General features: G+C 44.3%; 1 protein-coding gene across 2 annotated transcripts; it reads left to right on the top strand.

Annotated features, from left to right (window-relative positions):
* The first annotated feature begins 26,590 nt into the window (after positions 1–26,590).
* Positions 26,591–60,005, top strand: LOC130272522 (uncharacterized). Of its 2 annotated transcripts, none has more exons than XM_056518376.1 (2): positions 26,591–26,623; positions 55,998–60,005. In XM_056518376.1, the coding sequence occupies exon 2, from the start codon at positions 56,329–56,331 to the stop codon at positions 59,878–59,880; it is 3,552 nt and encodes a 1,183-aa protein (XP_056374351.1). In that variant the 5' UTR covers positions 26,591–26,623; positions 55,998–56,328; the 3' UTR covers positions 59,881–60,005. The 2 variants fall into 2 exon arrangements, with proteins under 2 accessions (XP_056374351.1, XP_056374350.1); XM_056518375.1 differs by lacking the exon at positions 26,591–26,623 and adding an exon at positions 27,326–27,490.
* The last annotated feature ends 12,084 nt before the right edge of the window (positions 60,006–72,089 follow it).

Genomic DNA, 72,089 nt, shown 5'->3' with positions numbered 1-72,089 from the left:
TGAGAGGCCATCGCATGTTAAAATTATCGTATGTGGGGGTCATCATAGGTCGGGGGGTCACTGTATGTTAGTAACCCATGACCTGTATATACTTAATACACATCTGCCACTGTGTTGAGAATCCGTTCTTCCATGAATCCGAGACCCTCGAGTCTGATTAATACAGTGGTCTGAAACTGTGGTCCTCCAGATTTAGCAAAACTTCAACTCCCAGCATGCCCGGACAGCCGTTGGCTGTCCGGGCATGCTGGGAATTGAAGTTTTGCTAAATCTGGAGGACCACAGTTTGAGACCACTGTATTTATTGATTGTTCTGCTAGACAAGTAGTTAGTACGGTCAACAAGATGGAGAACGCAGGATGAGGCACTTGAGAAATGCGCATTTAGAAGCTACATCTCCCAGATACCACAGGTAAAGATACAGAACAGATATAACCCCTAAGCCCTCCGGTAGATTGTGCCTTTCCAGTAGAAGAGAAGTGGCTATTCTGATGGGTGCGAGTGACAGGCAATGAATTTTATCTAAGCAAGTCCCTTAATCTACTGATGTGTGTTATCAAACATCATTGCGGGACAAGGAGAGGAAAGGGCTATGTATATGTGTGACATTTATTTACAAACATTTTCTTTTTGCTGTATTTTGGCTGAAGGTTTAGTTCATTATGGAGATTTGCTTTTGAAATTATTTGTTCTTTTTCTTTTTATTATCAAGGTAATATTTCTTGGCCAGACAGTAGAATCATAAAAGCCACCAGAAACCGCTCCCCAATATCCCAGCTTTCTAAGGTTAGGTTAACATTGCTGTTTGCATCCGACCCGTTCAGGGTCCATTCGTCTCTTTTTTTTTTCTTTTCTTGAGCCAAACAGACCCTGAAATGGGTTGGATGCAAGCGGCTGATTTGGTAATTTTACAGGAGTTTAGCGGAGATAAAAATAGTGCTTTTTTCTCTGCTATACTTGACGGAACTGCCGGCAGAGCTCCTTAACGGAGCCCAACGGCAGTGTGACTGAGGCCTAAGAAATAATCACAAAATAATCACTATTATGTGTGATACATATATATATATATTTTTTTATCCTAGAGATAACTCAATCCCTTCTATGAGGGAGGGGAGGTTTATAGGGATGCTCTGTGACATGTGGAGAGGTCATCATGCAGGGTGGTGTAGGAGGGGAGTTGTGACCATTATACAGGGCGGGCCATTTATATGGATACACCTTAATAAAATGGGAATGGTTGGTGATATTAATCTCCTGTTTGTGGCACATTAGTATATGTGAGGGGGGAAACTTTTCAAGATGGGTGGTGACCATGGCGGCCATTTTGAAGTTGGCCATTTTGAATCATACTTTTGTTTTTTCAATAGGAAGAGTCATGTGACACATCAAACTTATTGGGAATTTCACAAGAAAAACAATGATGATCTTCTGCGTAAACTGAGGGTCCTGTTCCAATTTTAGTTTTGCCCATTCTGCAGCACCTGAAACTACGGATACTAGAAGCCTGTGCTAGCATTTCTCCTGCGGTGTATATAGTAGTATATAGCAGTGTATACGGATACTGGAAGCCTGTGCTAGCATTTCTCCTGCGGTGTATATAGTAGTATATAGCAGTGTATATGGATACTGGTAGCCTGTGTTAGCATTTCTCCTGCGGTGTATATAGTAGTATATAGCAGTGTATACGGATACTGGAAGCCTGTGCTGGCATTTCTCCTGTGGTGTATATAGTAGTATATAGCAGTGTATACGGATACTGGTAGCCTGTGTTAGCATTTCTCCTGCAGTGTATATAGTAGTATATAGCAGTGTATACGGATACTGGTAGCCTGTGTTAGCATTTCTCCTGCGGTGTATATAGTAGTATATAGCAGTGTATATGGATACTGGTAGCCTGTGTTAGCATTTCTCCTGCGGTGTATATAGTAGTATATAGCAGTGTATACGGATACTGGAAGCCTGTGCTAGCATTTCTCCTGCGGTGTATATAGTAGTATATAGCAGTGTATACGGATACTGGAAGCCTGTGCTAGCATTTCTCCTGCAGTGTATATAGTAGTATATAGCAGTGTATACGGATACTAGAAGCCTGTGCTAGCATTTCTCCTGCAGTGTATATAGTAGTATATAGCAGTGTATACGGATACTGGAAGCCTGTGCTATCATTTCTCCTGCGGTGTATATAGTAGTATATAGCAGTGTATACGGATACTGGAAGCCTGTGCTAGCATTTCTCCTGCGGTGTATATAGTAGTATATAGCAGTGTATACGGATACTGGAAGCCTGTGCTAGCATTTCTCCTGCGGTGTATATAGTAGTATATAGCAGTGTATACGGATACTGGTAGCCTGTGTTAGCATGTCTCCTGCGGTGTTGCTATCAGTGTGTGAAGAGTGGGAGAAGAGGGTTGCATTGACAATCCAACACAATGGGCAGCACATTTAACACATTTTATAAGTGGTCAGAAACTTGTAAATAACTCATGAAAGAATAAAGTTACGTTAAAACCAAGCACATCATTGTTTTTCTTGTGAAATTCCCAATACATGTGTCACATGACCCTCTTCCTTTAAAAAAAACAAAAGTTGGATTCAAAATGGCCGACTTCAAAATGGCCGCCATGGTCACCACCCATCTTGAAAAGTTTCCCCCCTCACATATACTAATGTGTCACAAACAGGAAGTTAATATCACCAACCATTCCCATTTTATTAAGGTGCATCCATATAAATGGCCCGCCCTGTATATTATAAGTCAATGGAGATTTGAAAAAAGAAAAAAAAATAATACAAATAAATCAGGGATCACAGATCATAATGGATCATACTGATTCATCAAAAGATCATAATGGATCTATCCAGGAACATATTGGAACTGAGATCCTGCACTTTTTCCACAGCAGGAAAACCTATCCTTTGGGCAGAGCAGCGATGTGAGTGTGAACAGAGACAAATCTACGTAGATTTTGTATTTTCGAATTAACTGATAAAAATATAATTTTGTGCAAATTATTAACTTAGCTTTATTTACAAGTTATTTATTTATTTACAATTTGATTTATTTAATTATTTTAACTTTCCATTTTAGGTTGAAGAACAGTTTCTCTCTGCCAAGATAAAAAAAAGACCACTAGGGGTCCTCGTACCATTCAGAACATAATCCTGCATCATCTTTGTCCTAGCTGAAGCACAGGCTGGGACAAAGTCCAGTAAGTGAGGGAGGGGCTAGCACTCCTCTGTGCTCACTCCTGTCCTGTCTATCAGACTGCAGCATGAAAACAGAGAGGAGGGGGTTACAGAGCATCCTGCACTGCACAGTAGACTCAGGGAGAGAGTGAATGCATGGTGAGTGAGGGCGGGCTCAGTGCTTTCCTTAACCCCTTAAGGACATAGGGCGTATCCATACGCCCCCGTTTCCAAGTCCTTAAGGACCGAGGGCGTATGGATACGCCCTGAGCATTTCCGGCCCCCGCCGCTAGCCGGAGGGGAGCCGGAGCCGGATGCCTGCTGAAATCGTTCAGCAGGCATCCCTGCATATCGCCCAGGGGGGTCATTATGCCCCCCATGTCGGCGATTGCCGCAGATCGCTGGACAATTCAGTCCAGCGATCTGCGGCGGATTCCGGGTCAATCGGGTCTCCAGTGACCCGATGACCCGGAATTACTGGCTGATCAGCCAGAGCCAGCAGGGGTGAGGTGGCACTGGTGTCACCTCACGATCGCCCTGATTCGTCGGCCGGATTCCCGGCCGACCAATCAGGGCGCCTGCTGCGGGTGTCACTCCCGCAACCCGCTACGCCCCTCTTCCGGAGGACGTGAGCGGGTGCGGGAAGACGACCCCCGGTGCTGAGGACCGCGATCCCCGGCGTCCCTGTTGGGATCGGGGCCCCAGGAGCGACGGTGGCGGCGAGGGACTGACCTGTGCGGCGGCATCGTGGAGCAGCAGCAGGAGGTGAGTGACAGCCTCCTGCTGTTGCTTAGCAACAGCTCCCAGCATGCAAAAAGGGCATGCTGGGAGCTGTAGTTATGCAACAGCAGGAGGCAGACCACCACAACTCCCAGCATGCCCTTATGGGCATGCTGGGACTTGTAGTTTTGCAACAGCTGGAGGCACATTCTTTCTATGGAAAAGTGTACCTTCAGCTGTTGTATAACTACAACTCCCAGCTTGCACAATCAGCTAAAGTGCATGCTGGGAGTTGTAGTGGTGCATCTGGTGGTTGCATAACTACAACTCCCAGCATGCCCGTTGGCTGTCGGTGACTGCTGAGAGTTGTAGTTTTGCAACAGCTGAAGGCACACTGAGTTAAGTAGCAAACCAGTGTGTCTCCAGCTGTTGCATAACTACAATCCCCAGCATCCCCAGCCAATGTAGTATGCCTCCGGCTGTTGCATAACTACAAGACCCAGCATGCCCTTCCGCTGTCTGTACATGCTGGGGGTTGTAGCTTTTACAACAGCTGAAGGCACACTGGTTGCAAAACACTGAGTTTGATACCAAACTCGGTGTTCCACAACCTGTGTGTCTCCAGCTGTTGCAAAACTACAACTCCCAGCATGCACTGATAGACCGTACATGCTGGGAATTGTAGTTTTGCAACAGCTGGAGGTATTTACCCCCCCCCCCCCCCCCATGTGAACGTACAGGGTACACTCACATGGGCGGAGGATTACAGTAAGTATCCGGCTGCAAGTTTGAGTTGCGGCAAATTTTCTGCCACTGCTCAAACTGCCAGCGAGAAACTACTGTGAACCCCCCGCCCGTGTGACTGTACCCTAAAAACACTACACTACACTAACACAAAATAAAATAAAAAGTAAAAAACACTACATATACACATACCCCTACACAGCCCCCCCTCCCCAATAAAAATGAAAAACGTCTGGTACGCCACTGTTTCCAAAACGGAGCCTCCAGCGGTTGCAAAACTACAACTCCCAGCATCCACTGATAGACCGTACATGCTGGGAGTTGTAGTTTTGCAACAGCTGGATGTTTCCCCCCCCCCCCCCCAATGTGAACGTACGGGTACACTCACATGGGCGGAGGATTACAGTAAGTATCCGGCTGCAAGTTTGAGTTGCGGCAAATTTTCTGCCGCTGCTCAAACTGCCAGCGAGAAACTACTGTGAACCCCCCGCCCGTGTGACTGTACCCTAAAAACACTACACTACACTAACACAAAATAAAATAAAAAGTAAAAAACACTACATATACACATACCCCTACACAGCCCCCCTCCCCAATAAAAATGAAAAACGTCTGGTACGCCACTGTTTCCAAAACGGAGCCTCCAGCGGTTGCAAAACTACAACTCCCAGCATCCACTGATAGACCGTACATGCTGGGAGTTGTAGTTTTGCAACAGCTGGATGTTTCCCCCCCCCCCAATGTGAACGTACGGGTACACTCACATGGGCGGAGGATTACAGTAAGTATCCGGCTGCAAGTTTGAGCTGCGGCAAATTTTCTGCTGCAGCTCAAGCTGCCAGCGAGAAACTACTGTGAACCCCCGCCCGTGCGACTGTACCCTAAAAACACTACACTAACACAAAATAAAAAGTAAAAAACACTACATATACACTTACCCCTACACAGCCCCCCTCCCCAATAAAAATGAAAAACGTCTGGTACGCCACTGTTTCCAGAACGGAGCCTCCAGCTGTTGCAAAACAACTACTCCCAGCATTGCCAGATAGCCACTGACTGTCTAGGCATGCTGGGAGTTTTACAACAGCTGGAGGCACCCTGTTTGGGAATCACTGGCGTAGAATACCCCTATGTCCACCCCTATGCAAGTCCCTAATTTAGGCCTCAAATGCACATGGCGCTCTCACTTTGGAGCCCTGTCGTATTTCAAGGCAACAGTTTAGGGTCACATATGGGGTATCGCCGTACTCGGGAGAAATTGGGCTTCAAATTTGGGGGGTGATTTTCTGCTATTACCCTTTTTAAAAATGTAAAATTTTTGGGAAAACAAGCATTTTGGGTAAAAAAAAATTTTTTTTTTTACATATACAAAAGTCATGAAACACCTGTGGGGTATAAAGGTTCACTTAACCCCTTGTTACGTTCCCCGAGGGGTCTAGTTTCCAAAATGGTATGCCATGTGTTTTTTTTTTTGCTGTCCTGGCACCATAGGGGCTTCCGAAATGCGGCATGCCCCCAGAGCAAAATTTGCTTTCAAAAAGCCAAATGTGACTCCTTCTCTTCTGAGACCTGTAGTGCGCCAGCAGAGCACTTTTCACCCCCATATGGGGTGTTTTCTGAATCGGGAGAAATTGGGCTTCAAATTTTGGGGTGTGTCTTCTGCTATTACCCTTTTTAAAAATGTAAAAATTTTGGGAAACCAAGCATTTTAGGTAAAAAAACAAAAAAAAAATTTTCACATATGCAAAAGTCGTGAAACACCTGTAGGGTATTAAGGTTCACATTACCCCTTGTTACGTTCCCCGAGGGGTCTAGTTTCCAAAATGGTATGCCATGTGTTTTTTTTTTGCTGTTCTGGCACCATAGGGGCTTCCTAAATGCGGCATGCCCCCAGAGCAAAATTTGCTTTCAAAAAGCCAAATGTGACTCCTTCTCTTCTGAGACCTGTAGTGCGCCAGCAGAGCACTTTTCACCCCCATATGGGGTGTTTTCTGAATTGGGAGAAATTGGGCTTCAAATTTTGGGGGGTGTTTTCTGCTATTACCCTTTTTAAAAATGTAAAAATTTTGGGAAACCAAGCATTTTAGGTAAAAAAAAAAAAATTTTCACATATGCAAAAGTCGTGAAACACCTGTAGGGTATTAAGGTTCACATTACCCCTTGTTACGTTCCCCGAGGGGTCTAGTTTCCAAAATGGTATGCCATGTGTTTTTTTTTTGCTGTTCTGGCACCATAGGGGCTTCCTAAATGCGGCATGCCCCCAGAGCAAAATTTGCTTTCAAAAAGCCAAATGTGACTCCTTCTCTTCTGAGACCTGTAGTGCGCCAGCAGAGCAATTTTCACCCCCATATGGGGTGTTTTCTGAATCGGGAGAAATTAGGTTTCAAATTTTGGGGGGTATTTTCTGCTATTACCCTTTTTAAAAATGTAAAATTTTTGGGAAACCAAGCATTTTAGGTAAAAAAAATAATTATTTTTTTTACATATACAAAAGTCGTGAAACACCTGTAGGGTATTAAGGTTCACTTTACCCCTTGTTACGTTCCCTGAGGGGTCTAGTTTCCAAAATGGTATGCCATGTTTTTTTTTTGCTGTCCTGGCACCATAGGGGCTTCCTAAAGGTGACATGCCCCCCAAAAACCATTTGTCGCTCCTTCGCTTCTGAGCCCTCTACTGCGCCCACTGAACAATTAACATAGACATATGAGGTATGTGCTTACTCGAGAGAAATTGGGTTTCAAATATAAGTAAAAATTTTCTCCTTTTTATCCCTTGCAAAAATTAAAAAATTGGGTCTACAAGAACATGCGAATGTAAAAAATGAAGATTTTGATTTTTCTCCTTCACTTTGCTGCTATTCCTGTGAAACACCTAAAGGGTTAATACACTTACTGAATATCATTTTTAATACTTTGGGGGTGTAGTTTTTATAATGGGGTCTTTTATGGGGTATTTCTAATATGAAGACCCTTCAAATCCACTTCAAATCTGAACTGGTCCATGAAAAATAGTTGAAAATTTTGTGAAAAATTGTAAAATTGCTGCTGAACTTTGAAGTCTGGTGTCTTCCAAAAGTAAAAACTCATACATTTTAAAAGTAGACATATTGTATATGTGAACCCCAAAAAAAAATTATTTTGAATATCCATTTTCCTTACAAGCAGAGAGCTTCAAAGTTAGAAAAATGCTAAATTTTCATTTTTTTCTTCAAATTTGGGGATTTTTCACCAAGAAAGGATGCAAGATACCACAAAATTTTACCACTATGTTAAAGTAGAATATGTCACGAAAAAACAATCTCGGAATCAGAATGATAACTAAAAGCATTCCAGAGTTATTAATGTTTAAAGTGACAGTGGTCAGAATTGCAAAAAATGCTCTGGTCCTTAAGGTGAAAAAGGGCTCGGTCCTTAAGGGGTTAAACACGTTCCTTCCTGAGCAGTGGACGTCAGAATGAATGAGCAGCAGAACAGAGCGATTTGTTAGACAAATCCAGAAGCTAGACATAAAAAAGACATGCAATTTGCATGAACTAGTGAGAAACGTATATAAGCTTTAATATTTTTCTGTGATATGACAGGTATGCTTTAAGACTGATTTACCCATAGTATGTTGTCAGTATTTACAGCTAAAACCATGAGTATCCCCAATACACAGGAAAACATTCAAATCTTTCAAAATCTTTCAAAATTGATGGTTTTTTCACCATATAAATATCTAGCAAAGTTGTCATGTAAGATGAACAGTTACTGGCACATTCCCAAACAGGAATTTTCACTAACATCTATAGGGGGTGCAGGGGTCCACCAGGGCCCTGGTGCTCCTCTGTCACATAAAATAACACCACAATTATAAATGCCAACAGTGCATATATCAAATATTCCACATTGGGGCACAGGAATATGCATTTCTATCCATGTTATGGCTTTGCATATATTATTATGTTTAAACATAAAAACATGTTAATAGCATTTATAATTTCATACCATGTAAATGTGTTTTATGGTATTCATTCTGCGACCAGGATGCTTTTTTTTTTTACCAAGTGTAAATAATGTTTCATTAGTTAGTCCACAGACGTTACCCAACATTAACAGAATATGGGAATAACAAGCTGATCGGTGGGGGTTCAAACACCAGGACCCCGCTGATGCTCAGAACAGGGGCAAAATTCTCCTAGGAATTAAACGGGGTACTCCAACCCTAGACATCTTATCCCCTATTCAAAGGATAGGGGATAAGATGTCGGATCGCGGGGGTCCCGCCACTGGGGACCCCTGCGATCTCTCCTGCAACACCCCCGTTCATGAACTGCACGGAGTGAAGATCCTCTGTGGCTGATGATGGGCGATACAGGGACCAGGGTATCATGACATCACGCCCCGCCTCCTCAATGCAAGCCTATGGGAGGGGCCGTGACAGGGGATAAGATGTCTAGGGGCAGAGTACCCCTTTAATGGTTCCACCACCCGTGTGTGGCCAGTGCTCCATTCATTCTCTAAGAGGCAATTTTGGGCAACTTTATAGAGGATGAACTTGGTGTTGGTACCATTCATTCCGGGAATAAGTTGTTTCACCGGCAGAAGTCTCATTCCTGCGCTTTGTTTGCGGAAACAGCTTCACTGAGGTTATGGGTCACAGAGGAACATTGGGTTAGTATCATTCTGACATATACAACAGGGACTACTACATTAAGTATAACCCCTCGATAGAATAACCAAAAATCTCATTAGTAAAAATAAGGGAAAATGCAGGATGTCCAGGAAGACAATACATCAAAGTTGCACGTAGAAAAAACCCGAAATATCACCTTATCCATTTATACGAGAGGAATGAGAGGCCGTAAAGGTCTGTGTCACCACGACTCATCACTTCCCATATCACAGGGCAGATGGCCATGTCTGATCTGTTTATTGTTTCTTCCTACGTATTTATGGAGATAATATACAGACTTCAGGACAAGGAACATAAAAGTGTCATTTACAATCTCTCTGACCTTTTAAACATAAAATTCACAGCAAAACAATTGCGGGGCAAAGCCAGGACAAGGTTAATGTTCCGGAAAACACCCGGTTAACTTGGTATTGTTTTTTTTTGCTTGACCTGCTTTTACTTTTATTGATCAAAATAATGTTTATACCCATCATTCCCTTTGTTATGTCAAGGATATTCAGACCACGCGCACATAAGTAGACAAGGAAGCAGACGTGTAGACATGCATAAATAACAAAGCCATTCTGTAAGCCTAAACAATGTCAATAGAGCACAGACATGAACACTGCTCCATACTATGCACCTAAACATTGTTCATGTTCCTGTCATTTAAAAAAAAACTTTCGAGGTGTTATAGAGACATCACAAAAGTTTTGATCAGTTATAACATGGTTGTTCATTATTTGTGAAGCTTCTCCCTGCTCATTGGTGGTGGGGAAGCACTGAGACCCAGACCGATTAAAATTGTTGACATGTCTATTTTTTACATTAAACAATGTCACTACATACACCTACATATCATCTTAGGACACTGGGCAAAACTTAGGGCAATTGTTACGAGTGGGCAGGAAAACCGTGCACTCTTGTTCTTAGCCAGAACCCCTTAACGGTGATTCCAACACTAGAAGACGGTCCCTACTCTTGAATAAGTGCAGGGATGTCACAGGTCAAAACAACATACTACACACAATACAGTAAAGATCAGGGAGAACACCGAACAACCAACATACTAAACTCAGAGAGAGACAAACAAACAGAAAGAATAGTCAGCAAGCTGGATCAAAAAGCCAAGAGGACAACAGAAGTACTGAATCGTATAGAAAAGGGTTACCCAAATATCAGAGCTAAAGTCACAGAACCAGAACACAGAATCAGATGCAGGATGTAGCTAGCTACAAAGTAAAAGCTCGTTCACAAGCAGAGTCTTAGGGGACACTATAAACGTTAATAACAAGAGAGGCAGGGGGTGGATGTAAAAGCGACACCTTATTGGCGTGAGCAACCACAAGCTATGCTAACATACAGAGGAAATCACACAGATACACCTCTTATAGCAATTTATAGTAATCCATTTCTTGCTCCAACCCCAAAAAGCTGCACTAGGCACAACACAGTGTTATCAATTTTACATTGATTGTTCCCTTTAAGATCAAGCTAAATCCTAGTTGAACAATAAACATTTTTTGTTACGAATTTCTCAGTGCAGGATGTCAAGATGAAAAGACAGTCACCGGCAGGTTAAAGGGAAATTCTCATACCACCAAATCCATTAATCATTGTCTCTTTGTGGCAGACATCGCCCTCTTATCCTTAGACTTGTATGTCATTTATCACAGGATTTAGCAAGAATATTAAAGCTACTCCTTTACACCTCCACATTATTTGTTCTCTGCATAATTGTATATGTCACCAATGGGAAAACCATTTAGCTCATAATGCACTTTCCGCATTGAGTTTGGGTTCATATTCTTAAAAGTGAATATGTTACCTAGGCCGATACTGAAACATGTTCTTTTTTACAATTTGTTTCAATTTTTTTTATTTTTTTCATTGTATTTTTTATACATTAAGGGCTCCACCATTGTGCTCCAGTAATGGGATCTCTGTTGGTTGGTCCATCAGAAGGACAGGAGTTGAGTGGGAAAAAAAAATACTGCATGTCCTATCTTTTTTTCTCGTCTCAACTCAACTCGTCTCAACTGTACAACCCACAGACCCCATTTAAGTCAATGGGATCCGTCGGGACCCAGCAGTGTCAGTTGTGCTCCAACCCATTTAGGGTCCATTTGGCCCCCTCAAAAAGCCGAACGAACCCTGATCAAGTTGGAGCATAACGGCTCTGTGTGAACTCCTGATTTGTTGGCAGTCATCTTGCCTCAGCTGCTTTTAACAGCTTTTACAGACACAGGAACAAAAGAATGTAGACTGCCCTATTCAGTTTAAGGGGTACTCCGGTGAAAACCTTTTTTCTTTTAAATCAACTGGTGGCAGAAAGTTAAACATATTTGTAAATTACTTCTATTAAAAAAATCTTAATCCTTCCAGTACTTATTAGCTGCTGAATGCTACAGAGGAAATTCCTTTCTTTTTGGAACACTGATGACATCACGAGCACAGTGCTCTCTGATGACATCTCTGTCCATTTTAGCAACCATGCATAGCAGATGCATAGCAGATGCATAGCAAATGTATGCTAATGGCAGCATGGTGGCTCAGGGGTTAGCACTGCTGCCTTGCAGTGCTAGGGCCTTGGGTTCAAATCCCACTAAGGACAACAATAAAGAAAGCATTATTATTATTATTATAATAACAACGTCAGCAGAGAGAACTGTGCTCATGATGTCATCAGAGAGCATTCCAAAAAGAAAAGAATTTTCTCTGTAGTATTCAGCAGATAATAAGTACAGGAAGGATTAAGATTTTTTAATAGAAGTAATTTACAAATATGTTTACCTTTCTGCCACCAGTTGATTTAAAAGAAAAAAGGTTTTCACCGGAGTACCCCTTTAAGTGCAGGAGTTTTCTAGACATGCTCTGCAACCTGTGCAGAGGTCATTGTGTACCTATTGTGAATGGCATGATCCTGTCTTATCTATACAAAATAGTTCAAATGTATGCTGATGTGCACCACAGTGTACCATCCCTTAATTATTTTTGGTAGGAAATAGGTAATAAAAATAGCTATAAAATAGGGGATGAGCTGTCTGGGGCAGAGTACCCCTTTAACTTCTCCTTTTTACCCTTGTACAAAAGCTCTGAACTTGGTTTGATTTTTATTTTATTACTAGATTTGGGACATAAATATCGTGCTTTTTTATTTTCCTTTTAATTTTGTCACATTCTTCTTGGAAAGACATACATGTAGAGCAAAGAATATATGCATGTGTGAATTCATCTAGAGGTAGATTTTTTTTATTGTATGTTCTTTGTGTGTGCTCTTAGCGTGAAATATTGAATTTCCAGATATGTTTTCCTGTGTAACTGTGTTTCAGTAATATAGGTTTTTTCATTCTTTATGAGTAAAACATCTAAAAACAACATACTTTTTAGAATTAGAGGTCAAAGTGAATCTCAGGAACTCCTCAATAGAATCAGCACAACTCAAAAAAGACTCCTGTATATCCGAATTCTATATTACCTGCCACATGGCAAGGACATCATCTATGTAACGTCCATACCAGACGATGTATCGGGAAAAAGGATTATCCGTTGTGAAGAGGTTTACCAATGGGAATTTAACCCCCATCGGACAACCTCCTAACCTGGAGGAAGAAGGAAAAGGATAAGTTGTTAGTAAGCAAAAGATATATTGTTTAAGAGTTTCTGAATAATTAATATAGGTGTTCATATGGTATTCTAATGTGAACAGTGCCCTGCCATGGGGAATACAGCTGTAAAGCAAAATTACTTCAGATGAAAAACCCAAGGCAGGTCACTGTCCCATTTGAATCTTTGCATATTGGGAAGAAGCTCTTTAGTGTCACAAATGGAATGAGAGATATCACATCATGAATCCCTAAAACAATCCTTCACTAGTGTGCATATCCACCAGTATTAGTGAGCCATGCTTATAGTCCTTTAGTCTTTCAGATACAAGAATATTTTTTTCTTTCTGGAGTTTGGAGGGGGGCCTCCAAACTTCACTACCAAAACGCAGCAACCAAGGTTGCCATGTGGACAGGAATCTGGCATGTAACCTGTCAGCTCTGCTAGACATCTCTTCAAACCTACAAAGTTGATGTACTTTGGAAGTCCAGTCAGCTGCAGTGGGAGGCAGAGGGCTCAGCCATTTCAATGGTATAAGAGATTTAGCAGCTGCTAGGAGGTGAGCTAAGAGAGAGTCCTTGTGTAGTCGGGCAGACAAGCTAGGCTTCCCCAGAAGGACCAAACCAGGATCTAAAACAATTTGAGTTGGGAGTAGAGAGTTAATTACCGACTCCACCTCATTCCAGAAAGTACGTACGGTGGAGCATGACCACCAAATGTGGGTAAGGCTGCCCACCTGTGTACCACAGCGCCACAGGACTTAGAGGAAGAAAGACCATATGTCAATAGAAATTCCGGTGTTCTGTACCAGCGAGAGAGCAACTTGAAGTGAGATTCCCTAAGTCTAACACATCTAGAGTATCCTTGGGAAGTTTCTTGACTTGAGACAGTGTGTGTAGGGTGTTCAGGCGTGACACCAGATTGTTTTCAAAATCCGTTCTGTCCCTCACCTCCCCCAACTTCTGGAGGAATAGTGAGCAGCAGCGTTGCAGGTGGTGTATATGTAAAAACGACAATGGCACTTCTGGGATGCGGGCTTGTAGCTGATCTGCCATCTAAACCCTCCGTCCAAGAACAGCACGCAGATCGGAGTCCGAGCTAATCTGGACCAGACATGGGTATAGGTAGAGGAGACGCGACCAACGATCTCAGGAAGAAGAGAAGAAGGGAGTAATGGAGAAAAGGAAGGGGAGAGTGTGGGGGAAAGAGAAGACCAGGCTGAGAATATTCCCGAGAAAAGGATTGAGGAGTCCGAGTGGGAGTAACGCCTCGACTTGTGCAGCCAAAGGTCAGTGAGAAAACGAGGACCAAACGCCCACTGGGACCAAGCGAGTTCAGATAAGGAGTCACCGGGAGATTGTTCAGAAGGCTGGGAGAAGCATGAGATCCATCTGCGTAGCTGAACAGCTTTATATATGACATGAATGTCTGGCACTCCTATACCGCCCCTACCTGGCTGACCGCGTTAAAAAGGAGTAACTCATGCGGGGCCTCTTGTGTTTCCACAAGTAGGTAGAAAACATTTGTGAGACAGAAATGAAGAATGCCTGGGGGAGGGCTATGGGGAGCATCTGGAATTTATAGACAATTCTGGGAACTATATAGGTTTGTAGGACATTGCGCCTACCAATCCAAGAAATAAGAGGGTTGTCATAGTTCTTGAGAAGAGTCTGTATCTCCGAGAGGAGGGGCAAAAAATTGGTTTTATAGAGAGTTTGAATGGATGGGGTAATCTGAACCCCCAGGTATTTCAGGGAGGACACAGCCCATGGAAAAGGGGATAGCGGGGTCAATTTGGTGATCCTGGAGCTAGGGAGATTGATGTTTAAGAGTTCTGATTTAGTAATGTTGATTTTGAAGTTAGATAGTAGACCAAACTCTTCGAACAAGGACACCAGGCAGGGCATGTCCTCCTCCGGCTTTGACAGAAGGAAAGGTAAATCATCCGCAAAGGCTATTACCTTCAACTCACCAGACGGGGTTTTGACCCCACTTATAGAATGGAGTTGGCGCACCTGTTGGAGTAGGGACTCCATAACTAAGATGAAGAGGGTCGGGAGAGTGGACAGTCCTGCCTGGTGCCATTGGTAATCTGGAAAGGTGGAGAGACAGTGTCGTTAATCAGAAGGGAAGCATATGGGTGCGAGTAGAGGGAAAATATATGGCTCTTATAAATTGTACGGGGAAATCAAATTTATGGAGGACCGCTTCCATGTAAGACCATTTAACTCTGTCAAAGGCCTTCTCGGCATCTATGCCAAGAAGGACCAATGGAGAGTGGGAGGAATGGGCACGATAGATGGACGACAACAGCTTGCATGTGTGAGCTCTACCCTCTCTTCCCGGGACAAAAACAGACTGTTCTGGCGCAATCAAGTGGGGAAGAAATTTCTTTATCCGATTAGAGAGAAGTTTGGCCCAGACCTTCAGGTCAAGGTTTAAAAGAGAGATTGATCGATAGCTACCACATTCAGCTGGGTCCTTCCCTTCCTTTGCAATGATATGGGCTTCCTGAGCTTGAGTGGGAAGAGGGGTACCCTGCATTAAAGAGGAGCATGAATCCGTGAGGTGGGGGAGAAGAATATCGAGGAATTTTTGGTAGTAGGCCAGTGGAAGGCCGTCAGGACCGGGGCTATTACCCGGGGGGAAGGACGCAATCACCTCTCAGACCTCCCCAGGAGAAACAGGCTACAGAAGCATCTGGGACATAGATTGTTCCAGCAAATGCAGGTCAAGACCGGACAGGAATTTCTCCTGGAGGGGAGCCAAGAGGGGATCACCGTGCAGGGGCGGGACAGGCTGTAGATTGTAAAGGTTGGAGTAGAAGCATTGGAATTGTTGTGCAATAGCTGAGGTAGAGGTCAATAGGGCACCCGTATCATCTCTAATCGTATGGATATGCTGTTTTTCTCGAGCTTTTTTCAGTAGTGAGGATATCAATCTACCTCCCTTGTTCCCATGGGTATAAATGCTTTGTCTGTGGTGGAGGTAAGCTTTGGAAGACTAAGGTGAATATGTGTTTGTCCCACCTCTGGGACCTGCATCTATCTTGACATTAAGGGCCCCCTGACCCCCTCGGCCTAGTTAAAAAAAGCCAAAAACAGCTGTACAGGCTCTTTATGCAGTTACATCCTATCATCAATCGGAGTTATGTGAGCAGACAGCTTTTTTGGCTTTTCACCCAACTCCAGCAGATAAAACCAGACTTGGGAGGCCCTTAATATTGAGATCGATGTGGGTCCCAGAGGTGGAACCTGCATATATTGGATATTTATTGTATTACTTGTCGTTATGCCATAAATGTCCAGAGGATAACACAGTTCAGGATAGGGATAGTTATGAGAAAAGGTCATACATTATTTAGTAGGGGGGCTGGTATGACTTCTCAAATGTAAACCATGAGTAGATACATACAGGTTAAACTATTTCTTCCTGGATCCATACTTACATGTCCCCCTGCTGCTCCTTCCTAAGCTCACTGTAAGTTCTTCTGAGCTGCTGGTGGGTTTAGCTGATCAGCGTGTGCAAAGGAGCCAAATGTACGTGTATGATCGTGGGCGTAAGAACTCTGTGTGATCAGCCAAATGCATTCAACGGAGAGGATTATTTCAGGAAACATAAGTGCGGGGAAATCACACTTGATACCTTAAATTGACATTTACATTAAATCAAAAGACTTTTTTTTTTTCCTCTGGAAATTTGTTGGAACAGGTTCTGTTTGCCAATTTTCAGGCACATTATACACCATTGTGCCTTTTTAGCAGAGATTGTATTTTTAGCGATAAATTAATGCATTCACTTGCATTCAAGCAAGACCTCATGGTGTGCACAATCCTCTATTATAGCACAAGTGCCTTAAAATCGTGCAGTGTTCCAGAACGGCGGGTCCTGAAAATTGCCATTGCTAACTATAACCGAGACTTTAACAGGATCACGAGAAACTGGAGTATAAGATGTGTGCGTAGGTGCCAAGTGGGGACTTGAGAAATCTGTTCACGGTATTCATGGCAATCTTCTTTAAGATTTCATTCACAAGGAACTATTTAGATCAGTATTTTGCATTAATCCAAAAACCTGAGTGGGTCCAAAATATAGAGAGGTAAATCTTTCTATTAGGCCTCCTTCACACCAAAGGGGGATTGTAGCATTTTTTACTTTTTCAGCCTTTTTATTGAGCCTACATGTTCTCGTGCATGGCAGTTTTAATTTTTTGTTGAATGATTCATGGTCCTATTTCAGTGGAGTGCCACAACATTTTTGCAGCTTTTTATATTCTTGTAAAATAAATGTGCCTTAAAACCTGTGACACTTAAACCCACTTATTTACAAGGCCTAAAAGTAAAGTATGCTGAAAAAAGTGGCAAACAAACATACTAACATTACTTAATAAAATGTGTCTAAAGTGTGAAAGCCAGAAAAAAATTGTGCAAAGTGCAAGAGAAACTGCTAAAAGTGCTTGATAAATTGGCAAAAGAGTGGCAAATTGCAAACAAAATAGCAAAAAAAAAATAATAATTCTGTAGGCTTCATTTTGCTCAAAGTGGAGAATTGCACCACATATTTATGTGCAAAGTCAAGACATGTGCATAAAATTGCACAATTTCTTGTGTGGCTTTTTATTTTAACATAATTTTATGTCTATGGGAGGGCTGGAGATACCCAAGTACAGCACTTGGGTACCTCTGGTGCTCCCATAGACAATGTATGTTATGTTGGCAAACATGATATTGCAGTATTACTGAAAAAGAAGGGCAAAATATATAGAGAAATATGAAGGGGAGGGCACACCTGTCAAAAGCTAAAGTTCATAGAGATATTAGGCAGAATGCATACACCTGCAGGGTGCACGCAATCCAGATTGAAGTATCAATGTAATATAAACAATAAACTATAGCATTCACTCACTGCTCCATAGGTGTCTATGAATCCGGAAGTCTGGGGTCACCGGGAGACATTCAGAGATGTGCCGAAGCGCTCAGAGGCAACGAGGGCCGTTTCCCACGTCTGTGCGTGCTGCTTACGGCCTTGGTGCATGCTATCGTTTTCTTGTGTTAATATTACTGAAAAGTAATATTGCAAAAAAAAAAAAAATAGATAAAAAAGACTTCCCACCCGACCAATTTTAGGGCAGGATGAATTTGGAAAATATTTGGTTAATGTAGAAAAAAAATATGGTTATCAGTTTGATATACTAAGGTCTAGGCTACCAGATAATTTCAGTGCTGGTGCTTGCCAAGGACATTGGACACCTCAGTGAGGCTAGTGGCCAAGGTGCAGTTGGCAGGAGCAGACCAGCAAATAACACCTACTGCCACTTACTCTACAAGCAACACCATTTCACCAAATGCCCAATACTAAAACTATAGATGGTATAAAAAAAAAAACTGAAATACATATTGTTGTTGTAGCACGTTCAGTATCTGTAATTGCCATCAAACACACAGTATTACCTGGGCCAGGAGAGACCCACCGCTCCATTTGCATATGTGTGTTGAAACCATTAGATATCCATTATTTAGTTTAGGCCCATTGAACCAAAACCTGGAAACAGCTGGATGTGTCACAGAAATTTTAGCTAATGGCCTATTGGTTTAAATAATTTAGTTCATCTTAAATTCTTGCGAGTCTCTTTGAGAAATCTTTCAGCTTGCTAATTCCCCATCAGCGGCATTACCATACATCATCATGGAACTCATTCCAGTGCCCTAAACATTGGGACCCGCCATGATTCGAAGCAGCGGGGAGAAAAATGATTACAATGATTGTATGCATATCTTTAATCAGGCATGATCAACAGAGAAAGGAAGACACGACCCATAGCCCAGTGTGATGAATTGTATTTATCTTAGTAATGACAAGGGTTAGGAAGAAAAAAATCGAAAAGTTTGTCATCGCAATCCAAGAAGTAAGCTTTTTTTTTTTTATGTATTGTCAATCCTAAAAGATCTATCTGTTTAAAATTAATTCAGAAAAGTTTTCAGACCCTGTTATTTTTTCACATTTTGTTATATTGAGTCCTTTTGCTAAACATTTTAATTATGAACTATTCTGCATTCAATGCCATAATAACAATGTGTAAAAATAATTTTGGAGAGTTTTGCCAATTTATTAAAAAAGAAAAACTAACATTATATATATGACTCTTGAAATGTAGCTCTGGTTCCTCCCATTTGTCTTGATCATCTCTGAGATGTTTCTACACCTGATTGGAGTAATAAATTCAGGTGATTGGACAGGAGTTGGAAAGACACAGCACCAGGGCCGGACTGGCTATCGGGCGCCAGACTTGGTTTTTCAATAAAACATGCCCCCTCTGGCGTGCGTGAGGCCCCCTTCTAAGATCACGCTGAAGGAGGCCTCGCTCCTGGCCGATCTCCCAGCCCCAAGAACTCCTGAGTTAGCCGGGGAAGGGACACTGCTGCTTTAAAAGCAGCAGACATCTGTGCGCAGGCACGCCCCGACATCTCCAGGGAGGAGAAAAAGGGCAGAGGGGTCCAGAGAGTAGAAGGGGGCAGAGGGGTCCGGGGAGGAGAAGAGGCAGAGGGGTCCATGGAGTAGAAGGGGGCAGAGGGGTCCGGGGAGGAGAAGGGGGCAGAGGGGTCCGGGGAGGAGAAGGCGGCAGAGGGGTCCAAGGAGGAGAAAGCGGCAGAGGGGTCTGAGGAGGAGAAGGTGGCAGAGGGGTCTGGGGAGGAGAAGGCAACAGAGGGGCCCGGGGAGGAGAAGGCGGTAGAGGGGTCCAGGGAGGAGAAGGGGGCAGAGGGGTCCGGAGAGGAGAAGGCGGAAGAGGGGTCTGGGAGTGATTAAAGTGTAAAAGAAGATGACTGAGGGGTCTGAGGGGGGCAGAGGAGTCTGGGGGAGGGGAGATGTAAGGGAACTGAAGGAGTAGGGGAAAGATGGGTCTGGAAGAGGACTAAAGGGTCTTAAGGCCCATTCACATTGAGGACATTGTGCCTGCAGAAAACCACTTGAAGCAGAGTCCAATTGTTTTCAATGGGATTCTGCTGCCTTGTGCACATTGTAGAATTTTGCCATTGGAATGGGCATTCACCCAAAGAATTAATGTTTGTTTTTTGGGTGGATGTCCATTTTGATGGCAGAATTCCGCCAGACTGCATTATTAGCTATAGAGATGGTGCGCATCTGTGTGGTCCTACTGCTAATGGCTTCAGTGATGCCAGCTGAATGTCCACAGTGTGGAGGAGCCCTGAGGATGAGGGGAAGGATGAGTCTGGGGAGGACGGTACGGCATCTAATATTATTTTAGGGGTCATGATGTATGGCAGTATTATAATGATTATTGTCTTCATACAGAGGATGTGGATTTGCTGACAAGTGAGGAGTCAATGATGTCCGGGCCTCAGACTGCAGAGGACAGTGTAGCTGGAAGAAGACACGCCATCTTGACCAAATGAAGAAGAAAAGAAAAAAGGAAGACAACAAAGAAGATGTCTCCTGTGAGTCATTAATCCATGGTGTATTCTGCCAGACAGGGGAAACTGTACCCCAATCTGTGGCTCTCTAGCTGTTACAAAACTACAACTCTCTTCATGCCTGAAGCTTTGCAGTTATGATGGGAGTTGTAACTTTGCAACAGCTGGAGAGACACTTGAACCAAGATGATTTTAGACTATGCAGCCCAGTTTATTTTAATGGGGGTCTGACTGCTGCAACCCCCACCCAAAAAAATTAATAAATGGTCTGCAAAGTCTAATATGTCCCCATGTGTTTGTGACGCCTGTGTGGTTTTCGGGTTCTGGAACACCACACGCCCGGATTCTCAGCTATCCCAATTGCTAGAAGTTAAATGAGAGTACACAACCAGTTATGGTCAAATGGAGGCTTTACTGAGTAGAAGACAGGTGTAATTATCTTCACAGCTAAGGCCAGAATTCCCAGAGAGGTGGCAGGACCCAGAAGAACTCGCAGCTTGCTGGACCAATACACTTGTAGTTAACTTGACTTGAAATTAGACTTGACTTGACTATGCACAGGACTTGACTACTTGTAGTGACAGCAGACATAGACTTGAGACTTACTGGAATGACTGTAGCTTTTGGGGTCTTCCAGATGCGGATCACTTGCACTGAGATATCTGTACTGGCTGGTTCTTTATATAGTGGGGGCTGGACTAAAGCCCATTGGTCAAGCTGTGGGTCATAGGTTAAGCTGGTGCTCTCTGGGAGAACATGTGACAACAAATCATGTGACTGCATAACATAACATGTGACAGACTTACACAGGTCCTTGAGACCTCCCACAGGTCCTCTATACCAGTGCTCCCCAACCTTTTTATCGCAGTGGACCAGTAAACGTTTGATCATTTTTCCGTGGCCCGCTTGTTTTGATTTAATAATTTTAATTTAATTGTATTTAAACATGCCTTCAAAATAAAATACAGCTACATCAAAAAATGAATATAAAAGTGATTTATTTTATTTAACTCACTAGAATGCCAAATCAATGAGAACCCTGAGCTTGCTTCTTTGCAACGAGACGGTTCCATCTGGGGGTAATAGGAGACAATGACACCCGAAGTGTGTTGCTTATGTCCAGTTTATTCCATTGTTTTGTTTTGGTTGCTGTCACTGCAGAAAACCCCGCTTCACACAGATAGGTTGTCGGAAATGGCAATAGGGATTTAAGTGCTGTGGTGGCAATCTCAGGGTATTCCGCCATGACTTTAAGCAAGACCAATTAGCAAGACCTAGCATAACGTGACCCCAGGCCAGGTGCCTGAGCAAACCCTGTACTATAGCAGGCTGTATGATGCAAGAACCACTAGGTAGGGGACATGAAATACACACTGTGATTCCCTTCACCCACCACTGCCACCCACTTCCTCTGTGCACTTACCTCACGGCAGCTTCTCTTCAGTTCCCGCATCTCCGACCTCGAGTCCTCAGTCCTCCCGCGGCGCCTCCACCTCGGCCAATGGCATGGGGTTTGCCTTTCGGACAATCAGGAGAGGGAGGACCCGCTCCCTGATTGGCCAGGAGGAGGATCAGTGTAACAATAGCGAATTTTCATTCGCTATTGTCACTCAATGGTCGGGCTCGGGAGGGCGCATTGCTCTACGACTCGGCTGCCACAGTGAAATTATTTAAAGTTCCTCGGGCGGCCTGGTACCGTTTTATCCACGGACCGGTACCGGTCCACGGCCCGGGGGTTGGGGAACACTGCTCTATACTACCTATACATCTATGTCTAGGCATTAAAGTGACACACACACCTATATAAAACCAACAGGGGGAGACCTTGCAGGGGAGCCACCAGGTCACTGAGGGACTCAACCTGACAGGGCCTAAGGGGAGTACAGGACCATGTCCTGTACTGGGACATCACACTAATATATTTAGGCAGCCTGTCCACTCTTTTGTATGGAAACCATATAACAGAATCTTTATACTTCTCTATGGCACAACATTATGCTGACATTCTTATTAAAGTTGTGTATAATGGGTCCTGTCATCACTGAGCTCCGGGTGCTCGTGATTTGCTGACATTATTCTTCATTTTCAAAACATCCAGGTAAAAAGTTAACCGAGTTTCTCCTGTCTATGCCATATTTGTACATTTCAATTTATCAACCCTCACAGATAGCTCAGCGGAGTTTGATCTCGGTCGATATGCCGCACCTTTGTCAGCGCGAGCCACAGGAAGAGCAGGAAACAAACAGGCTCCTAATTAAGGGGATTTACAGGCGGAAAAGAAGGCTCCGTGTTTGAAACGTCACAATTCCACAAAGCCTGTAAAGTTAGAAGCTCTGTGACACATTGCTAAATAATGTAAAGTTCCTATAAACCCAAGCAGCGGCTTTCTAGAACAGTCTTTCTAAAAGAGAGAGCCCTTGCATAGATTATGTCTCATTTAGTTTCATTTAAAAAAATCCAAAGTTTAACACAATATTTTTTTTTTTCCATATCGATTCTACATGCAAACTACAGGGTGGGCCATTTATATGTATACACCTTAATACAATGGGAATGGTTGGTGATATTAACTTCCTGTTTGTGGCACATTAGTATATGTGGGGGGGGGGGGTAACTTTTCAAGATGGGTGGTGACCATGGCGGCCATTTTGAAGTCGGCCATTTTGAATCCAACTTTAGTTTTTTCAATAGGAAGAGGGTCATGTGACACATCAAACTTATTGGGAATTTCACAAGAAAAACAATGATGTGTTTGGTTTTAACGTAACTTTATTCTTTCATCAGTTATTTACAAGTTTCCGACCACTTATAAAATGTGTTCAATGTGCTGCCCATTGTGTTGAATTGTCAATACAACCCTCTTCTCCCACTCTTCACACACTGATTGCAACACCGCAGGAGTGTTAGGATTCGGCAGGCTGGATGTGGATCCTCTGTGTCAGCGAGGGATTGGCGTGGACCGTGTCGGTGGACCGGTTCTAGGTTGCTACTGGTATTCACCAGAGCCCGCCGCAAAGCGGGATGGTCTTGCTGCGGCGGTAGCAACCAGGTCGTATCCACTCGCAACGGGTCTGACCGGGGCGCTGCAGAGAGAGGAACGCCGCGAGCGCTCCGGGGAGGAGCAGGGACCCGGAGCGCTCGGCGTAACAAGGAGAAATGCTAGCACAGGCTTCCAGTATCCGTGAAAAGGTTCCCCATCTCTGTTTGGTTTCTAGGTTAACCCCTTTATATCAACTTTTTAATAGCCAGGCCTCAAAAAGGCCTTTATGTGCTGTACATTGCATTGTACAGCTGAACAAGAATTTGGTCACATCAGACTCCTGACCAATGAATGCCGGAGCATGTCCCAAGTCCACCCTCTTCTCCTGGGGAAAAAGAGGTGGACCTAACATTGTCCTTGTCAGAGGGAGTTTGAGCTTGGCCTAACTTGCTCTTCTATTAAAGTTTATTGAGCCTAGATATTGCTTATGTCAGGAATACCTACTTATAGGCCATACTGTCTCTAGTCCTGTCTTCACCAAAGCATTTCCTGAGCCTAGCCCAAGTCCTGTTGTGAGGATATTTCTGCATTTCTTTAAGAGGTTTAGCAAGGAGAAAGTTGAACAAGGGCCTTGCTGGATATGCTTCTCCGAGTGTTGTTTGTCAGATTGCCACAATAGTAAGTAGAGTGAAGTTTTTTAGTCTGCATTACACCACGGTCGACTCCCATAAGTTTCTTATCAAGCAGTTTCTGTAATTTGGACATTAAGGTAGTGCGCCAGAGAGCTGTTACATTTGTTATATCTCCATCTACATCATGTATTCACGTATACTTGTCAAAGCACAAAAGCAGCTTTATTTAAAGGGACAAGAACTAAATTCCTATTTTCCTGAATCCTCAGTTGTACATACAAAACTGTACTGTTTTAAGCTACATTCAAGTGTACATGTATTGTATTACTACATTGGGAGTTAAGTAAAGTTCAAGTTGTTTCATGGAACAATTGGATGCTTTGTGTGGGAACAGCATCCTCAAATCAGCACTCTCCTTAAAACTAATTTTTGCTATTGCACTTATAGTAAATAAAAAAATCTTTCTAATGTACTTTGTTTAAAAATGAAGTTTTATTTGTTTAAAAAAGCTGCCACTAGGTGCCTCCCTACTTGTCCAGAGCACATTTTCCCCCCCATCTTTTGCACAGATTTCAGACTCCTGCTGGCCTGGCAGAAGTCCAAAAGCAGGAAATGTTGAGGGGTGTGTGTGTGTGTGTGTGAAGCCTTAGCCAATCATAGCTTATCTTACACTGAACTGCTCTGGGCTTTGTGTAGCAGAATGAGAGAGGAAGTTCTCCCCTGTATGGCTTCAGATGATGTCACGCCTGCTGGGTAATGCCCCTTCCCAGTCTGTGCATCTGACTGAAACTGAGCAGAAAATACAAAGGAATATCAAGGTAGAAAACTTAAAAATAAAGGCAGGAGGTGGTTTATCATAATGGGGCAGTGAACTGGGAGGATTATAACATTTAACAAGTTCATGAGAGGTACCCTTTAAGGACTACTACCCTCCTCCTTACCACAACATCTTCCCAGTGAACACCACTTAGGCTCTGATCATGTCACAGGAATTCCTTGATAAAGTCATAGGAGGTTACCCCTGCTGATCTTTGCATGCTGCAATCAGCGCTGGTCACAGTGTACAAATGGTTAACTTATACAGAGATCAGAGGTTTAGAGCCAGGCTGTGAGTTATTCCTTGGCTCCTGATTGCATAGGTACAATAGTAGTGCCTGCATGATCAGCTTGATTAGAACCAGGGGTCAAGTCCTGGAAAAAAAGTGTGGGAATTCAGCCAAGATTTCTAATACATCCTTCATGGTTCCGGGATTCTTACAAGCCACAGGCATACAGCTGCCTACGGAGTATAAGAGTGACACACTGTAACAAACCTCCTCCTCATGTAATCTGCTTACTACTGGGTTGACACACTGTAACAAACCTCCTCCTCATGTAATCTCCTTACTACTGGGGTGACACACTGTAACAAACCTCCTCCTCATGTAATCTCCTTACTACTGGGGTGACACACTGTAACAAGCCTCCTCCTCATGTAATCTCCTTACTACTGGGGTGACACACTGTAACAAACCCCCTCCTCATGTAATCTGCTTACTACTGGGGTGACACACTATAACAAACCTCCTCCTCATGTAACCACCTTACTACTGGGGGTACACACTGTAACAAACCCCCTCCTCATGTAATCTCCTTACTACTGGGGTAACACACTGTAACAAACCTCCTCCTCATGTAATCACCTTACTACTGGGGTGACACACTGTAACAAACCTCCTCCTCATATAATCTCCCTACTACTGGGGTGACACACTGTAACAAATTTCCTTCCATGTAATTACCTTACTGGGCTGACACACTGTAACAAATCTCCTTCCATGTCATTGCCTTACTGGTGTGACACACTAACAAACCTCCTCCTCATGTACGCTCCTTACTACTGGGGTGACACACTGTAACAAACCTCCTCCTCATGTAAGCTCCTTACTACTGGGGTGACACACTGTAACAAACCTCCTCCTTATGTAATCTCCTTACTACTGGGATGACACACTGTAACAAACCTCCTCCTCATGTAAGCTCCTTACTACTGGGGTGACACACTGTAACAAACCTCCTCCTTATGTAATCTCCTTACTACTGGGGTGACACACTGTAACAAACCTCCTCCTCATGTAATCTCCTTACTACTGGGTGACACACTGTAACAAACCTCCTCCTCATGAATTTACCCTACTACTGGGGTGGCACACTGTAACAAATGTGACAGGTCTCATCCAGTTCAGGCCCGCCTCCTCCACCTCATCACACAGGTCCTTCAACCATGATCTTTCCTCTCCTCCACACATAAGCTCCGCCCCTAACATGTGATGGTGACATCATCACAGGTCCTACATCTCCAGCATCTAGCAGTTCAGGCCGCGGGAGGAGACTGAGGGAGGGTAAGAATAATTCAGAGGTCGGTTCTGCAGGACTAGTGTAACAGGATCGGCATTCCTCCTCTGGAAAAAGCAAAGGAACGCCGTTCCTGTGCGTTCCAGCAGGACTCGAGCCCTGATTAGAACGCTCATCATTAAGTGGCCTTGTGGCTATTTGTGCTATGGGGGTTAAAGAAACACCTCAGGAACCCCCCCCCCCCCACCATTGGCTCTTAGCTGCAGTCCCAAAAGTGCTACCCCCACCTATTAGACATTTTTGGAATATCTTGCCACTATGTGGTCTTGCTGACCAAGGTAAGTTATGTCAGACATACCATGCAGACTGACTGGTTTCACATGGCAGTATTTGACTCAGTATTTTGCATCAGTATTTGTAAGCCAAAACCAGGCATTGGTCCACAACACCGAAAATGTATAAATCCCAATGTTTTTTTTCTCTGTAGGTTCCACATTAGATTTTAGCTTACAAATACTGAAGCAATATACTGAGCCACATACTTCACATACTGTAATTATCATTGTATGACACGCACTTTTCAAACTGAAATAATAGGCAATAGGCTTGTGTGTTATATGCCGATAAATACACTGGTCACTAATTTTACCACTTTGAAACAGTGACCAGCGGCGGCTGCTGCGGGCCCAGCCGTGACACCTTAACTTCTCCCCTGCTTTTATTTTAAATAATTTTCCCTTACCTGGTCACACTTGGCAGGCTCAGGTCAGGCGGCGGGTCTCGCTGGGCTATGCCAGTCAGTGAAGCATTGAAGAGTGATGTCCCCTGCTGGCTCTTCTGTGCGGCGTTAGGGACGTCACTTGTCATTCCCTGCAGCCGCCGCTGGTCACCCAACCAGCGCTGCAGCCACTTTAGAACAGTGACCAGCTGCTGCTGCAGGGAATGACGAGTGTTGTCTCTGATGCCGAGCAAGAGTCGAGATGTCATACTGCAGCTCAGCTTATCCCCTGTCTCAGCGATGTCCCACCTTGGTCAGTGATTGGCTGAGCAGCACTGTCACATATTGGGCCCCAGCACCAACAAGAAGACCGGGGCCAGGGAAATTAGATGAGCTGCAGCCTGACACCTAGACCACGGCAACAAGAAGAGGGATCACAGCAGAAGCCGGGAGCAGGATACTGAAAGCACCAGGGGAGCGGCAGGCGGTAAGTCCAGTTTTTCTTTTAAAATGCTGGCAGACTGGGCAAAATTTATAAAAAATAAAAGATAAATGTCGGAGTACTCCTTTAATGATAGTTTGTAACTAGATAATCAGTAAAATTTGTATAACGCTGCCATATCTAATATAGAAATGTACTTTTTTTGAGTCAACCTTTTTGTTTTTGTTGTTCTGTCCCCAATGAAATTTGTAATAACTCAGATGTCACATGTGACATCACAAATCAAATATCTGTCTTCTCTCCTGTAAGATAATGACAGGATAGTCCACATCGCTTTTCAAATTAAATGTAAGAAATATTTTGTTTTCGTATGAAAGTCATTTTTCCCAAACCTAATCTGCTCGTGTCACATCTGAATAATCATTTTGATAAAACATACGCGATGGTTAACAAAATATTCAGCAACAAACATATACAGTACTGTATTTTTAAATGTTTTACTTTGTATAAAATTTGGATTTCAGATATAAGCTTAAAGGGGTACTCCACCCCTAGCATCTTATCCCCTATCCAAAGAATAGGGGATAAGATGTCAGATCGCAGGGGACCCCCGGGATCTCCGCTGCGGCACCCCGCTATCGTTACCGCACAGAGAAAACTCGCTTTGTGCGTAATGACCGGCGATACAGGGGCCGGAGCATCGTGACGTCACAGCTCCGCCGCCTCGTGACGTAACGTCCCGCCCCCGCAATACAAGCCTATAGGAGAGGGCGTTGTGACCATCACGCCCCCTCCCATAGACTTGTATTGAGGGGGTGTAGCCGTGACGTCACGATGGTCCGGCTGCTGTATCGCTGGTCATTACGCACAGAGTGAGTTTGCTCTGTGCAGTAATGATAGCAGCAGAGGTCCCGGGGGTCCCCAGTGGCGGACCCCCGCGATCTGACATCTTATCCCCTATCCTTTAAAAACAGTGGCCCAGATTTATCAAACTGTGTGAGAGAAAAACTTGAGTGATTTTCCCCCAGCAACCAATCACAGCTCAGCTGACAAGCTCTGGTAAAGTGAAAGCTGAGCTGTGATTGGTTGCTGGGGGAAAATCACTCTCTCACACAGTTTGATAAATCTGGGAGAATATGCCTATCCTCCAAGGTTTAGTAAGATTAAGGAAAATTGAATCACAATAAAATAATACATGCCTATTATCTAGGAAACACATTTGAGAGGGCTTTGGGTCTGCTAGCTTTGACTAGTGGCTTTTGTGACCATTAAGAGGGGATTTACACATTGTATACTTGTTGTGGAAATTCAGATATGGAATTATATTGTCCCGATACCTGCTTTCCTGAAGTTGTTGTGTATGTGGGGATACTGTTGAACTGAGTGAACAGTTTTGTACATAACATTGCATTAATAGCATAAACTGATGTAATGGATATATATATGTATCCAGTATAAAAATACTTTTTGACAAGGCCCATCCTCCATGCTACTCTACTCTGTTCCTTGCCCTCCCCCCCTCCCTTTGTGTAAGGAATTTCCTGCCCTAGCCAATGCCTATAAGCCATCTAAAAAAAACTAACAGAAAGACCATACCTTATATGGTATGCCAAGGCTATACCCACCTCCCTAGTGAAGGCACGAACTTATGCTAATTCCAATGTCTAGATAACTGGACGACTTCCAAATAAAATTTAGAAGTACTGACACGGCTAGGGATGAGCGAATCGAATCTGACGAATCCAAATTGGCCACGAATTTCAGGCAAAATTCGATTTGCAACAAATGTGAATATTGCTGCGATTTGATCGCCTCAAACTCCATTTAGGGCGGATCCACATGTGAGGACATGGGCAAGGAATCCTGGGAAGGCGGAAACAAGAGTAGGCAGGATGACCCTTAATCACATGCGGCATGCAGCCTATCAGCAGCCACCCCTGTGATGTCTCTATAATTGGCAGCCATCTAGGGGCCAGTCACTTCAGCCTTTTATTGCAGAGAGAGAGGGACAGACAGCAGTGTGTGTTGCACAGAAAAGCATTTTTACAGCAGCAATTCACCACCCAGTCACATCAGCGTTCTATTACAGAGAGGGACAGAGAGCAGTGTGTTGCACAGAAAAGCTTTTTTACAGCAGCGATTCACCTCAAGCCCAAATCCAGCCTAGAAGCACTGATAGGGAAGGGAGTGAGATTGAGAGAGAAAATGCAATCTTGGGTGTAGTACACTGCTCCAGCACTGGTGTGTACAACAACTGAAAAGCTAATAGTAGCCAGCCAGTTAGGATGAGCAGAGCACTAAAAGAATATTGTCCTTCATTAAGTGTAACCTGTGCACACATCTAACTGGTGTACCATTTTATTCCTGTTAAAGTCTTAAGGGCCTAGATACTGTGAAGGGCCAGGCAAAAGTACACACTTGCTGGTATTGTAGACAAATACTGTTGAAGCGTACTGGAGCGCCTGTCCTCCCCTCATAAGTGCATACCACATACATACATGTAAGTGGTGTACTATTTTGTTCCTGTTAAAGTCTTAAGGGCCTAGATACGGTGAAAAGACAGCCAAAAGTACACACCTGCTGGTGTTGCAGATAAATACAGTTTTAAGCGTACTGGAGCGATTTGTTCTTCCCTCAAAAGTGCATACCACATACGTACATCTAAGTGGTGTACCATTTTGTTCCTGTTAAAGTCTTAAGGGCCTAGATACTGTGAAAGGCCTGGCACAAGTACACACCTGCTGGTGTTGTAGACAAATACTGTTTTAAGCGTACTGAAGCGCATTGTCCTCCTGTTTTAATAGTAGTGGAGCGTTTTGTATTCCCCTCATATACGCACTAAGTATGTCAGGCAGAGAAGTGCCAGGACATGCAAAGAGGAGTGGCAGAGGCCTAAATTCATCAGGCAGAGGTCGCAGCAGACTAGGGGTGAGTGGCAGCAGGAGTCGCAGCGAGAGGCCTGAGCTCCCGATGTCAGCTAGCGGTCATGTCTCAACCAGCATTCCATCTGCTGTCATCGATTGGTTAACACGGTCATCCACTTCATCACAAGTGACATCTGACACCCCCAGTCAACAGTCGGTTGGTTCCTCAGACACAACCCTCAGTTGGCATGCCCCGGGAGCCTTCCCTGTCATCCCATTGTGTGTCCTATGCTTTTCCCTCCCCCACAGAAAAATCTCATGCTGTGGGTTCAGCTCCACTATTTAGTGAGGACGATCTACTAGAGGACAATCAGCGGCTACTGCCCAGCCAAGAAGTGGAGGAAACATCCGCTGCTTCCTCTGCTAGGTGGGCAAGTAGGCTCCTGAAGCAGACAATTTTGAGGAACCTGAGGAGGACATCAGTGACATGCAGACACAACTCAATGATGAAGCCGATTGCACTAGGGAGCCGGGTGCAGAAAGGGAGATCAGGAGAAGAGGGTTGCAGGTTGCCCGTGAGTCCGCAGCTGAGCCAGCAAGGTGGTAGCATGATTGGCAGTCAATCTGATGGCAGAAGTGGAAAGTCTGGAGCCAAATGTGCTGCAGCCTACCTTCCCGGGAGGTAGTGGAACAGGGGTTCCTGGAATCGGTGGCAGTAGCAGTCAATCAGTGCAGACTGTTGGTCGGAAAATCAGCTACTTGTCGGTCTGGCAGTTTTTCATCTAGCACAGTGATGGCTAACCTTTTTGAGCCCGAGTGCCCAAACCATAATGCACGCCAACTTTTTTTCCTCAAAGTGCCAGCACAGCAATTAAATCAGAATACTGAGGTTTAAGTTTAGAAAAAAACAACTCATACAGTTTCCATAACTAATTAACATCTTTTGTTTTAACTAATTAACATCTTTTGTTGTGTGTGTGTTTGAGGGGTGCTGTGTGTGTGAGGTGCTGTGTTTGAAGGGTGCTGTGTGTGTGTCTGAGGGGTGCTGTGTGTCTGAAGGTGCTGTGTGTGGGGGTGCTGTGTGTGTATGAGGGGTGCTGTATGTGGGGGGTGCTATGAGTGCTGTGTGGGGGTCTGCTGTGTTTATGTGGGTGTGGGGGGGATGGGGTGCTGTGTGGGGTAGGTGCTGTGTGTGTGGGGGGTGGGGGTGCTGTGTGTGTATGTGTGTGTGTGTGTGTGGGGGGGGGGGTTACGGGTGCTTTAGATTATTTATTTTTAATACATTTAGAAATGCTCATTTATTTATTTTTAACAGTTATCCCCCCCCCCCCCTCTCTTTTTCTCACCTTTGGAGAAGGAGGGGGGAGGACATTGTCAGCCCTGGCAGTCCAGTGGTAAGTATGGTTTCTTCAGCGCAGAATTCTGTGTGGTGCAGTGACGCTCCACACAGCCTGCTAGCAGGAGGACTGATCTTTTTCGATTCCTCCTCCAGTCTTCCGGGTAGCATAGCGGAAGTCCGACGTCGGTGTGAGGTGGAAACTTGGGACCCGTGCAGATTTGAGACCGCTCCTCCCCTCAGCTCTCCGAAGGTTTCCGAAGTTAGAGCTGGGTGAAGTGAAGGCAGAGCAGAGGATGCAGGTCTGCATGGGAGAAAGAAGCCACGCCCCCCTCATCTCTACCTCCCAGAGGATGCAGGTCTGCATGGGAGAAAGAAGGCAGAGCAAGGCAGAGAGGATGTACACAGCTTCTCATCTCCCCCTGCTGTGCCTTCGGAGGACGCAGGTTTCCACAGGGAAAAGAAGGGAGAAGAGCAGGGGAGAGAGGACGTACACGGCTCCTCATCTACCCTTCCTAATGATTTCAATGTGTGAAGGGGGACATACTGCACGGGCGAGGGATAAGGGGGTGAGGGGGACATCACAGACTGTCCCACTTCACACATAGAAATCATCCCCAGTCTGTGATGTCCCCCCCCCCCCTTATCCCCAGCCCATGCAGTATGTCCCCCTTCACACATAGAAATCATCCACAGTCTGTGATGTCCCCCCCCTTATCCCCAGCCCGTGCAGTATGTCCCCCTTCACACATAGATATCATTAGGGAGGGGAGATGAGGAGCCATGTACGTCCTCTCTCCCATGCTCTTCTGCCTTCTTTTCCCTGTGGAAACTTGCGTACTCCGAAGGCAGAGCAGGGGAGGGGAGATGAGGAGCCGTGTACGTCCTCTCTCCCTTGCTCTGCTTTCTTTCTCCCGTGCAGACCTGTGTCCTCTGCCTTCGCTCCACCCAGCTCTGGCTTCGGAAACCTTTGGAGGGCTCAGGGTAGCAGCGATCTCAAGTCTGCACGGGTTGCAAGTTTCCACCTCACACCGGCGGAGCGCATCAAAAGGCATCCATGGCAAACTATGGCTGCATGCCCACAGAGGGGGCTCGGCATGCCACCTGTGGCACGCGGGCCATAGGTTCGCCATCAATGGTCTAGCATCTGTAGGATGTTAACCTGGCCACATGCAAGATGTGTTGGCAGAAGGTGAAGCGTGGCCAGCGTCCCAATGTTGGCACCATGGCCCTGCCGCTCCCTGTTTCAGCCAGCCAAGGCTCCACCACCTCAGCCAAAGGGAGCTGTGTGTCATACCCATCTTCTGTCGCTCCAGATGCTCCTGCTCCTCCTACTTTGAGTAAGTCATTCCGCAAGCAATCCATCGGCGAAGCTATGTCCAAGAGAGAACAGTATGCGCCCACTCATCCAATGGCGCAGAAGTTGAATGTGCTCCTGTCCAAGTTGCTAGTCCTGCAGTCCCTCCCTTTTCAAGTGGTGGACTCTGCACCTTTCAGAGAACTGATGGCTTGTGCTAAGCTGAGGTGGAGAACCCAAGCTGTCATTTCTTTGCAAAGAAAGCAGTACCAGCCCTGCACAATTTTGGGGAACAAAAGGTGTACCAAAGTGCACGGCAGCACCGACGTGTGGAGCTGTAACTGCAGGTCAGGGACAATACATGTCCTTTGCAGCCCACTGGGTGAATGTGGTTCCTGCACAGCCACAACAGAAACCCAAACAGGTCACGCAGCTTCCGCCTCCACGCTCTCAGGCCATTGGTCCTGCGACAGTGTGCGCCTCCGCCTCCACATCCTCCACCGTGTCTTCGACCTCCACTGCATGGACAAGTCTCAGTGCCCCTCCAGCATACCATGTGTGCAGGGCACGGCAGTGTCACCCTGTTTTTCACATGGTTTGCCTTGGTGAACAGAGTCACACCGGGGAGGAACTGCTAAAATTAATTGATCAAGAAATCGAAGCATGGCTTACTCCACAAAAACTGGAAATGGAAACCATGGTGACTGACAATGGGAAGAACATCTTGTCTGTGCTGCGACAAGGAAGCCTAAGACATGTGCCCTGCATGGCACAAGTGTTCAATCTGGTTGTCAATAGTGTTGAGCGGCATAGGCCCTATTCAAATTTGCGATATTTTGCGAATATATGGACGAATATTATTCATATATTCGCTAAATTCGCATATTCATAATATTCGCGTTTTATTTTCGCATATGCGAAAATTCGCATGTGCGAAAATTTGCAAATGCGAAAATTTGCATATGCAAAAATTTGAATAAGCGGAAATTCGCATATGCGTAAATTAGCATAAGCTAATTTTCGTATATGCGAAAATTCGTACGCCAGTCTCACACAGTAGTATTAGAGCCTTCTTTACACCACACAAACTGGAAGCAGAGAGGAAATGATCACTGTGATGTGTACTGTGAAAAAAAACCAGAATATTCGTAATTGCGAATATATAGTGCTATAGTCGCAAATATTCGCTAATTCGCTAAATATTATGCTCTATTCGCGAATAAAATTCGCATTGCAAATATTCACGAGCAACACTAGTTGTCAAGTGGTTCCTGAAGTGTTCCCCCCCATCTGCAAGACATCCTAACAATGGGAAGGAAACTTTGCATGCACTTCAGCCACTTGTACACCGCAAAGCACACCCTCCTTGAGCTGCAGCATCCGAAAGGTATCCCCCAACATTGTCTGATTTATGACGTTGCCACACATTGGAATTCCATCCTCCATATGCTGGACTGACTATACGAACAGAGAAAAACCATCACCGATTTCTTGATGATCCAATTTCAATGTCAACCAGTGGAAGCTCATACATGACACCTGCCGTTTGCTCAGGCCCTTTGAGGAAGCCACATTATTAGTCAGTCGCCAGGCTTACGCGATGAACAACGTCATTCCACTGCTTCATCTACTACAACACGTGTTGGAAACAAATGGCTGGTCAGAGCACTGGAGACATGGCGCCTACATCTCACAGCCACATGAGCCTTGTGGGGGCTGAACTGGGGGAGGAGGGGGAGGGGCACAGTGGAACACAGTTTAGGTTTCATGAGTTGGGCGTTTTTTCTAGTCATCTGACAGGAGAGGAGCAGCTAGAGGGTTATGAGGAAGGCGAGACAGAGGACACAGACACACCGTGGCAGTATGCAGTGGAGATGGAGGCACAGAGTCCCTCCGAGTCACTTGCACAAATGCTCACGCACGATGCATGCTCACTTGCATGCTCACCTTTTTTACACCCACTGAGAGGGAGGACAAACTGACCTACTACAGAGACATCTTACGTAGTCAGTTGGTCGATGCCTATCTGCGCCATCGTCCATCCTCTCGCAGGTCTTACTCGGGGGGCCTTCTGTGTTCACCTTCCACTGCCATGGCTGCTGGGGAGGGGTGGGGTGGCAGGAGCAGTACCAGCTCCATCAGCAGCAGCCTGAGTCTACAGTCGCTGATGAGTAGCTTTCTTCACCTGCATAGTGAAAAACTCATCAGCAGCAGGTAGACCTGGAGCAGGACCTGAACCAGCAGGTGGTGGCATTCCTTGACATGACCATGCCAGCACACCTTGAAGATCTGCTGGACTTCTGGGCAGCCAATTTTGATTAGTGGCCGCAACTAGCAGAGTTTGCTCTGGAAAAGCTGTAATGCCCGGCCAGTAGTGTGCTATCAGAGCAGGAGTGTAGTGCAGCAGGGGCCATAGTCACCCCCAGGAGAACTCGTTTGATTCATTGTCATCCCGCCTACTTCCTTTCCTGCCTTGCCTTCCTGCCTTCACAGCATTCCTTGCCCCATGTACTGACATGTGGATCCGCCATTTTAGATGCCCTGGAGCCTGCACCGCAGTAAATGGAGTTTAATTAAGCGATTTGCGTGATAGAATCGTGGCAATATTCGCATTAGTTGTGAATCGAATATTTCCTGAAATTCGTAACGAATTCGGGTTCATCAGCTTCGATTCGCTCATCTCTACTACAGATGAATGCGAACAATACTCCAGAAGTAAACGAGCAGCCCCTGCTGGGAGCCTTGCCCCATGTGTATATTGATGCTATCGGAGTCTCAAGGGTGGTCCCAGATGAATTTAAAGCTAGAGATCAAGCAAAAGCTGGATTTGTGTCTATAATATCCCAGATTTCCGTAAGCAAGTATGTAGACTGGATTAATTATATATATTATAACTAGCAGAGATTCATAAATTTCTCAGTGGATTACTGATCTATTGCAATAGTGTAAGGGTCAAAGATTTGCATATGCCTTGTATCAGATAAATGATGCCTTGGTCACATGACGCTTCCCAGCCATTTTTTATACAGAAACTAATAGAAAACTGTGGGAAAAGTCCCTAGTCCAACCTCTTCTCCCCAAAGGGGTGGACCCAAACCAGTTAGATCTAGCCTGACTCAGGCCAGTGTGAACATCCAGTCAGTCTAGGTCTATTGCCAGAGCAACATCTCTTAGTTCTGCTCCTGCTAGGCACTCATAAAACTAGTTTTACCTTCAAATGTCATCCTGTTCTGTAACCTGTTCAAGATAAAGCTACAAGTAAGGCACTGTCCTGTTCCAGTTGTAAGTTCCATCATCTGAGACAGATCCGGGCTACATGTGTCGTGATCACAGCACTGGACCGATTTTTAAGGATTTCGTAGAAAAGGTTGTCTCCAGCCGACATAATGAAGCACTTAAGCTTCCAGCTCAAAGGAGTAGTATTGTCTTAGCCAGAGGAGAATAAAGCTGGACAAGGGTTCCTCTGAGTACACTACATAGAAGGGAGGAGGCCCCATAGCAATTAACCTCCTATTATTGCATCTGATTTTACCTACCAGGACAGAAAGATCTTCTTTTGGTTTGCTTTTGCTTTTAATGACCCATTGGTCAATACACACCTCCATTAATTTGCTGACAGTGCCATTTCCTGGAGAGAGAGGAGTTCTGCACAGTTTCTTACCAAAAGAGAAAGGAAAGGGGCCAACTGGGGCTGGGCCCTCTTTTTCCAAAGTACTTATAGGAGCCACATGGTCTGCCACTATTGCATGTATGCCCTTGTCTTTGGATAAAATAAAGCATTGTAATCTTGGGATAACCCCTCACCCCAAAGAATAAATATGTGATGCAAATTTTTTTGAAACAACAGTGACCATTTATGTGTGATTCTAGTTCAACATCACTTGTTCATTTATGAAGGTGGTGGTGGTGTGTATGGGGGGGGGGGGAAGTAGTGGATAATTCAACAAGGGACAGGATTTCTTCTTGAGACTTCTCAAGACAGTGAATCTCTTTGCATCAATGCCTACAACAGTATTTTCCAAACTTTGTGTCTCCAGATATGGCAAAACTATAACTCCCCTACTCTCTTCCACATAAAGCAATGCATAGGTACTGTATACTACAGTGATGTTCTATTATTGTCAACTTTATGTTAATCACACATGTAAACATTGTCTTATATTATACTTATAATTATACTTATAATAAATTAGGTGAGGTGTTGCTACTTCCCGGCCCGCTCCTGCAGAACTCTCACTCTCTTAGCACCGGAGCGCGCTTCCCTGTTCCTTAGGGGGAGCGCGCCGGAGCTTTGAAATTTAAAGGGCCAGTACGCCCATAAATAGTAAAAGCACCTGACAGCACATTATAAGTTGTTGCACCTCCCACACCCCCCTGCTGGATCTTCAGTGCCTATTGCCTGAGAGAAAGCGTTCCCTATTGCCTATTTTGCCATACCCGTGTATTCAGACCTTCCTGCTATGTTTTTTTACTACGAACCTTTGCCGCCTGCCTTGACCTTCTGCTACGTTGACTACGCTAGCCTCCTCCTTCGGTACTTTGCCTTGCCCAGTTACCTGTGTGGTCAAGCTGTGTCGGGAGTTGCGACCTGGGTGTTGACCTGCCACAGTTAGCCCATCCTGCCTTGCGGCGGGCTCTGGTGAAGACCATCGGCACCTTAGACTCCGCTCCCCAACACAGTCCGAGTCATCGCCACACAGGTAGAGGATCCACATCCAGCTCTGTTACACTGACCAAGATATGGGCTCCAAGGAATCAGCAGAGAGCATGCGCACCATGGGGAGGTTGCCAAAAAAGTAATCAATACGCATGTGAAATTTATGGGGATGGAAGTGAAAGCTAAAAGAGTGATCCGTCGGATGGTTGATTCCCCATAAGTCATACAGGAAGGAGGCCCGTATAAGTCATCAGAAAATGGATGCCAAACACAATTGGGCAGGAGAGGGAGGAGCAGAAGAGATAGAAAGGCCATCAAGAGAAGGAGAGAAAATAAGATTGAAATCCCCCCCCCAGCAACCAAGCAGAGGAGGGGTATTTATAGAGCTTGACCAGGACCCTACGCAACAACGGGATTTGTGAAGTGTTGGGGGCATAAACATTACAAAGCAGGAGTGGGATTCCTTCCAGGGTACCTTCTACTACTACATAGAGCCCCTGTGGGTCCAGAAAGGAAGAATAGACTTGAAGTGGACAGTATCGAGAAATAAGAACAGCTACCCCCCCCCCCCCCCCCAATTTCCCATCAGAAACAGCCAAGAACATCTGCAGGTAAAGATGATTGAGTAATTGAAAGGATCCAGAATGGTTGAAGTGTGTCTCCTGGAGAAAAACAACATCGGCTTGTAGTGACACTAACTCCCTTTGTAACTGTGGTAGGCCTCTGGGGTAGGGGTAGTGTAGTCAGGGTTTTGCCTCAGTATATCAGGGGTTAAGGCTAACCCTATGGTTCGTGACGCCAGGCTTAAGGCTAGTATGCTGAGGTAATTCCTTCCCAGTAACGATAGGTGCATGCATAAAATGACTGAAGGTCCACAAGGTAGTTGAACTTGAACTTGGATAAACTTTACATCCAATGAACAGTTACAGTCTCATTAACACAGTCTCCATAAACTTCAGTGACTGACAGTTGTTGCAGACCTTGACTTTTGATATAAGTCTCTGAATTTAGGGTTATTTGTGAAGATCCGTACGGATTTAGGGGTTAGATACGGTCCAGGGATCTTGCAGAGTGCTTAGGGATTGATTACACTCACAGTTTTGTAAAGATCAGCCATCGCCGCAAGGCTCGGGCCTAACTCACTGAAGACAGCAAGGCAGATCCTTCCCTGTCAACAGCCCACTAGGAAAAAAGAGAGTAATGGCCGCCGCTCCCTTATATGGGCAGGGGCAGGGCCGCTTTGGATTGGTCCAAGTCAGCTGTCACTCACCGTTACATAGCCTGATGGGTAAACAACTGACTTCCTCCAAAGGTCCTTTAACTACAAACCATAGAGTCTTTGGAACGCATCACGTGACCCGCAGGTCCTGCGACGCTAACTAGGTAAGTACACTTACTATATAAATATATACACTAAATGTAAATAATTTTAATTACAAAAGGGGTGACAAGGGGCTAGCTAAGGATGAGGACCCCACCTACACCTAGGGACTCTGACTTTGGGGACCTCACCACAAGGTAACGGATGCAATCCGGTGCTGGGACACCACATAAAAAACACCTCTTATAGGGGGAGTTGAGGCCTTTAACGTTAAAGGAGACACACCTAACCATGATGGATGAGTTGAGGGAAATACAGCCAATAAAGAGCCATACTCACAGAAAGGTACCTCCAGACCACGGCATACTGCTGAAGAGGAGACTGAAGACCCAGGACTCCGGTGAGAAAAGGCGGAGAAACAGGACCTAAGGGAGGACATAGCCAAGAGAGAGAGAAAAAGAGGAGGTAACATGGGGACCAACAGACAAACAACAAACAAACAAACAAACAGACAAGTCAACATAAGAAAGAACAAAAACAAAATGAGCAATCAAATGATCCATTGGCATAATAGCCAATGCGGAGGCCAAGACCACCAAAGTAGACAATAAGCCAAAGCATGGGCAGTCCATTGCTATAGTCTCGAGGGGGGAAAAATGGGAGGACACCACTCAGACGGGACCACCAAACAGGTAAACACTCCACCCCGGGGGCCATAGTAGAAGAAATTATCTTGAAAAAAGAAACTATGGGTGACCAGAGAATGCTTCAGCTGAAGATCAGTTATAAATGCAAAAACATTACAGTGCAGTATTAAACCAACTCTGAGATGCAGGTAGGGAAAGACCAAAGCCAACCAATTAATGTCCCGACCAGGAACAGTGACAGCAACAGTAAAGGAGGGGGGGGGGGAGCAGGGCTTCAGGTCCCGTAGACACCTCAAGGGGGAGCCCCCAAAGGACCCCCAGGGGTCACGGGGAGGGGATCTCTCCTGCGGCCCGGACCAATGGGGCCTGTCTGGTTGCCACACCTGAGGTAGAGGAGGTGGAGGAGATGTCAGTTCCCAATCCACCAGTTGGGGCACCTGCAGATCCAAGGCAGAGCAAAAGAGGGATAGATCCGAGAAGGAGCATAATACAGCAGAGCGTCCACCTCTACGGGCAGTTAGAGCAAATGGAAAGCCCCACTGATATGGCACTTGGTGAGAGCTTTAGCCATGATAGCCTCCTTGACTTGGAAATCGAGGACACAGCATACAACATCCTGTGGTCTGTCCAGCTTGATCTTGTGGGTAGAGGGCTCACCCAGAATAAGGTTGAAAATAGCCTCCAAGGTGATATGAATATCCTCCTCACAGGTCGCCTCAGGTAGCCCCCGCACCCGGATGTTGTTGGGTCTCCCTCTATTATCCAAATCCTCTACATGGGCTTGCAGGTCACTGAGAAAGTCCGTTTGTGATGCAATGGTAGAATGGAGCTGAGCGATGTAGGCCCTGGTGGTATCATGGGCATCCTCAAGCCCCTCAACCCGGTCAGAGACATGCTGTAAATCTTGGCGGAGGGACAAAATTTGTCCTTAACTTCAGCAATGAGCGAGCGAAAGTCCTCTTTAGTTGGAATTGTAGAGAGGAGCAGGCTGAGATCGGGTAGAGCAGAGGATGGTGCTGGCAAGCCTGAGCAGGCCAGATCTGTATCAGTGCATACCATGGGGGGGGGGGGGGGGGGCTCGGAGATGGCCTAGGGCTCCCCTGAGAGTGCTGAAAGGAGGTACTGGCAGCCATTTTAAGGGATTTCACAGTCCTCTATGGTAGGGGGGAGGTAAGAGGAATGTTGCATGCAGAATGGACACCAGGAATTAATGGGAGCAGAGGGTCTTCAGGCACAGATTCAGTCTCTAGTAGGGTTGGCAAGACAGAAGATGATGTGCCAGCTCCCCAGGCAGGAGATGCAAGTGAGGGGAGAACAAGGTGAGAGCACCCCCCTGCAGAACCCAGTGATCCAGGGGCAGGGGACAGCGGGCCACCTGTTACTGCTGCCCAAGATGGTGGTCTGGCTATGGGGTGTACTCACCACCAGGTCCGGGTGCTGTGGAGAAGCTGCAAGCATCTCTGAAGAAGCGGCGTCAGGTGCAAGACAGCAGCAGGAGGCGGCAGCTTTCGGGACGGCTTCCATGATGGCTCCGGAGCTGGTAAGAGCATCCAAAACAGGAAACAGGGGAGGAGCCCAGGTGCGGGAGCATAGACCTTGTGCCGGGCCTGTAATGGCCGACAGGCAGGCGGGTGCTGAGGCCGGAGGTATCTGAAGATACCAGAGGATGCCCCCAGGCGGGGTAGAAGGAGGTTGGGCAGCGGAGGAGAGCTTCCTGTAACGTTGAGAGGTCTTTACCATGGAAAGGAGCAGGGTCCCCCGCAGTTTTAGGGAGATTTATGGCCTGAGGAGCGGGAGCAGACCTAATGTGCGGCCATCTCTGTCGGTGCCACGCCACACCCCCCTAAATAAAAAATTTTTACTGAAAAAACTCAGTGGAATCTTAGCCTTAGAGTAATAACAAAATGGAGTGAATGAAGAAATTCGTTATTTCGAATCGAGTGGAAATTTGGATTCGGTCAGAATAAATTTTTTCATGTAATTCGGAATGAATTCGGATTCATCCGATTCGATTCGCTCATCTCTAGTCATATTGATAATGTACTGTAGAATGCTCTGTTTTAAAGATCTGTTAAATTGACCCGTTAACAAAACCCTTAAAACCGGCCTTTAAACGGCCGTTACAAAATCCCATATGGCCGTTACAAAATCCCAGTTAAATCTATGGGATTTTGTGATAAGCCGTTATGCCCCGTTAATGCCCGTTATGAATAATGGACGTTATTTTGTGACGGGAGTAAATGAGTGCATGTATTATTTATAACGGCATTAACGGGTCATAACGGCTAATCACAAAAAAGACTTGACTGGGATTTTGTAATGGCCATATGGGGTTTTGTAACGGGCATTTAATGGCCGCTTTTAATGGTTTCCTTAAAGGGGTTGTGCGCTGCCCTGCCTTTCGGAGCTCCACTCACAGCGTCCAGAAGTTCATTGCTCCGAACGCTGAGTGCGGGCTTCGGTGTTCGCGGCTGCCAGGCATGACGTCACGCCCGGCCCCTCGTGATGTCTCGCCCGCCCCCTTGTGACGTCACGCCCGCCCCCTCGTGACGTCACGCCCGCCCCCTCTACCAAAGTCTATGGGAAGGGGGCGTGACAGCGGTCGCACCCCCTTCCCATAGACTTTCGTTGAGGGGGCGGGCAAGACGTCAAGAGGGGCCGAGGCGTGACGTCACGCCCGGCGGCCGCGAACACAGAAGCCCGTACACAGCGTTCGGAGTAATGAACTTCCGGACGCTGTGAGCGGAGCTCCGAAAGGCAGGGCAGCGCACAACCCCTTTAACGGAACATCATAACGGGTCTTTAAAACGGAGAAATTATATAGTGTGAAAGCAGCCTCACTCTCTCTCTCTCTGTCTTTCTCTCTCTTATCAATCTATCTCATATCTCTCTCTCTCTCTCTCATATGTATCTATCTCATTTCTATCTATCTATCCCATATCTCATATCTATCTATCTATCTTTCTATCTATCTAACCATCCATCCATTATCTATCTATCGTGTTAGAACTAGCTACACAGTAAATTCCATGGTATGATAAATGGAGATCACCCCATATAAATTCTCAATTAGTTCTCGTATCCCCCCAGTTAACTTGTGTCAAGGAGATTGAACAGGTTCCTCCTCTTCCTATAATTGATGGGTATCAAATCCTCATTTCCCAGTTATTTTCCCTAATCTCAAAACATCATCTTGGCTTTAATAAAGCGGCATAAAAAAAAAAAAAAAAAAAAAGAAAAGAAAGAAGGTTGTTCTTGTTTTTGCTCATTTTATTTTGCAAACACTATGTTAATTCTCTGAAGGGAAGCTAACCAGAGATTAGTGTGAATTGGGTGCATGTCAGTATTACGGGTCTGTTGACAACATTTTCGAGGCGACCATCTCGGACTGGATTGGCTAAGTGTGTTGAGAGAGCAGGGGAGGGGATTGGCTGGGATTAGCTGCTGTTGCTATGGTCCTGTTGCTAGGATCACTCCTGTCTCTTGTCCCTGCAGGAAACATGGAATGAATTATGGATGATTGATTTTCTGAAAGAGGCCTGATCTGTAATGCAGATGAGATCCAAGTTCCCCTCTTTTCTTTTGGGTTCTTCAAAAAAAAAAAAAAAAAAAAATGTTTTTAATCAGGACCTGCCATTTACAAACTCCCAGCCGCCATTGCAGTGGTCTGTGAATAGTGATGTTAATTCTTATGTAAAGCAAAGTCGGAGGTCGCCATCTCTTATTTGTCCAGGAAAAGCTTGTAGGATTTCCAGTGAACTGTGCGACCGTTAAGAGGTGTTTTATTGTGCGGACACAAAGCGGACACTAGCAGCAGAAGTGCTATTTTATTATTATTAAAGGTGGAAAATCTATAGCCGTGTCACAATGTATTCTGTAGCGTTAGGATCGGGAAACAGCCATAAAGTATGACCTGAGTATGACATCTACTTTGGTCCTAAAATACTCGGAATTTTCTTTTAAGCCTTTGTTGTTGTTTTCTAGAACTATGTATCTGTAACATATCTATCTACTATCTATCACATATCTATCTATCTATCTATCACATATCTATTTACTATCTATCACATATCTATCTATCTATCACATATCTATCTACTATCTATCACATATCTATCTATCTATCTATCTATCACATATCTATTTACTATCTATCACATATCTATCTATCTATCACATATCTATCTACTATCTATCACATATCTATCTACTATCTATCACATATCTATCTATCTATCTAATATCTATCACATATCTATCTATCTACTATCTATCACATATCTATCTACTATCTATCACATATCTATCTATCTATTACCTATCTATCTATCTATCACATATCTATCTATCACATATCTATCTATCTATCTATCACATATCTATCTATCTATCACATATCTATCTATCTATCTCATATCTATCTATCTACTATCTATCACATATCTATCTACTATCTATCACATATCTATCTATCTATCACATATCTATCTACTATCTATCCCATATCTATCTACTATCTATCACATATCTATCTACTATCTATCACATATCTATCTATCTAATATCTATCACATATCTATCTACTATCTATCACATATCTATCTATCTATCTATCTATCTATCTATCACATATCTATCTATCTATCTATCTATCTATCTCATATCTATCTATCTACTATCTATCACATATCTATCTACTATCTATCACATATCTATCTATCTATCACATATCTATCTATCTACTATCTATCACATATCTATCTACTATCTATCACATATCTATCTACTATCTATCACATATCTATCTATCTAATATCTATCACATATCTATCTACTATCTATCACATATCTATCTACTTATCTATCACATATCTATCTATCTATCTATCTATCTATCTATCTATCTCCTATCCATCTAACTATCTATCTCATATCTATCTATCTATCTATCTATTAGTGTTGCTCGCGAATATTCGCAATGCAAATTTTATTTGCGAATATTGCATATTCGCGAATTCACGTATATTCGCGAATATAGCGCTATATATTCGTAATTACGAATATTCTTTTTTTTTTTTTTTTTGTTTTTTTTTTCACAGTACACATCACAGTGATCATCCCTCTCTGCTTCCAGGCTCTAATACTACTGTGTGAGACTGGTGTGCTTATGTTAATTCGGCATATGCTGATTTTCGCATGTGTTCATTTTCGCATACGCGAATTTGCGCATATGTGAAAATAAAACGAGAATATTACGAATATGCGAATATTCGTTCACATATTCGCGAATATTCGCGAATTCGAATATGGCCTATGCCGCTCAACACTACTATCTATCTATCTCATATCTATCTATCTATCTCATATCTATCTATCTATCTATCTATCTCATATCTATCTATCTATCTATCTATCTCATATCTATCTATCTATCTATCTCATATCTATCTATCTATCTATCTCATATCTATCTATCTATCTATCTCATATCTATCTATCTCATATCTATCTATCTATCTATCTCATATCTATCTATCTATCTATCTCATATCTATCTATCTATCTATCTATCTATCTATCTCATATCTATCTATCTCTCATATCTATCTATCTATCTATCTATCTATCTATCTCATATCTATCTATCTATCTATATGTCCAAAGAACATCTGCCCTTGTGTTTGAAGTAATAAGGTGCACGCCATAGGTGCACGTTCCTGGTAAGGAAATCCAACATCAATCCATTGGAAAGGATCGCAGCACACAAAAAAAGTTTTCAAAAAAGTGCAGTGTTTATTCCATCCCCAATGACAAGTGCGACGTTTCTGTGGCCTCTTGAAAAAGGTGGCGAGAGGCCGCCGAAACGTTGCACTTGTCATTTGAGGATTGAATAAACACAGCACTTTTTTGAAAACTTTTTTTGTGTGCTACGATCCTTTCCAATGGATATCTATCTATCACCTATGTATTATACTATTTACTTATTTTCTATTTACTTACTTATTTAATTATCTATTGGACGTCTATCTATCTTTCTACAGTATCTCCCATAAGTGACCCCACACATTATATATACAGTATCTCCCATAAGAGAGTCCACCCCTCACATTATATATACAGTATCTCCCATAAGTGAGTCCACCCCTCACATTATATATACAGTATATCCCATAAGTGACTCCACCCCTCACATTATATACAGTATCTCCCATAAGTGAGTCCACCCCTCACATTATATATACAGTATATCCCATAAGTGAGTCCACCCCTCACATTATATATATACAGTATCTCCCATAAGTGAGTCCACCCCTCACATTATATATACAGTATATCCCATAAGTGAGTCCACCCCTCACATTATATATACAGTATCTCCCATAAGTGACTCCACCCCTCACATTATATATACAGTATATCCCATAAGTGAGTCCACCCCTCACATTATATATGCAGTATCTCCCATAAGTGAGTCCACCCCTCACATTATATACAGTATCTCCCATAAGTGAGTCCACCCCTCACATTATATACAGTATCTCCCATAAGAGAGTCCACCCCTCACATTATATATACAGTATCTCCCATAAGTGAGTCCACCCCTCACATTATATATATACAGTATCTCCCATAAGTGAGTCCACCCCACACATTATATACAGTATCTCCCATAAGAGAGTCCACCCCTCACATTATATATACAGTATCTCCCATAAGTGACTCCACCCCTCACATTATATATACAGTATCTCCCATAAGTGAGTCCACCCCTCACATTATATATACAGTATCTCCCATAAGTGACTCCACCCCTCACATTATATATACAGTATCTCCCATAAGTGAGTCCACCCCTCACATTATATACAGTATCTCCCATAAGTGAGTCCACCCCTCACATTATATATACAGTATCTCCCATAAGTGAGTCCACCCCTCACATTATATATACAGTATCTCCCATAAGTGAGTCCACCCCTCACATTATATATACAGTATATCCCATAAGTGAGTCCACCCCTCACATTATATATACAGTATCTCCCATAAGTGACTCCACCCCTCACATTATATATACAGTATCTCCCATAAGTGAGTCCACCCCTCACATTATATATACAGTATCTCCCATAAGTGAGTCCACCCCTCACATTATATATACAGTATCTCCCATAAGAGAGTCCACCCCTCACATTATATATACAGTATCTCCCATAAGTGAGTCCTCCCCTCACATTATATATACAGTATCTCCCATAAGTGACTCCACCCCTCACATTATATATACAGTATATCCCATAAGTGAGTCCACCCCTCACATTATATATACAGTATATCCCATAAGTGACTCCACCCCTCACATTATATACAGTATCTCCCATAAGTGAGTCCACCCCTCACATTATATATACAGTATCTCCCATAAGTGAGTCCACCCCTCACATTATATACAGTATCTCCCATAAGTGAGTCCACCCCTCACATTATATATACAGTATATCCCATAAGTGAGTCCACTCCTCACATTATATATATAGTATCTCCCATAAGTGAGTCCACTCCTCACATTATATATATAGTATATCCCATAAGTGAGTCCACCCCTCACATTATATATACAGTATCTCCCATAAGTGACTCCACCCCTCACATTACATATACAGTATCTCCCATAAGTGATTCCACCCCTCACATTATATATACAGTATCTCCCATAAGTGACTCCACCCCTCACATTATATATACAGTATCTCCCATAAGTGACTCCACCCCTCACATTATATATACAGTATCTCCCATAAGTGAGTCCACCCCTCACATTATATATACAGTATCTCCCATAAGTGAGTCCACCCCTAACATTATATACAGTATCTCCCATAAGTGACTCCACCCCTCACATTATATATACAGTATCTCCCATAAGTGAGTCCACCCCTCACATTATATATATAGTATATCCCATAAGTGAGTCCACCCCTCACATTATATATACAGTATCTCCCATAAGTGAGTCCACCCCTCACATTATATATACAGTATCTCCCATAAGTGAGTCTACCCCTCACATTATATATACAGTATCTCTCATAAGTGAGTCCACCCCTCACATTATATATACAATATCTCCCATAAGTGACTCCACCCCTCACATTATATACAGTATATCCCATAAGTGAGTCCACCCCTCACATTATATATACAGTATCTCCCATAAGTGACTCCACCCCTCACATTATATATACAGTATATCCCATAAGTGAGTCCACCCCTCTCATTATATATACAGTATCTCCCATAAGTGACTCCACCCCTCACATTATATACACAGTATCTCCCATAAGTGACTCCACCCCTCACATTATATATACAGTATCTCCCATAAGTGACTCCACCCCTCACATTATATATACAGTATCTCCCATAAGTGACTCCACCCCTCACATTATATATACAGTATATCCCATAAGTGACTCCACCCCTCACATTATATATACAGTATCTCCCATAAGAGAGTCCACCCCTCACATTATATATACAGTATATCCCATAAGTGAGTCCACCCCTCACATTATATATACAGTATCTCCCATAAGTGAGTCCACCCCTCACATTATATATACAGTATCTCCCATAAGTGAGTCCACCCCTCACATTATATATACAGTATATCCCATAAGTGAGTCCACCCCTCACATTATATATAAAGTATATCCCATAAGTGAGTCCACCCCTCACATTATATACAGTATCTCCCATAAGTGACTCCACCCCTCACATTATATACAGTATCTCCCATAAGTGACTCCACCCCTCACATTATATACAGTATCTCCCATAAGTGAGTCCACCCCTCACATTATATATACAGTATCTCCCATAAGTGAGTCCACCCCTCACATTATATATACAGTATCTCCCATAAGTGACTCCGCCCCTCACATTATATATATAGTATCTCCCATAAGTGAGTCCACCCCTCACATTATATATACAGTATATCCCATAAGTGACTCCGCCCCTCACATTATATATACAGTATATCACATAAGTGAGTCCACCCCTCACATTATATACAGTATATCCCATAAGTGAGTCCACCCCTCACATTATATATACAGTATCTCCCATAAGTGCGTCCACCCCTCACATTATATATAAAGTATCTTCCATAAGTGACTCCACCCCTCACATTATATATACAGTATCTCCCATAAGTGAGTCCACCCCTCACATTATATACAGTATCTCCCATAAGTGAGTCCACCCCTCACATTATATATACAGTATATCCCATAAGTGACTCCACCCCTCACATTATATATACAGTATCTCCCATAAGTGAGTCCACCCCTCACATTATATACAGTATCTCCCATAAGTGAGTCCACCCCTCACATTATATATACAGTATATCCCATAAGTGAGTCCACCCCTCACATTATATATATACAGTATATCCAATAAGTGAGTCCACCCCTCACATTATATATACAGTATCTCCCATAAGTGACTCCACCCCTCACATTATATATACAGTATCTCCCATAAGTGAGTCCACCCCTCACATTATATATATACAGTATATCCCATAAGTGACTCCACCCCTCACATTATATACAGTATCTCCCATAAGTGACTCCACCCCTCACATTATATACAGTATCTCCCATAAGTGAGTCCACTCCTCACATTATATATACAGTATATCCCATAAGTGACTCCACCCCTCACATTATATATATATACAGTATATCCCATAAGTGAGTCCACCCCTCACATTATATATACAGTATCTCCCATAAGTGACTCCACCCCTCACATTATATATACAGTATCTCCCATAAGTGAGTCCACCCCTCACATTATATATATACAGTATATCCCATAAGTGAGTCCACCCCTCACATTGTATATACAGTATCTCCCATAAGTGACTCCACCCCTCACATTATATATATACAGTATATCCCATAAGTGAGTCCACTCCTCACATTATATATACAGTATCTCCCATAAGTGAGTCCACCCCTCACATTATATACACAGTATCTCCCATAAGTGAGTCCACCCCTCACATTATATATACAGTATATCCCATAAGTGACTCCACCCCTCACATTATATATACAATATCTCCCATAAGTGAGTCCACCCCTCACATTATATATACAGTATATCCCATAAGTGAGTCCACCCCTCACATTATATATACAGTATCTCCCATAAGTGAGTCCACCCCTCACATTATATATACAGTATCTCCCATAAGTGAGTCCACCCCTCACATTATATATACAGTATATCCCATAAGTGAGTCCACCCCTCACATTATATATACAGTATCTCCTATAAGTGACTCCACCCCTCACATTATATATAAAGTATATCCCATAAGTGAGTCCACCCCTCACATTATATACAGTATCTCCCATAAGTGACTCCACCCCTCACATTATGTACAGTATCTCCCATAAGTGACTCCACCCCTCACATTATATACAGTATCTCCCATAAGTGATTCCACCCCTCACATTATATACAGTATCTCCCATAAGTGAGTCCACCCCTCACATTATATATACAGTATCTCCCATAAGTGAGTCCACCCCTCACATTATATATACAGTATCTCCCATAAGTGAGTCCACCCCTCACATTATATATACAGTATATCCCATAAGTGACTCCGCCCCTCACATTATATATACAGTATATCACATAAGTGAGTCCACCCCTCACATTATATACAGTATATCCCATAAGTGAGTCCACCCCTCACATTATATATACAGTATCTCCCATAAGTGCGTCCACCCCTCACATTATATATAAAGTATCTTCCATAAGTGACTCCACCCCTCACATTATATATACAGTATCTCCCATAAGTGAGTCCACCCCTCACATTATATACAGTATCTCCCATAAGTGAGTCCACCCCTCACATTATATATATATACAGTATATCCAATAAGTGAGTCCACCCCTCACATTATATATACAGTATCTCCCATAAGTGACTCCACCCCTCACATTATATATACAGTATCTCCCATAAGTGAGTCCACCCCTCACATTATATATATACAGTATATCCCATAAGTGACTCCACCCCTCACATTATATACAGTATCTCCCATAAGTGACTCCACCCCTCACATTATATATAGTATCTCCCATAAGTGAGTCCACCCCTCACATTATATATATATATACAGTATATCCCATAAGTGAGTCCACCCCTCACATTATATATACAGTATCTCCCATAAGTGACTCCACCCCTCACATTATATATACAGTATCTCCCATAAGTGAGTCCACCCCTCACATTATATATATACAGTATATCCCATAAGTGAGTCCACCCCTCACATTGTATATACAGTATCTCCCATAAGTGACTCCACCCCTCACATTATATATACAGTATCTCCCATAAGTGAGTCCACCCCTCACATTATATATATACAGTATATCCCATAAGTGAGTCCACCCCTCACATTATATATACAGTATCTCCCATAAGTGACTCCACCCCTCACATTATATATACAGTATCTCCCATAAGTGAGTCCACCCCTCACATTATATATATACAGTATATCCCATAAGTGAGTCCACCCCTCACATTGTATATACAGTATCTCCCATAAGTGAGTCCACCCCTCACATTATATATACACTATATCCCATAAGTGACTCCACCCCTCACATTATATATATACAGTATATCCCATAAGTGAGTCCACTCCTCACATTATATATACAGTATCTCCCATAAGTGAGTCCACCCCTCACATTATATATACAGTATATCCCATAAGTGACTCCACCCCTCACATTATATATACAGTATCTCCCATAAGTGAGTCTACCCCTCACATTATATACACAGTATCTCCCATAAGTGCGTCCACCCCTCACATTATATATATACAGTATATCCCATAAGTGAGTCCACTCCTCACATTATATATACAGTATCTCCCATAAGTGAGTCCACCCCTCACATTATATATACAGTATATCCCATAAGTGACTCCACCCCTCACATTATATATACAGTATCTCCCATAAGTGAGTCCACCCCTCACATTATATATATACAGTATATCCCATAAGTGAGTCCACCCCTCACATTGTATATACAGTATCTCCCATAAGTGAGTCCACCCCTCACATTATATATACACTATATCCCATAAGTGACTCCACCCCTCACATTATATATATACAGTATATCCCATAAGTGACTCCACCTCTCACATTATATATACAGTATCTCCCATAAGTGACTCCACCTCTCACATTATATATACAGTATCTCCCATAAGTGACTCCACCCCTCACATTATATATACAGTATCTCCCATAAGTGAGTCCACCCCTCACATTATATATACAGTATCTCCCATAAGTGAGTCCACCCCTCACATTATATATATATACAGTATATCCCATAAGTGAGTCCACCCCTCACATTATATATACAGTATCTCCCATAAGTGACTCCACCCCTCACATTATATATACAGTATCTCCCATAAGTGAGTCCACCCCTCACATTATATATATACAGTATATCCCATAAGTGAGTCCACCCCTCACATTGTATATACAGTATCTCCCATAAGTGAGTACACCCCTCACATTATATATACACTATATCCCATAAGTGACTCCACCCCTCACATTATATATATACAGTATATCCCATAAGTGAGTCCACTCCTCACATTATATATACAGTATCTCCCATAAGTGAGTCCACCCCTCACATTGTATATACAGTATCTCCCATAAGTGAGTCGACCCCTCACATTATATATATACAGTATATCCCATAAGTGAGTCCACTCCTCACATTATATATACAGTATCTCCCATAAGTGAGTCCACCCCTCACATTATATATACAGTATATCCCATAAGTGACTCTGCCCCTCACATTATATATACAGTATCTTCTATAAGTGAGTCCACCCCTCACATTATATATACTGTGCTGCCTTCGCAATGTATTTTACATGCTTGGCACTCAGCAGGCTCTGTCCCTTTAAGACCCTCCATTTTCTTGAAGCCTAGAGGCGGGCCTTCTTTCTAAAGCCTAGGGCTAGCCCCGACATGTTTCATTCATTCCAGCTCCAGCTACCACAGTGACCAGATCCACAGGACTTCTGTTACGCCTAGTGCTCCGGGTCCCCGCTCCTCCCCGGAGCGCTCACGGCGTCTTTCTCCCTGCAGCGCCCCGGTCAGTCCCGCTGACCGGGAGCGCTGCACTGTCATGGCCGTTGGGGATGCGATTCGCACAGCGGGACGCGCCCGCTCGCGAATCGCATCCCAGGTCACTTACCCGTCCCGGTCCCCTGCTGTCATGTGCTGGCGCGCGCGGCTCCGCTCTCTAGGGCGCGCGCGCGCCAGCTCTCTGAGACTTAAAGGGCCAGTGCACCAATGATTGGTGCCTGGCCCAATTAGCTTAATTGGCTTCCACCTGCTCCCTGGCTATATCTGATCTCCTCCCATGCACTCCCTTGCCGGATCTTGTTGCCTTGTGCCAGTGAAAGCGTTTAGTGTGTCCAAAGCCTGTGTACCTGAACTTCTGCTACCCATCCTGACTACGAACCTTGCCGCCTGCCCCCGACCTTCTGCTACGTCTGACCTTGCCTCTGCCTAGTCCTTCTGTCCCACGCCTTCTCAGCAGTCAGCGAGGTAGAGCCGTTGCTAGTGGATACGACCTGGTTGCTACTGCCGCAGCAAGACCATCCCGCTTTGCGGCGGGCTCTGGTGAAAACCAGTAGCCTCTTAGAACCGGTCCACTAGCACGGTCCACGCCAATCCCTCGCTGACACAGAGGATCCACTACCTGGAAGCCGAATCGTGACAGTAGATCCGGCCATGGATCCCGCTGAGGTGCCGCTGCCAAGTCTCGCTGATCTTCCCACGGTGGTCGCTCAGCAATCGCAGCAGATTGCCCAACAAGGACAGCAGCTGTCGCAGTTGACCGCCATGTTACAGCAACTTCTGCCTCTGCTACAGCAGCAACCATCTCCTCCGCCAGCTCCTGCACCTCCTCCGCAGCGAGTGGCCGCTCCTAACCTCCGCTTGTCCCTGCCGGACAAATTTGATGGGGACTCTAGACTCTGCCGTGGATTTTTGTCTCAGTGTTCCCTGCATATGGAGATGATGTCGGACTTGTTTCCTACAGAACGGTCTAAGGTGGCGTTCGTAGTAAGCCTTCTTTCAGGAAAGGCCTTGTCTTGGGCCACACCGCTCTGGGACCGCAATGATCCTGCCACAGCCACAGTCCAGGCCTTCTTCGCTGAACTCCGGAGTGTCTTCGAGGAGCCAGCCCGAGCTTCTTCTGCCGAGACTGCCCTGTTGAACCTGGTCCAGGGTAATTCTTCAGTGGGCGAGTACGCCATCCAATTTCGTACTCTTGCTTCCGAGTTATCATGGAATAACGAGGCTCTCTGCGCGACCTTTAAAAAAGGCCTATCCAGTCGCATCAAGGATGTGCTGGCCGCACGAGAGATTCCTGCCAATCTGCAAGAACTCATCCATCTAGCTACCCGCATTGACATGCGTTTTTCTGAGCGACACCAAGAGCTCCGCCAGGAAAAAGACTTAGATCTCTGGGCACCTCTCCCACAGTATCCGTTGCAATCTACGCCTGGGCCTCCCGCCGAGGAGGCCATGCAAGTGGATAAGTCTCGCCTGACCCAGGAAGAGAGGAATCGCCGTAGGGAAGAAAATCTCTGTCTTTACTGTGCCAGTACCGAGCATTTCTTGGTGGATTGCCCTATCCGTCCTCCACGCCTGGGAAACGCACGCACGCACCCAGCTCACGTGGGTGTGGCGTCTCTTGGTTCCAAGTCTGCTCCTCCACGTCTCACGGTACCCGTGCGGATTTCTTCTTCAGCCAACTCCTCCCTCTCAGCCGTGGCCTGCTTGGACTCCGGTGCCTCTGGAAATTTTATTTTGGAGTCGTTTGTTAATAAATTCAGCATCCCGGTGACCCGTCTCGTCAAGCCGCTCTACATTTCCGCGGTCAACGGAGCCAGATTGGACTGCACCGTGCGTTACCGCACAGAGCCCCTCCTCATGTCTATTGGACCCCACCTTGAGAGGATTGAGTTCTTCATTCTCCCCAACTGTACCTCTGAGGTCCTCCTCGGTCTGCCTTGGCTCCGGCTTCATTCCCCCACCATTGATTGGACCACCGGGGAGATCAGGAACTGGGACTCTGCCTGCCACAGGAAGTGCCTCTCCCCCCCTCCCAGTCCCATCAGGCAAGCCTCTGTGCCTCCCCATGGCCCCCGTCCTGGTGTCACACTGCCCCGTGCCAGGCCTCGCCCTCTGCCCTCCCTCCCCATTCCCACTCCTGCTGTACTGCCTGCCGTTGAGGAAACCCTCCATTCTTTCCCGGTGTCCTCATCCCAGGGGAGGCAGTTACCGGACAAAGAGAAGGGGAGACCTAAGGGGGGGGGTACTGTTACGCCTAGTGCTCCGGGTCCCCGCTCCTCCCCGGAGCGCTCACGGCGTCTTTCTCCCTGCAGCGCCCCGGTCAGTCCCGCTGACCGGGAGCGCTGCACTGTCATGGCCGTTGGGGATGCGATTCGCACAGCGGGACGCGCCCGCTCGCGAATCGCATCCCAGGTCACTTACCCGTCCCGGTCCCCTGCTGTCATGTGCTGGCGCGCGCGGCTCCGCTCTCTAGGGCGCGCGCGCGCCAGCTCTCTGAGACTTAAAGGGCCAGTGCACCAATGATTGGTGCCTGGCCCAATTAGCTTAATTGGCTTCCACCTGCTCCCTGGCTATATCTGATCTCCTCCCATGCACTCCCTTGCCGGATCTTGTTGCCTTGTGCCAGTGAAAGCGTTTAGTGTGTCCAAAGCCTGTGTACCTGAACTTCTGCTACCCATCCTGACTACGAACCTTGCCGCCTGCCCCCGACCTTCTGCTACGTCTGACCTTGCCTCTGCCTAGTCCTTCTGTCCCACGCCTTCTCAGCAGTCAGCGAGGTAGAGCCGTTGCTAGTGGATACGACCTGGTTGCTACTGCCGCAGCAAGACCATCCCGCTTTGCGGCGGGCTCTGGTGAAAACCAGTAGCCTCTTAGAACCGGTCCACTAGCACGGTCCACGCCAATCCCTCGCTGACACAGAGGATCCACTACCTGGAAGCCGAATCGTGACAACTTCTAAAAGCTAATACAGACTGCAAATCTGATAAATACCAAAGCCTGTGAGTATGGAATTGCTAGTTATCTTGTATAGAGAGATGCTTGGCATTGTAGATAGAGAATGTGTGTTTTCAGTGTGTAGTAAGTGAGCACATGTTAGACTATCTATGTATTAGCTATGCATAATGTAAGGCACTTGAATAGCCATGCTTATATTTGTCTTTCATATGTTTGTTTTACAGTTTTACCGCGTGTGTTCATTATATCTCAGTAAAGATTACATCAGTTAAGAAACCAGCGTGTCTTTCCTTGAGATTCGGTATAAACTTGATGTGAAGCTGTGTCCACGAGACAGCGGAGACATTATAGTAAAAAGGCTTTTAAAACGTTATCAGAAGCAGTTAATCAGCTTTGAATCGTCCGCAGCCTCAGACTCATAAATCCTGTGCCCTGCAGTCTGTGTCGGAGTAAGGGCGCGAAGCACTAGAAAGTGAAACTAATTCTCTCACGTGCTATAACACCGCTGTGCTGTGTCCAATCATCATCATTATCTACGCTGCCAGCTAAATCAAGATGCAGAACCCAGAGAACAGCACTCTGACAGTTAACCCTCAATGCTCCTATAAAGAGGAAGACACCTTGCCAAGAAGTAGATCTAGGTGCACAACATTGTCTAGAGCGTCCAGTCAAACAAATCTAACTTCGGTTAGCACCGATGCAACAAGATTTAAACGCCATAGTTCTAGACACTCAAGCACCACTAGCCTGTCATCCGCTAGCGCCAGAGCAACTAAGGCAAGAGCGAAAGCAGAGGCAGCTTGTGCAATGGCGTCCTATGCAAAGCAGGAAGCTGAATTGATGAAAGAACAAGCAAAAAGTGAATCTGAAGCACTTAGAAGAAAAGCTGAAGTGCAAGCATCTTTACACTTACTGCAACAGCAGAAAAACGCTGCAGCAGCCTTAGCCGAGGCAGAAGTTCTCACAAGGGCTGCCGAAGCTCAGTTCGCTGACATAGAAACCCAGATGTCACCCCTCAGCGCAAGCCAACGTACCCGAGAGTACATACAGTCACAAGCAACCATGTACACTGACCAGCAGTTCAATTATGCACCAAGACCATCATTGACTCCACCAGCAATAAGCAACTTTGATACTATGCAACACTGCAAGACTGAATTAGAACCTCAGGGTAGGAAGTCAAGTGGATGCATGCTCAGAGACCAATCTGCCAACCTGACAAGAGTGCAAACGGATGCTGATTTACTCCCTCCTCAAGCAAATACAAGTCTGGATTATAGCAGAAAGACTTACAATAGAGGAGAACAAAGCAGACTTAGTCAAGTACCTCATCAGCCTTACCAGCCGCAGCCATACCCTGAGTTTACACCCAGGAAGTATTCACCAGATGCAGCAAGAGCTACAGAGGTAGCAAGATTCCTGATGCGCCGTGAGATAGTGAGCGCTGGTCTAATGAAATTCGACGACCGCCCAGAAAACTACTGGGCCTGGAAGTCATCTTTCCTAAGCGGTACCCAAGACTTAGATCTGACAGACAGAGAAAAGCTTGATCTGCTCGTCAAATGGCTAGGACCAGAGTCCACTGAGCAAGCCCAAAGAATCAGATCAGTACATGTTCATGACGCAGCAGCAGGACTTGCAATGGTGTGGAGGAGACTAGAACACTGCTATGGGTCACCTGAAGTGATTGAAGATGCTCTTCTGAAGAGGATAGAAAACTATCCAAGAATGACAAACAAAGACAATCAAAAGCTGAGAGGGTTTGGGGACCTACTCTTAGAAATAGAAGCCGCTAAGTCTAGTGGATATCTGCCAGGTCTCTCATACTTAGATACAGCACGTGGAGTTGATCCCATAATCGAGAAACTTCCTTTCAACTTGCAGGAAAGGTGGGTCACTCAAGCATCAAGATACAAGAAAGAACATCGAGTCGCATTTCCACCATTTGCCTTCCTTGCTGAATTCATCGTAGACCAAGCTGAAACACGCAATGATCCAAGCTTTGCTTTCCTGAACAAGAGAACTGCAAGCTCCCCAAAGGTAGAGCAAAAACATCCAACGCCTTACAAAGAACGCAGAGCAACAGTTTCTGTACGGAAGACAGAAGTCTCGCCTGAGTCTGCAGTCAATCAGGAAGACAGCGCAAGTAAGAAAGTTGAGGAGCCAGACAAAATATGTCTCATCCACAACAAGCCTCATCCACTAAGAAAATGTCGCAGTTTCAGAAGTAGGACATTAGAAGAGCGCAAAGCTTACCTTAAAGACAATCACATTTGTTTCAGATGTTGCGCTTCAATTCAGCATCTTGCAAAAGACTGTACAAAAACAATAAAATGCACAGAGTGCAACAGTGACAAACACCTGTCAGCACTGCACCCAGGACCACCACCATGGAAACAAGAAGTTCCAGCAACTCAAGAAGATCATGGTGGGGAGCAAGGCGAGAGTACAACGCCAGCAGTAACCTCAAAGCGCACTGAGATCTGTACAGAGCAGGGCCGCCCCAGATCATGTTCCAAAATATGCTTAGTCAAGGTGTATCCTGCAGGCTTCAGAGAAAAAGCAATCAAGATGTACACAGTCTTGGATGAACAGAGTAACAGATCTCTGGCAAAAACAGAGTTCTTTGACCTCTTCGGTGACAAAGGAAGTCCAACTCCATACACCCTGAAGAGTTGTTCTGGAGTTGTAGAGACAACAGGGAAAAGAGCAAACAACTACATCATTGAGTCATTAGATGGAAAGACAAAGGTGACTCTTCCTACCCTCATAGAATGTGATGAGATACCAGACGACAGGTCAGAGATCCCCACACCTGAAGTTGCTCGTCATCACCCCTATCTGGTGCGAATAGCAGACCAGATACCAGCACTAGATCCAGATGCTGCAATCATCCTTCTACTTGGGAGAGATATCCTCAGAGTGCACAAAGTCAGAGAACAGTACAATGGGCCACACAATGCACCATTTGCACAACGCCTTGATCTCGGATGGGTCATCGTTGGAGAAGTATGTCTAGACGGACTCCACAAACCAGAAAAGGTGAATGTCTACAGAACACATCTGTTACAGAATGGTCGCACATCTTGTCTTTGCCCATGTACCAACAGTCTACACATTAAAGAGAGACTTGTTAACCCAACATATCATCAGAGTATCCAGAGGTGCATGGAAGACTTAGCCTCAACTGGAGATACAGATGAACTGGGATGTAAGGTGTTTGAAAGAACACGAGATGACGACAAGCTAGCACCCTCGGTGGAAGATACTCTCTTCCTTGAGATTATGGACAGAGAAGTCTTCAGAGACAAATCAGGCAGCTGGGTAGCCCCTCTACCCTTCCGGTCACCACGCCATCGCCTTCCTGACAACAAAGTACAAGCAGAGAAACGCTTCACCTCGTTACAGCACATGCTACAAAGAAAGCCAAATATGAAGAAACACTTCCAAGCCTTCATGCAGAAGATCTTTGATAACGATCAAGCTGAAAGGGCACCACCACTACAAGAGAACCAAGAACACTGGTACTTACCAATATTTGGGGTTTACCATCCTAAGAAACCAGGCCAGATACGCGTAGTTTTTGACTCTAGTGCGAAACACCAAGGCATCTCACTAAATGATGTCCTTCTCAGCGGACCTGACCTGAACAACACACTCCTTGGAGTACTCATCAGGTTCAGAAAAGAACTCGTAGCAGTGACAGCAGACGTACAACAGATGTTCTACTGTTTCCTTGTTCGTGAAGATCACAGAGACTACTTAAGGTTCCTGTGGTATGCAGACAATGACTTTAACAAAGAAATCACAGAGTACAGGATGAAGGTACATGTGTTTGGAAACAGCCCTTCTCCAGCTGTAGCTATCTACAACCTGAGACGAGCAGCACAGCAAGGTGAAAGACATGGTCAAGAAGCCACACAGTTCGTCATGAAGAACTTCTACGTAGATGATGGACTTGCTTCTTTCTCCAGCAACGAAGAAGCTATCAACGTCCTGAAAAGTACAAGAGAAATGTTGGCAGAATCCAACATAAGACTGAACAAGGTAGCTAGCTTCCAACAGCAACAGAGTCATGGAAGCATTTCCAATGGAAGACCGTGCTAAAGACCTCAAAGACTTGGATCTAGGAACAGAATCACCACCCTTGCAAAGAAGTCTTGGGATTAGTTGGGACCTGAAGACTGACAGTTTCACCTTCAGGGTCTCCAGAGAAGAGAAGCCATTCACAAAAAGAGGTGTCCTATCTACAGTCAACAGTCTTTATGACCCCCTGGGGTTCGTAGCACCCATCATCATGCAAGGTAAAGCTCTTTTGAGACAGATCACTACTGAGCAAGAACAAAGTGACTGGGACGTACCTCTACCTGAAGAGAAGGAAATGCAGTGGAAGTTGTGGAAAGACTCATTGTTAGAGCTTGAACAACTCAACATCCCTAGACCATACGTATCTGTTTCCTTGTCTGCTACAAAGAGAAGAGAAATATGCATATTCTCTGACGCCTCGACTATGGCTATCGCATCTGTCGCCTACCTTAGGGTAATAGACACTGAGGGACAAAGCCATGTCGGGTTCCTCATGGGAAAATCTAAGCTGGCTCCCAGACCGGCTCACACTGTCCCACGTCTAGAACTTTGTGCTGCTGTCTTAGCTGTAGAGATGGCAGACATGATTACAACAGAACTGGACATCAAGATCCATGCAATTAACTTTTATACAGACAGCAAGATTGTGTTAGGATATATTCACAATGCTTCAAGAAGATTTTATACATATGTGGCCAACAGAGTGACACGTATCAGAAAGTCTACAAGTCCAGAACAGTGGCATTACATCAGCACAGACAAGAACCCAGCTGATCATGGGACGAGACTGGTGCCAGCCACTGCACTCAAGCAAACTAACTGGTTCGTAGGTCCATCCTTTCTTCGTAAACTAGAAACCAAAGAAACTACTCAGGTAGAGGCCTTTCAGTTCATAGAACCAGATCAAGACAAAGAGGTAAGACCTCAAGTGGCAGTTTGTAGGACTTTAGTTACAAGAGACAGTCTGGGCGCCCATAGATTTGAAAGGTTTTCCAGCCGGAAGTCACTGACCCGTGCAATCGGAAAACTTATCTGTCTAGCCAGATCCTCCTGCAGAGCTATCAATACTGATCAGCGTAGCAACGACCACCTTGAACAAGCCAAGGTCACGATCATCAGATGCATCCAACAGGAAGTCTTTAAAGAAGAAATCCAAGGCCTTCTGAAAAAGGAAGAGATTTCTCAACACAATTCACTCAAGGACTTGTACACCAAGCAATGGAAACAAGTTCAAAGTCTTGCGGACATTTTCTGGAAGAGGTGGAGACAGGAATACCTGATAATATTCCAGCCATGCAAGAAATGGCAAGATGACAAGCCCAATTTACAAGTTGGAGACGTTGTTTTACTGAAAGACTCTCAGGCCCACAGGAACGAGTGGCCTATTGGACTCATTGTGGGGACTGATCCTAGTAGTGATGCTAGAGTTAGAAAGGTTGAAGTTAGGATTGTTAGACAGGGCATTCCCAAAGTGTATGCAAGGCCAATTTCTGAAGTAGTTTTACTCCTGTCCAAGGGTTAGTGGCATAACAAAAAGTATGCCAGGTGGGGAGTGTGCTGCCTTCGCAATGTATTTTACATGCTTGGCACTCAGCAGGGTCTGTCCCTTTAAGACCCTCCATTTTCTTGAAGCCTAGAGGCGGGCCTTCTTTCTAAAGCCTAGGGCTAGCCCCGGCATGTTTCATTCATTCCAGCTCCAGCCACCACAGTGACCAGATCCACAGGACTTCTAAAAGCTAATACAGACTGCAAATCTGATAAATACCAAAGCCTGTGAGTATGGAATAGCTAGTTATCTTGTGTAGAGAGATGCTTGGCATTGTAGATAGAGAATGTGTGTTTTCAGTGTGTAGTAAGTGAGCACATGTTAGACTATCTATGTATTAGCTATGCATAATGTAAGGCACTTGAATAGCCATGCTTATATTTGTCTTTCATATGTTTGTTTTACCACTTTCATTATATCTCAGTAAAGATTACATCAGTTAAGCAACCAGCGTGTCTTTCCTTGAGATTCGGTATAAACTTGATGTGAAGCTGTGTCCACGAGACAGCGGAGACATTATATATACTTTATCTCCCATAAGTGACTCCGCCCCTCACATTATATACAGTATCTCCCATAAGTGAGTCCACCCCTCACATTATATATACAGTATATCCCATAAGTGAGTCCACCCCTCACATTATATATACAGTATCTCCCATAAGTGAGTCCACCCCTCACATTATATATACAGTATATCCCATAAGTGAGTCCACCCCTCACATTATATATGCAGTATATCCCATAAGTGAGTCCACCCCTCACATTATATATACAGTATATCCCATAAGTGACTCCACCCCTCACACTATATACAGTATATCCCATAAGTGAGTCCACCCCTCACATTATATACAGTATCTCCCATAAGTGAGTCCACCCCTCACATTATATACAGTATCTCCCATAAGTGAGTCCACCCCTCACATTATATCTATATACAGTATCTCCCATAAGTGACTCCACCCCTCACATTATATATACAGTATCTCCCATAAGTGACTCCACCCCTCACATTATATATACAGTATCTCCCATAAGTGACTCCACCCCTCACATTATATATACAGTATATCCCATAAGTGACTCCACCCCTCACATTATATGTACAGTATCTCCCATAAGTGAGTCCACCCCTCACATTATATATACAGTATCTCCCATAAGTGACTCCACCCCTCACATTATATATACAGTATCTCCCATAAGTGAGTCCACCCCTCACATTATATATATACAGTATCTCCCATAAGTGACTCCACCCCTCACATTATATATACAGTATTTCCCATAAGTGACTCCACCCCTCACATTATATATACAGTATCTCCCATAAGTGAGTCTACCCCTCACATTATATACAGTATCTCCCATAAGTGAGTCCACCCCTCACATTATATACAGTATCTCCCATAAGTGAGTCCACCCCTCACATTATATATACAGTATATCCCATAAGTGAGTCCACCCCTCACATTATATACAGTATCTCCCATAAGTGACCCCACCCCTCACATTATATATACAGTATCTCCCATAAGTGACTCTACCCCACACATTATATATACAGTATCTCCCATAAGTGAGTACACCCCTCACATTATATATACAGTATATCCCATAAGTGAGTCCACCCCTCACATTATATATACAGTATCTCCCATAAGTGACTCCACCCCTCACATTATATACAGTATATCCCATAAGTGACTCCACCCCTCACATTATATATACAGTATATCCCATAAGTGAGTACACCCCTCACATTATATACAGTATCTCCTATAAGTGAGTCCACCCCTCACATTATATATACAGTATATCCCATAAGTGAGTCCACCCCTCACATTATATATACAGTATCTCCCATAAGTGAGTCCACCCCTCATATTATATATACAGTATCTCTCATAAGTGAGTCCACCCCTCACATTATATATACAGTATCTCCCATAAGTGACTCCACCCATCACATTATATATACAGTATATCCCATAAGTGACTCCACCCCTCACATTATATATACAGTATCTCCCATAAGTGACTCCACCCCTCACATTGTATACAGTATCTCCCATAAGTGAGTCCACCCCTCACATTATATACAGTATCTCCCATAAGTGAGTCCACCCCTCACATTATATATACAGTATCTCCCATAAGTGAGTCCCCCCCTCACATTATATACAATATCTCCCATAAGTGAGTCCACTCCTCACATTATATATACAGTATCTCCCATAAGTGACTCCACCCCTCACATTATATATACAGTATATCCCATAAGTGAGTCCACCCCTCACATTATATATACAGTATATCCCATAAGTGAGTCCACCCCTCACATTATATATACAGTATATCCCATAAGTGATTCCACCCCTCACATTATATATACAGTATCTCCCATAAGTGACTCCACCCCTCACATTATATAAACAGTATATCCCATAAGTGAGTCCACCCCTCACATTATATACAGTATCTCCCATAAGTGAGTCTACCCCTCACATTATATATACAGTATCTCCCATAAGTGACTCCACCCCTCACATTATATATACAGTATCTCCCATAAGTGAGTCCACCCCTCACATTATATATACAGTATCTCCCATAAGTGAGTCCACCCCTCACATTATATACAGTATCTCCCATAAGTGAGTCCACCCCTGACATTATATACAGTATCTCCCATAAGTGAGTCCACCCCTCACATTATATATACAGTATCTCCCATAAGTGAGTCCACCCCTCACATTATATATACAGTATATCCCATAAGTGAGTCCACCCCTCACATTATATATACAGTATCTCCCATAAGTGAGTCCACCCCTCACATTATATATACAGTATCTCCCATAAGTGACTCCACCCCTCACATTATATACAGTATCTCCCATAAGTGACTCCACCCCTCACATTATATATACAGTATCTCCCATAAGTGAGTCCACCCCTCACATTATATATACAGTATCTCCCATAAGTGAGTCCACTCATCACATTATATACAATATCTCCCATAAGTGAGTTTGTTGCCAAGGTTTAGACATTAATGGTTGTGTGCTGAGTTATTTTGAGAGGACGCAACATTAAACACTGTAAGGCTGGGTTCACACTACGTTTTGTCCCATACGGGAGCGCATACGGCAGGGGGGAGCTAAAAGCTCGCGCTCCCGTATGTGACCGTATGCGCTCCCGTATGCCATTCATTTCAATGAGCCGACCACGGTTTTAGGTCCGGTTGTAAAAGCGCATACGGCGCAAAAATGAGCCGACCGGACCGAACGTTTCACTCCAGTCGGCTCATTGAAATGAATGGCATACGAGAGCGCATATGGTCACATACGGGAGCGCGAGCTTTTAGCTCCCCCCTGCCGTATGCGCTCCCGTATGGGACAAAACGTAGTGTGAACCCAGCCTTATACAGATTGCCCTCACTACTGGTAGCAGTGATTATTTTAGTTATTGCATGAAAAGATGGAATAACATATTAAAAACTCACTTATGTGAGATATTATTGTATCTATCTGTCTCATAACTATCTATCTATGCAATATCCAAAAGGCAGCGAAACTCCAGTAGATGAAAAAAAAAAAAGTGATTTATTCACACAATTGTGAGGCCTCATGTTTGTGTGAATAAATCACCTTTTTTAATCTACTGGAGTTCCTCTGCCTTTTGGATATTGTAGCTGTAGTGGGTCCTGGACTCGGACAGGACATAGCAGGGACTTGAGCACCTCTTTTTGTTGGTGTGCTGCTTTCCTGGACTGTGCTGTTTCTATCTATCCATCTATTTATCTTTCTATCTATTTATTTATTTATCATCTATCTATCTCATATCTATCTATCTATTTGTTTATCTATACCATATCTATCTATCTATTTATTTCTCTATATCATATCTATCTAAAAAGGGATAAGTTAGTCAGCACATACTGATACACAACTGTTGCATGGACCCGGCATACAGGTGCACACTGCTAGGCCAAATTTACACAAGCTGGAGAATACAGCAGCACACTGCTAGCACAAAGATAAATATGAAATATAAAATGCTATGTTGCTATAATGAAAAATTGAGGTTCTTCGCTTACCATTTGGCCAAATGGTGTGTACCATCCCACCACGGTAAGGTGACCTCATTGGGACAGACCCTACACTATCAATGTGCCTCTGAACAGTCAGTTACCAGGCTTGTATGGTCTGAGACATGAGGTCACCTTATTGTGGTGGGATGGTACACACTATGTGGCCAAATCGTAAGCAAAGCACCTCAATTTTTCATTTTTCATTATAGCAATATAGCATTTCATATTTCATCTACATCTTTGTGCTAGCAGTGTGTTGCTGTATTTTCCTGCTTGTGTATATTTAGCCTAGCAGCGTGCACCTGTATGCCAAGTCCATAAAATAGTTGTGCGTCAGTATGTTCTGGCAAACTTATCCTTTTTTGTATTGCACATATGGGGGGGGGGGGAGTGGCTACCTCCATGTTGGTTCCTGCACCCCACCCATTTTACAAGGTGCTGGATGTCTTAGACCTTACAAGCCTAGTAACTGACTGCACAGAGGCACATTCATAGTGTAGGGTCTGTCCCAATGAGGTCACTTATGGTGGGATGGTACACACTATTTGGCCAAATGGTAAGCAAAGCACCTCAATTTTTCATTTTTCATTATAGCAATATAGCATTTCATATTTCATCTATATCTTTGTGCTGCTGTGTTCTCCTACTTATGTATCTATCTATATATCTATATATCATCTATCTAACTCATATCTGTCTGTCTAGCTATCTATCTACTCTCTGTTTACTATCATCATGTGAACTTCAACAGTGATCAGAGGATGAAAATCTGTCCTGTCGTGTGATGGCAGCAGAGTTCTTGAAAACCATGACAGATTGATAATGTAGCTCTGGTCCCGCCATGTTTCTAGGACCCTTTTAAATAACTTACTGCATTTCTCATTTGTGCCAGAGAGACTAGGGGGGGGGGGGGGTCCCCTCAGACTCCAGGGATCAGGAATAACTGCAGCCTCTGTACCCTCTATAGTTAGGACTAGTGATGAGCGGCATATGCCATATTCGAATTCGCGATATTTCGCGAATATGAGGACGAATATTCGTCCCATATTCGTGAAATTCGAATATTCGTTATATTCGTGACATTTTTTTGAATCGCGAAATATTGCGAATGCGAAATTAATTGCGAAATTTCGCACATCTGCACATGCGCGCTATAACGTCATGCGAGGGACGTTGCTAGGGACATTGCTAAGCTCTGACTACTGTGCTTGCAGAACTCTCATTGGCTCACAGGCCAATGAATTTCCACGAATATTCGCATGCATAAACCTTTCGCCTCACAGTCTTGTCCCTGGGTCTTTAACCCCTTAAGGACTGAGCCCTTTTTCACCTTCAGGACTCGGCCATTTTTTGAACATCTGACCACTGTCACTTTAAACATTAATAACTCTGGAATGCTTTTAGTTATCATTCTGATTCCGAGACTGTTTTTTCGTGACATATTCTACTTTAACTTAGTGGTAAAATTTTGTGGTAACTTGCATCCTTTCTTGGTGAAAAATCCCAAAATTTGATGAAAAATTTGAAAATTTTGCATTTTTCTAACTTTGAAGCTCTCTGCTTGTAAGGAAAATGGATATTCCAAATAATTTTTTTTTATTCACATATACAATATGTCTACTTTATATAGTTTTTACTTTTGGAAGACACCAGAGGGCTTCAAAGTTCCGCAGCAATTTTCCAATTTTTCACAAAATTTTGAAACTCGCTTTTTTTCAGGGACCAGTTCAGGTTTGAAGTGGATTTGAAGGGTCTTCATATTAGAAATACCCCATAAATGACCCCATTATAAAAATTGCACCCCCGAAAGTATTCAAAATGACATTCAGTAAGCGTTTTAACCCTTTAGGTGTTTCACAGGAATAGCAGCAAAGTGAAGGAGAAAATTCACAATCTTCATTTTTTACACTCGCATGTTCTTGTAGACCCAATTTTTGAATTTTTGCAAGGGGTAAAAAGGAGAAAATTTTTACTTATATTTGAAACCCAATTTCTCTCGAGTAAGCACATACCTCATATGTCTATGTAAAGTGTTCGGCGGGCGCAGTAGAGGGCTCAGAAGGGAAGGAGCGACAAATGGTTTTTGGGGGGCATGTCACCTTTAGGAAGCCCCTATGGTGCCAGAACAGCAAAAAACCCCACATGGCATACCATTTTGGAAACTAGACCCCTCGGGGAACGTAACAAGGGGTAATGTGAACCTTAATACCCTACAGGTGATTCACGACTTTTGCATATGTAAAAAAAAAAAAAAAATTTTTTTACCTAAAATGCTTGGTTTCCCTAAAGTTTTACATTTTAAAAAGGGTAATAGCAGAAAATACCCCCCAAAATTTGAAGCCCAATTTATCCCGATTCAGAAAACACCCCATATGGGGGTGAAAAGTGCTCTGCTGGCGCACTACAGATCTCAGAAGAGAAGGAGTCACATTTGGCTTTTTTTAAGGAAATTTTGCTCTGGGGGCATGACGCATTTAGGAAGCCCCTATGGTGCCAGGACAGCAAAAAAAAAACACATGGCATACCAGTTTGGAAACTAGACCCCTCGGGGAACGTAAAAAGGGGTAAAGTGAACCTTAATACCCTACAGGTGTTTCACGACTTTTGCATATGTAAAAAAAAAATAAAAAAAATTTACCTAAAATGCTTGGTTTCCCAAAAAATTTACATTTATACAAAGGGTTAAAGCAGAAAATACCCCCCAAAATTTGAAGCCCAATTTCTCCCGATTCAGAAAACACCCCATATGGGGGTGAAAAGTGCTCTGTTGGCGCACTACAGGTCTCAGAAGAGAAGGAGTCACATTTGGCTTTTTGACAGCAAATTTTTCTCTGGGGGCATGCCGCATTTAGGAAGCCCCTATGGTGCCAGGACCGCAAAAAAAAAAACACATGGCATACCATTTTGGAAACTAGAGCCCTCGGGGAATGTAACAAAGGGTTAAGTGAACCTTAATACCCCACAGGCGTTTCACGACTATTGCATATGTAAAAAAAATAAATAATAATTTTTACCTAAAATGCTTCTTTTCCCAAAAACTTTACATTTTTAAAAAGGGTAAAAGCAGAAAATACCCCCCAAAATTTGAAGCCCAATTTCTCCCGAGTACGGCGATACCCCATATGTGACCCTTAACTGTTGCCTTGAAATACGACAGGGCTCCAAAGTGAGAGCGCCATGCGCATTTGAGGCCTAAATTAGGGGTTGGATAGGGGTGGACATAGGGGTATTCTACGCCAGTGATTCCCAAACAGGGTGCCTCCAGCTGTTGTAAAACTCCCAGCATGCCTGGACAGTCAACGGCTGTCCGACAATACTGGGAGTTGTTGTTTTGCAACAGCTGGAGGCTCCGTTTTGGAAACCGTGGCGTACCAGACCTTTTTCATTTTTATTGGGGAGGGGAGGGGGGCTGTGTAGGGGTATATGTATATGTAGTGTTTTTTACTTTTTATTTTATGTTTTGTTAGTGTAGTGTAGTGTTTTTAGGGTACAATCGCACGGGCGGGGGTTCACAGTAGTTTCTCGCTGGCAGTTTGAGCTGTTGCAGAAAATTTGACGCAGATCAAACTTGCAGCCCGATACTTACTGTAAGCCTCCGCCAATGTGAGTGTACCCTGTACATTCACATTGGGGGGGGGGACATCCAGCTGTTGCAAAACTACAACTCCCAGCATGCGCTGACAGACTGTACATGCTGAGAGTTTTAGTTTTGCAACAGCTGTAGGCACACTGGTTATGTATCACGGAGTTTCTGACCTTACTCAGTGTTTCAAAACCAGTGTGCCTCCAGCTGTTGCAAAACTACAACTCCCAGCATGTACGGTGCATGGTGTAAGGTGACTGCTGGGAGTTGTAGTTTGCAACAGCTGGAGGCACACCGGTCGTGAAACACTGAGTTAGGTAAAAAAAAAAACTCTAAGTTTCACAACCAGTGTGTCTTCAGCTGTTGCAAAACTACAACTCTCAGCAGTCACCGACAGCCAACGGGCATGCTGGGAGTTGTAGTTATGCAACCAGCAGATGCACCACTACAACTCCCAGCATGCACTTTAGCTGTTTGTGCAAGCTGGGAGTTGTAGTTATACAACAGCTGAAGGTACACTTTTCCATAGAAAAAATGTGCCTCCAGCTGTTGCAAAACCATAAGTCCCAGCATGCCCATAAGGGAATGCTGGAAGTTGTGGTAGTCTGCCTCCTGCTGTTGCATAACTACAGCTCCCAGCATGCCCTTTTTGCATGCTGGGAGCTGTTGCTAAGCAACAGCAGGAGGCTGTCACTCACCTCCTGCTGCTGCTTCATCGCAGGAAAGTCCCTCGCCACCGCCGTCGCTCCTGGGGCCCCGATCCCAACATGGACGCCGGGGATCGGGGTCCCCAGCACCCGGGGTTGTCTTCCCGCACCCGCTCACGCCCTCCGGAAGAGGGGCGGAGCGGTTGTGGGAGTGACACCCGCAGCAGGCGCCCTGATTGGTCGGCCGGTAATCCGGCCGACGAATCAGGGCGATCGTGAGGTGGCACCAGTGCCACCTCACCCCTGCAGGCTCTGGCTGTTCGGGGCCGTCAGAGACGGCCCGAATAGCCAGTAATTCCGGGTCACCGGGTCACTGGAGACCCGATTGACCTGGAATCGCCGCAGATCGCTGGACTGAATTGTCCAGCGATCTGCGGCGATCGCCGACATGGGGGGGCATAATGACCCCCCTGGGCGATATGCCGGGATACCTGCTGAACGATTTCAGCAGGCATCCGGCTCCGGTCCCCAACCGGCTAGCGGTGGGGACCGGAATTCCCACGGGCGTATGGATACGCCCTGCGTCCTTAAGGACTCGGAATGCAGGGCGTATCCATACGCCCTGCGTCCTTAAGAGGTTAATTTAATAATACAAGCATTGCATTTATCAGTCGAAGGAGATCCCTACAATGTGCTCAGTTTTCAAAACAGTTTGAAAAAAAGACGAATATTCGTAATAGCGAATTTTATTCGCGAAATTCGTAATATTCGCAACAAAAATTCGAATTGCGAATATTCGTGAGCAACACTAGTTATGACAGCCACCCTGCTTTTCCAACTTTATTGCCTCTTGTTTATGTGTAATACAGATAGTTAGGTGATGATGCATATGTCAACAACTTAACCCCTTAAGGACCAAGCCCATTTTGGCCTTAAGGACCAGAGCGTTTTTTGAACATCTGACCACTGTCACTTTAAACATTAATAACTCTGGAATTCTTTTATCTATCATTCTGATTCCAAGATTGTTTTTTCGTGACATATTCTACTTTAACATAGTGGTAAAATTTTGTGGTAACTTGCATCCTTTCTTGGTGAAAAGTCCCAAAATGTCATAAAAAAATTGAAAATGTTGCATTTTTCAAACTTTGAAGCTCTCTGCTTGTAAGGAAAATGGATATTCCATTTTTTTTTTTTATTATTCACATATACAATATGTCCACTTTATGTTTGCATCATAAAATTGATGAGTTTTTACTTTTGGAAGACACCAGAGGGCTTCAAAGTTCAGCAGCAATTTTCCAATTTTTCACAAAATTTTCAAACTCGATATTTTTCAGGGACCAGTTCAGTTTTGAAGTGGATTTGAAGGGTCTTCATATTAGAAATACCCCACAAATGACCCCATTATAAAAACTGCACCCCCCAAAGTATTCAAAATGACATTCAGTCAGTGTTTTAACCCTTTAGGTGTTTCACAGGAATAGCAGCAAAGTGAAGGAGAAAATTCAAAATCTTCATTTTTTACACTCGCATGTTCTTGTAGACCCAATTTTTGAATGTTTGCAAGGAGTAAAAGGAGAAAATGTGTACTTGTTTTTGTAGCCCAATTTCTTTTGAGTAAGCACATACCTCATATGTCTATGTAAAGTGTTCGGCGGGCGCAGTAGAGGGCTCAGAAGGGAAAGAGCGACAAGGGGATTTTGGAGAGAACATTTTTCTGAAATGGTTTTTGGGGGGCATGTCACATTTAGGAAGCCCCTAGGGTGTCAAAACAGCAAAAAAAATAAAAATTTGAAGCCCAATTTTGAAGCCCAATTCCTCCCGATTCAGAAAACACCCCATATGAGGGTGAAAAGTGCTCTGCTGGCGCACTACAGGTCTCAGAAAAGAAGTTTTCACATTTGGCGTTTTGGAAGCAAATTTTGCTCTGGGGGCATGCCACATTTAGGAAGCCCCTATGGTGGCAGGACAACAAAAAAAAAAACACATGGCATACTGTTTTGGAAACTAAATCCCTTGGGTTTCACGACTTTTGCATATGGAAAAAAAAAAAATTACCTAAAATGCTTGGTTTCCCAAAAATTTTACATTTTTACAAAGGGTTAAAGCAAAAAATACCCCCCCAAAATTTGAAGCCCAACTTCTCCCAATTCAGAAAACACCCCATATGGGGGTGAAAAGTACTCTGCTGGCGCACTACAGGTCTCAGAAGAGAAGGAGTCACATTTTGGCTTTTTGGAAGCAAATTTTGCTCTGGGGGCATGCCGCATTTAGGAAGCCCCTATGGTGCCAGGACAGCAAAAAATAAAAAAAAAAACCCACATGGCATTACATTTTGGAAACTAGATGCCT

Source organism: Hyla sarda, chromosome 5, assembly GCF_029499605.1.
Source record: "Hyla sarda isolate aHylSar1 chromosome 5, aHylSar1.hap1, whole genome shotgun sequence".
NCBI lineage: Eukaryota > Metazoa > Chordata > Amphibia > Anura > Hylidae > Hyla > Hyla sarda.
Note: the sequence above shows the minus strand (reverse complement) of the source record. Positions and strands in the feature narration are given on the sequence as shown.

What these genes read in the sequence shown, in the direction of transcription:
- LOC130272522 (XM_056518376.1), top strand. Translation starts at nt 56,329, where the DNA reads ATGCAGAACCCAGAGAACAGCACTCTGACAGTTAACCCTCAATGCTCC.